The sequence below is a fragment of the Arachis hypogaea genome, chromosome 15 (assembly GCF_003086295.3).
Source record: "Arachis hypogaea cultivar Tifrunner chromosome 15, arahy.Tifrunner.gnm2.J5K5, whole genome shotgun sequence".
NCBI lineage: Eukaryota > Viridiplantae > Streptophyta > Magnoliopsida > Fabales > Fabaceae > Arachis > Arachis hypogaea.
In genome coordinates, this window is record NC_092050.1 from 144,375,706 (window position 1) to 144,444,919 (window position 69,214).

At 35.0% G+C, this 69,214-nt stretch overlaps 9 protein-coding genes and 1 long non-coding RNA gene across 34 annotated transcripts; 5 read left to right on the plus strand and 5 right to left on the minus strand.

Moving 5' to 3' along the window:
• The first annotated feature begins 3,852 nt into the window (after window positions 1-3,852).
• LOC112747215 (protein VERNALIZATION 3-like) lies at window positions 3,853-10,849 on the plus strand. The gene is made up of 4 exons (XM_025795186.2): window positions 3,853-4,053; window positions 4,861-4,922; window positions 5,241-5,281; window positions 10,473-10,849. Exons 1-4 carry the CDS (start codon window positions 3,853-3,855, stop codon window positions 10,697-10,699), a joined length of 531 nt encoding a protein of 176 aa, XP_025650971.1. The 3' UTR covers window positions 10,700-10,849.
• Window positions 10,850-14,498: 3,649 nt separating this feature from the next.
• Window positions 14,499-17,311, minus strand: LOC112751079 (LEAF RUST 10 DISEASE-RESISTANCE LOCUS RECEPTOR-LIKE PROTEIN KINASE-like 1.2). Its single transcript, XM_025800097.3, has 2 exons — window positions 16,280-17,311; window positions 14,499-15,436 (listed from the first exon to the last, which is right to left on the minus strand). The coding sequence occupies exons 1-2, from the start codon at window positions 16,665-16,667 to the stop codon at window positions 14,628-14,630; spliced, it is 1,197 nt and encodes a 398-aa protein (XP_025655882.1). The 5' UTR covers window positions 16,668-17,311; the 3' UTR covers window positions 14,499-14,627.
• Window positions 17,312-20,515: 3,204 nt separating this feature from the next.
• Window positions 20,516-22,317, plus strand: LOC140179385 (uncharacterized). The gene is made up of 3 exons (XM_072218250.1): window positions 20,516-20,594; window positions 20,675-21,501; window positions 21,667-22,317. Exons 1-3 carry the CDS (start codon window positions 20,516-20,518, stop codon window positions 22,315-22,317), a joined length of 1,557 nt encoding a protein of 518 aa, XP_072074351.1.
• Window positions 22,318-23,366: 1,049 nt separating this feature from the next.
• On the minus strand, window positions 23,367-24,318 carry LOC112747217 (protein MAIN-LIKE 2-like). Its single transcript, XM_072218251.1, has 3 exons — window positions 23,648-24,318; window positions 23,473-23,554; window positions 23,367-23,423 (listed from the first exon to the last, which is right to left on the minus strand). Exons 1-3 carry the CDS (start codon window positions 24,316-24,318, stop codon window positions 23,367-23,369), a joined length of 810 nt encoding a protein of 269 aa, XP_072074352.1.
• Window positions 24,319-25,157: 839 nt separating this feature from the next.
• LOC112749145 (uncharacterized) lies at window positions 25,158-26,606 on the plus strand. The gene is made up of 2 exons (XR_011872461.1): window positions 25,158-26,115; window positions 26,315-26,606. It is a non-coding gene; the product is annotated as an uncharacterized lncRNA (long non-coding RNA).
• Window positions 26,607-29,457: 2,851 nt separating this feature from the next.
• On the plus strand, window positions 29,458-30,006 carry LOC140173136 (LEAF RUST 10 DISEASE-RESISTANCE LOCUS RECEPTOR-LIKE PROTEIN KINASE-like 1.3). The gene has a single exon (XM_072218252.1). It carries the CDS (start codon window positions 29,458-29,460, stop codon window positions 30,004-30,006), a length of 549 nt encoding a protein of 182 aa, XP_072074353.1.
• Window positions 29,916-31,685, plus strand: LOC112751081 (LEAF RUST 10 DISEASE-RESISTANCE LOCUS RECEPTOR-LIKE PROTEIN KINASE-like 1.4). Its single transcript, XM_025800102.3, has 3 exons — window positions 29,916-30,219; window positions 30,338-30,430; window positions 30,722-31,685. The coding sequence occupies exons 1-3, from the start codon at window positions 30,030-30,032 to the stop codon at window positions 31,438-31,440; spliced, it is 1,002 nt and encodes a 333-aa protein (XP_025655887.1). The 5' UTR covers window positions 29,916-30,029; the 3' UTR covers window positions 31,441-31,685.
• Window positions 31,686-31,997: 312 nt separating this feature from the next.
• On the minus strand, window positions 31,998-35,507 carry LOC112751080 (LEAF RUST 10 DISEASE-RESISTANCE LOCUS RECEPTOR-LIKE PROTEIN KINASE-like 1.1). Of its 4 annotated transcripts, none has more exons than XM_072217110.1 (6): window positions 35,122-35,484; window positions 34,639-34,817; window positions 33,738-34,562; window positions 33,415-33,513; window positions 32,774-32,989; window positions 31,998-32,620 (listed from the first exon to the last, which is right to left on the minus strand). In XM_072217110.1, the coding sequence occupies exons 2-6, from the start codon at window positions 34,805-34,807 to the stop codon at window positions 32,181-32,183; spliced, it is 1,749 nt and encodes a 582-aa protein (XP_072073211.1). In that variant the 5' UTR covers window positions 34,808-34,817; window positions 35,122-35,484; the 3' UTR covers window positions 31,998-32,180. The 4 variants fall into 4 exon arrangements, with proteins under 4 accessions (XP_072073211.1, XP_072073210.1, XP_025655883.1 ...); XM_072217109.1 differs by having other exon boundaries at window positions 31,998-32,626; XM_025800098.3 differs by having other exon boundaries at window positions 31,998-32,989; window positions 35,122-35,507.
• Window positions 35,508-36,030: 523 nt separating this feature from the next.
• LOC112751083 (LEAF RUST 10 DISEASE-RESISTANCE LOCUS RECEPTOR-LIKE PROTEIN KINASE-like 1.1) lies at window positions 36,031-37,940 on the minus strand. The gene is made up of 3 exons (XM_025800114.3): window positions 37,782-37,940; window positions 37,120-37,344; window positions 36,031-37,014 (listed from the first exon to the last, which is right to left on the minus strand). The coding sequence occupies exons 2-3, from the start codon at window positions 37,322-37,324 to the stop codon at window positions 36,167-36,169; spliced, it is 1,053 nt and encodes a 350-aa protein (XP_025655899.1). The 5' UTR covers window positions 37,325-37,344; window positions 37,782-37,940; the 3' UTR covers window positions 36,031-36,166.
• Window positions 37,941-38,607: 667 nt separating this feature from the next.
• LOC112751082 (APO protein 3, mitochondrial) lies at window positions 38,608-50,002 on the minus strand. 22 transcript variants are annotated; one of them, XM_072217123.1, is made up of 10 exons: window positions 49,492-49,929; window positions 49,280-49,387; window positions 45,664-45,728; window positions 44,955-45,446; window positions 44,279-44,709; window positions 43,131-44,145; window positions 42,871-43,003; window positions 42,533-42,732; window positions 38,793-39,171; window positions 38,608-38,707 (listed from the first exon to the last, which is right to left on the minus strand). In XM_072217123.1, exons 4-6 carry the CDS (start codon window positions 45,326-45,328, stop codon window positions 43,739-43,741), a joined length of 1,212 nt encoding a protein of 403 aa, XP_072073224.1. In that variant the 5' UTR covers window positions 45,329-45,446; window positions 45,664-45,728; window positions 49,280-49,387; window positions 49,492-49,929; the 3' UTR covers window positions 38,608-38,707; window positions 38,793-39,171; window positions 42,533-42,732; window positions 42,871-43,003; window positions 43,131-43,738. The 22 variants fall into 22 exon arrangements, with proteins under 22 accessions (XP_072073224.1, XP_072073223.1, XP_072073220.1 ...); XM_072217122.1 differs by lacking the exon at window positions 45,664-45,728 and having other exon boundaries at window positions 38,843-39,171; window positions 49,492-50,002; XM_072217119.1 differs by lacking the exon at window positions 45,664-45,728 and having other exon boundaries at window positions 49,492-50,002.
• Window positions 50,003-69,214: the final 19,212 nt, after the last annotated feature.

A 69,214-nucleotide genomic window follows, 5' to 3' on the forward strand; every position in this document is an offset into this window, starting at 1 on the left:
CTTTGTTTTTTTTTTAGCTATCATTCTAAGGGTCAATTGGGAATTGCAAGGTGACAAAAGTTTAACATAAAACCTGTGCGTCCTTGGTAACCTGTATCAAAATGTGCCCCCACTTGCTAGTTGCTACAACCCACTATTTACGAATCGGTCCTTGTTTTTCTGGTTATCTTCATTTGTTCCCCCTGGTCCTTCAAAGTCTGGATTATTCTTTTCTCACCGAAGCGAGCTCCCTATAAGAATTATGTATTTTGAATAATTCCGAATCCGAATGTACGCGCAGCATGCATATAGTTAGATTAGGGTTCACATGTATCCACGTGCGCTACAGTGTTTGTGCGTGACAAAGTGTTTATATCCTATCCTATACTTTATTTCAGCATGTTTGGAATCATTAAAATAAGACCGTCCTTTATCAAAAATATTTATGTTTCATCTAAAATTTTAAAATAAATTATCATTAAAACTAATAATTTATTATAAAAAGTATTTTTAAGTAAAAATAATATTTTAAAACATATAAGTATAAGTAATAGTTTATTTTTAAAATCATAATGTTTTTATTAATTTGATTTCAAGTATAAAATATTAAATAATACACACAATCATTTTATATCTATTTTTGTAATTATTTCACTTAAAAATAGTTTCTTTCACATATTCCAAAGGCAATAGATTATTTTAAAAAGAATAAGTATTGTTTTAATTTTTTAAGATTTAGAGTCAAAATCAAAATTATTTCAAACTTTATTTTTAATTTAAAATCATCTTTAACATTTTATTTGCTATTAAAATCATCATTTCAATTTTTTTTTAACAAAAATACCCTTGTCTCCATCATCCATCACTATCCCCCTTTACTTTCATTAACTATAAGCCATTTTTTTCACTCAACTATCCATCATTAATAACAACACAACATTTAAATTTTAAACTTCATATTAACAATAACACAACATTAAAATTTAAGAACAATGCTAACAAAATATCATTCATTGTAATTGAATCCTTCAAACTCAATAACATCACAATAATTTATATTGCTTTTGAAAGTAAAAAATTATGACATAGAGAGATAAGAGAGATACAATGTTGTAATACTCTATCACACAAAATTTTACACCTAAGAAGTTAATCAAAAATGTATCAGAAATTGCATCACACATGTCCAGATAAGCGTAAACGGATAAAGAAGATAAAAAAGGATAAACTATATACATAAAGATCAGAGTTCCAAAAAATACAAATATCTAACTCCAAACTTGACCTGCAAAACTAAGGCCGTACAGAGTATACAAACATATATATATAACCCAAAAGTCTAACTTAAATTTCAAAATAAACACTTATTTCTCTGATGAGCCAACCTCTAAGAAAGATAAAACATACAATATACAAAGCGGAGAATCTATTTACATATATGTACATAAATAAAACACAAACACTAAGTCCTTAAAATAGTTCTTCGCTTCCAAAAGGTCTCTAGTATCCTCAATAAGGTGTCTCACGACCTGCATCTGAAAAAAATAATATATGTATGGAATGAGAATCGAGAATACTCAGCATGGTAAATGTGTTTGCATAGTTAATATAAAAGGTCTCGCGAAAGGCAAAGGCAATCCTAAAATTCTGACACACAGAATTAAACTTAAAGGAATATACTAAACCAGTAGGAAATGCATTCATCATATGCATTTGTATGTTTTGTATGAGTGTGCATTTGTTTTGCCTTGTCTAATTGCTTATATGTGATTAACTACTATCTGATCTGTTTGCAGTAACTGTTATCTATACATGTACTTTCCTTATTTGACTTGTATGTCTTTGCAACTGAGAGACCTTTCGTTTGGCGGAGACGTGACGAGGGTGTTTCCATCGGTGTTTCGGAGGGTTGGAGGAGACAAAAAGTGAAGTGTTGAGTTAAAGTTAGATTTAGAACTTGAATATCTTAGCTAGTTTATCTAATTTCTGGTTCAGTATATTCCTTTAAGTTTAATTCTGAGTATCGGAGTTCTATGATTGCATCTGGCTTTCCTCAAACCTTTTATATTAACTATGCGGGCACCTTTACTATGCTGAAAACTCCCGGTTCTCATTCCATACATATATTATTGTTTTTCAAATACAGGTCGTGAGGCACCTCATTGAAGATACTAGAGACCTTCTGGAAGCGAAGAACTATTTTGAGGACTTAGTATTTGTGTTTTGTTTATGTACATATATGTAAATAGATTCTCCTCCTTGTATAGTTTATGTTTTATCCCTCTTAGAGGCTGACTTAAAGAAAAAAGTGTTTATTTTAGAATTTGAGTTAGACTTTTGAGTTATATATAGATATATATGTGTGTGTATGTATATTCTAGACGGTCTTAACTTCACAGATCGAGTCTGGAACTTGATATTTGTATCTTTTGAAACTCTGATCTTTATGTATATAGTTTATCCTTCTTTTTGATCTTCTTTATCCATTTACGCTTATCAGGACGAGTGTGGTGCGATTTTTGATATGCTTTTGATTAACTTCTTTTTCAAGGCTCCTAGTTATGATTTCTTTCGACTATATTTACATGCATATTTTTATTTTTAGAGGTCGTAGTACCTCGTAACCTCTGATTTACGTCCTAACGTAAAATTCTGTATGGTAGAATGTTACACAATGAGCTCAATAATAATAAGAAGAAGAAAAAGAAGAAGAAAGAGAAAGAGAGAGTTGGTCAAGGCCAAGTGCAACCAAACACTCCCGACACCATGCAAACAGAGACCCAAAACCCTACCCGACCCTAACCATGCCGACTTAGAACCTAACCTTATCATTTTTCCCATAGCTCGTGCTTCTCTTCTGTGACCTGCGTTCGCCGGAGCTAGCTAATACAATAGTTGCACTTTGACGAAGAGAACTTTAAGGACTAGAGAAGTCAGCGTTTTGACCCTCGTAGTTATCGTTGGTCACTCGTTGAGAGACCGAGATCGCGATGAAGAGGTCCACTTCCATGTATAATCTACCTCTATTGCCTGTGGCATCCTTGATTTTGCACTGCCTCTGCTTTTTCCTGGTTCTACTTGAACTCATAGCTTCTCGTTCTCCTTAGTGGTGCCGTTTTGATATGATACCGCTTCTGCTTCTCCTTCTCCTTCTCTCTTTTACTTCAAAGAAAGAGATTTGGTCGACGACGATGGCAACCCTCAATTCTGCTGACGTTGGCGCTGTCCCTTCTCGTCTTCTCTTTTTCTTCTTCTTTTATCATCTTTACTTCTCTCTTTTCTCTCTCTTTTTTTTTTTATATGAATGTGTGTGTGTGATTGTTAGTCTGATTATGTTGATAGAGATGAAGAGAGGGTTAGTAAGACAGAGGTAGTAAAATAAGGGTAAAATTATCAAAAAGATGATTTTAATACTAAATGAAACATTGAAGATGATTTCGAATTAAAATAAAATTAGAAACAATTTCGATTTTGACCCAAAACTATAGAAATCAAAATAGTGCTTATTCCAATTTAAAATTATTTTTTAGCTAAAGTATTTAAATATAAATTGATTGTCACATACTCAATTATTTAAAATATATATATACAAATAAAATTGTTGAAAGAAATTTCATTTTTCAGAATTTCCAAACACGAATAACATTGTTTCTTTTCTTTCTTTCGACCTTTTCTCCATAATTGGTATTCAATTAAAAAACTCAAAAGGAGAATGAATGGGGACCAACCCTACACCCCCCCCCCCTTCTGAAACTATAAATAGTCCCATATATGTTATACCAAATATAATAAACTCGTAGAATAACACAAAAACAATTTAATTATTTGATAGTTAGTGTTAGTTTTGCACTATATCAAAATTCCAAGTTAGCCATGCCAATTGTTAGTAAGGACCCTCTTGTAGTTGGGCGCGTGATCGGGGATGTTTTAGACCCCTTTGAAAGTTGTATTCCAATTAGAGTTACTTACAATAATAGAGATGTTTGCAATGGCTGTGAGTTCAAGCCTTCTCAAGTTGTCCACCAACCCAGAGTAGCCATTGGTGGAGATGACCTCAGGATCCTCTACACTCTGGTAATATACTACCATTCATATTATGATGTTAAACAGTTTAATAAAAAATATTAAATTAGTTGACGCTTTTTAATTATTCACATAAAGATGAGATTTAACTTAAATATATATTATATTAAGTAATTTAGTCAAATATATTAAAATATTAATAATTTTTAATATTACCTTCACGTGAAAATATTTTTGTGTGAGCCGTTAATAATTTGTTTTATTTATTCGCTTAATCAAATGTCAAAAAATTTGAATTTTATTTTGTACTTACAGCAACTTGTTAGTTGTTAGACAAAGACCTACCAAAAAATAAGCAACATCATAACACAAACTAACATGGATCTCATGAAACTAGAAACTTAGAAAACCTCAGCTCCACTTCCAATGAACGTGGCTCTGCACCTCTACTCATGCTTTTCTATATACACATGCGCATGTAAGACTCAACATCTACAACAATAATAGACAAGACATTGTCACGAAAAAAGAAACCAAAAAAAAAAAATTTGTATAGATTATGTATCTCATTCCTCTTCTTTTGAATTTGGTATTTTATTTATTGAAAAAAAAGCAATATATCAAAACTTTTAGAATTAAAAATACTTCTCTCGTTTTTATCGTAATTATTGTTGAGTATATAATTATCTAATATAACATTTTCATTTGTTAGATATAAAATTACTAATATACTTAAACAATAGTTAAAGTTTGCCAAAACTTGAAAGAAAAATAGTTATGACACGGGATTATATATGTTTAAAACAAATTAAAGTGATTTTAATGACTTAATTAATTCTTATTTAATTTTACTTATAGGTTGCTGTGAACCCAGATGCCCCTAGCCCTAGTGACCCTAGTTTGAGGGAATATCTACATTGGTGAGTTACAATACTTCGCGCCTTAAATTATATTACAACAAGAGAAAGTTTAGGAGGCCAATAATTTTGTTAAAATTTGGCCAGCACTTAACCATCAAAAATAAAATGAATAATTCTATACTATTGAATGTAATTTCTTACCATTAAACACACTTATGATAACTAATTGATGGCTATATATCACCATTTCTGCTACCTCCTAACACTCCTCTTACAACAATTCACGTCTTATATATATATATATATATATAGTTTTTTCTCTCCAGTTAATACTTTAATTTTACTTATGTAATATCTCTTTGTGTTGATTGACTTCAGGCTGATAACCGATATTCCCGCCACAACTGGACCTAGTTTTGGTACGTGTAATTATTGTGCATCTATCTGTTTATTTAGCATAATCTCGTCAAACATAAAAATTGGCCCTTTATGTATACTAACGGCTCAACAGTGTCAGTGTCTGTTACGTTACTTTTTTATTATTTTTAAGAGATTAATTTTTATATTTTTATTTTTAAAATTATAAATATAAATTTAAAATAATAATATTTAAAAATAAATATAAAAATTTATAAGTTATGTAAATTTTAAAACATATAAAATTTATAAATTTAAATTAAATAAAATATTAAAAAAATTTATTATATCATTATTATGGGTAACAAAATCAAGACAAACATTTATAAAGTAAATATTTATAAACATTATATAAATTTATTTATTTATTTAAGCAACAATTAGGTTTGATACTCCAATCCTAAACCTTTAAATAAGAATGGAAAGATTATGTCATTTGAGCTATGAAGTAAAAATAAAATATTATATTCAAAGTATTTTTTATTTTCATGAATAATTCTAAATTTTACATTCAATTTATTAAATTATTTTTAATTTTATTACTTTTTTTAAATTATTAATTTATACTTTTATTATATTCCTTCACTGTATCACACACTATTAGATATTAAACTATTTTACTTTATTTTTATGCATGATTTTAATTGATAAAAAATATTTTTTAAATTTTAATACCTATTAGATATCACACACTATTTCTAATATTATAAATTTAATATTAATAATTAAAAAATAAATTATAAAAAAATAAAATATTTTAAGTTATTTAATATATATAAAAAATATAAAATAAATAAATTTAAATTAAAAATTAAAAGAAAAGAATTTTGTTGTTATTATGTATAGCAAAGTCAAGATAAAAAATTATTAATATTATTTATAAATTAGTTATTTATATATTAAATTTATTTATTTTCTCAATCCTGTTTAATTTGAAATGAATTTAAAATTTTATATTCATATTCAAAACATTTTTTATACATAATTTTAATAGATAAAAAATTATTTCTTTAATCTTATATTGAACATTTTTAATTATCTTTAATTTTATTATTATTTTAAAATTATTAATTTTTATTTTGATTATATCATCTCATCATATTATACACTATTATTTTCTCGCTATCACTGTTATGTTGTCTTGTTTTATTCTCCTATTTTATTTTCTTCTTCTATTAACCCCGACCGCAATCAATTATCACCATATCATATTACTATTATCGCAACTCTCATTTTTGTTTATCACTTTGATCCATACATATCCATTGTATTAACTTTTGAGTTGTTAAAGATTTATTAAAAGAATTATTTTTTTTTGTTTGATTTAGATATCTAGATGTATAACTATTATAAAGATACTTATTTTTTATACTTACTTGTTAAGCCATATTTTATCATTTTAAAACAAATTAAGATATCAAGCATTCAAAAATTTTGTATAGAATAATTAAATAAAAAATACAAAAAAATTATTAATTATTTAATTTTTTTAATATATAGAATAATTGAATTTAAATTAATTTAGGTATAATACTAAAATCATTATGTTGTTACTATGTGTAACAATGAAGATAAAAATTTATAAATATTTGTAAATTTATTTATTTTTTAATTATATTTAATTTGAAACTGATATAAAGATTTATATTTAAATCACTCTTTCCCTCACATAATTTTAATAGCTAAAAAATTTTATTTTTTATAATTTTATATTCAACATTTTAAATTATCTTTAGTCTTATTATTCTTTTAGAATTTTTTATTTTTGTTTTCATTATTCTTTTTTCTTATCATTATTTATCTACATATGCCTCGCCACCACTCTTATGTTAGCTTGTTCTCTCTTTCTTCCTCCGTTTTTATTCTCTTTCTATCTTCTCTTCAATCGCAATTAGTTACCAACATATATTAGTTCATAATTATTACACTCAGAAGTGAATACTACTTTAAAAAATAAAAGTTAAAAAAAAACTCGTAACTTTTATGTGAATCATTTATACTCCTATAAATATCACGAATGAGTAAATTTAACTTTTTTCTTTATTTTGAATTTTTTTATAATCTAATACATTCAAAGTCACATATTTTTATTTATGATAAAAGTTAAAAATTAAAGTTAAATGACATTAGTACTTTTTGGTTTAATAAAATTAAAATAAAGTACAAAAATAAAGATAAAAACTAAAAAAATAGATGACTTTAGAAAAGGATAATGTATGTTAAATTTTATGTCATTATGTATGAGAACAGTGATTTATTTTATTATATTTATTTTTGTACAAAATAAAAAAAAATAAATTTCATGTCCGTTTTTTATTACTTATATTACTTATCTATAGTTGTTTAAATTATACTCTATCGTCATTGAGTCCTGTTTTCTTTCAACAAAAAAATAGTTATGAAGTTATTTTCATTTTTGATAGGAGTACATCTATTATATCATGATTTTAATAATTAATGTAAAATTTAAAAAATTAAATAAATATATATTTATTTTAATTATATTCAAGAGTGAATTATATATATTTCTATAGTCAATAAATAGACTTAACTTATTCTATAATAAATAATTTTTTAATCATCAAATTTATAAAAAAAATCTCATCTTTTTATTTATCCTAAAAGTTAAACATTAAAACTAATGTTAATAATTTTTTATTAATAGAACTAAAATAAAACATAAAAATAAAGCTTGAATAAAAATAAAAATACAAAATTTTGAATCTCAAAATATAAAATGGTTATAAGATAAAAAAATTACTTAAATATAATTTTTATAAGATATTCTATGAATGAACTCAGATGAATAAATAATTAAATATTATATGTCATAAAAAAAAAGATGAATAAATATTATATGTAAAATAAATTTTGATATATTGGTACAAAAATTATTCTGTGTAAATTTTTTTAAAAAATATTGTCCTGTTAAACTATTTTATTTTTATTCTCTTAAAAGCATATCCATAATAAAAAAATCCACATGAATAATTTATATCCAATAGAAAATTCTTGATAAAGTTGCTGTGAAAAATGTGTGAAAATTTTTTTATTCTGATGGATGGAAGAAATATTTTTAATAATAAACTTCTCTAGGATAATATTAGAACTTAAATTTAGACGCCAATTGATATTATATATTGTGTAGGTACCTAGAGTATATTAGAAGAGTATGATAAGAGAAAAATTATTCTGTATAAATTTATTTTTTTAAAAATTGTCCCTATTGAACTATTTTATTTTTATTCTTTAAATATATATCCAAATAAAAAAAAATCTGCAACAATAATTTACATCCAATACAAAAATTTTAATGTGAAAAAATGGATAGAAAATTTTTTTATTTAACGTAACTGATGAAAGAATTTTTTAATAATAAACTTTTCTTTAGAAGCAATATTGGAACTTAAATTTAGATACCAATTATCCTTATATTAGGTTTTATGTTATATCTTAGTAAAGTGAGAAGGATGCAAGAGAAGATGAATAAGAAAAGAAAAAAGTTTTTCTATTATGTTAAGATGACAGAGAAAGAGATAATTATAGAAGTTCGGTGATTGTGAATTAATGAGATAAGAGAGAACGTGAATGTATGTGATAAGAGAGAAGATGAGGTAGTAAAAAATTTTTAATATGAAATAATTCACATATAGTGAGATAGATTATTAGGAAGGGCAAAATTGGAAAAGAATGTTGGACACCAAATATATGTATTGGCATTATATATTGTTATAGATATAATACAAAAATTCTAGTGGCAGTAATTTTTAATAATTTTGGTCATTATTTATTAGCACAAATATTAAATTGCCATAATAAATAAATTTTATTAATTTATATGTACAAATTTTAAAAAATATAGGTGCAAATTGTATTAACTCATATATAGGGTTAGAAGTGAACCGAGTTAAGTCGAGTTAGACCAAACTCAAACTCGACTCACGAAAATTAAATTTGACTCACGACTTGACTCATTAACAACTGAGCCTATTTTGTAAGTTCAAGCTCGACTCAATGAAAGCTCACGAGTTGGCTCAAATAATAAGAACATAATCTATAACTCTATTTCAATAAATTATAATATATATATATATATTAAAAAAGATAAATTTTATATATTGTCTATCTATTAATTATAAATTTTTTATTTATATCCTACATCAAAATTATATATAAAAAAATGACTATAAAATTTTAAATAATTAAAAGCATTAATATATATGTCAAAATTATATATATATATATATATATATATATATATATATATATATATATATATATATGCATTTAATCTATACTTTTAATATTATATATATAATGAAGCCAGCTCACGAGCTAACGAGCTGAGCTTATCCAAACTCAAACTCGACTCATTTAATTTATGAGCTCAATTCCAAGCTCAAACTCGACTCACTAACTCACAAATTCAGCTTATCGAGTTATTAACGAATTGAGCTCAAATTGGCTCATGAGCTGACTTGACTCACTTTCAATCCTACTTATATGTACAGACTCTGATAGATATATGTACAAATTATGAGCTTATTTGAAAAGTATTTAAGTATAAGAAAAGAATTTTATTTTCTTTAAAAAAAAATTCATTTCTATTTCAAATTCAATTCCATGATTTGGAATGACTTTAATATACTAATATAATAGAATTTAATTCTTTAGTTTAAAATAACTCTTATATGAGTTAAATTTTCTTCTTTTATAATTTTGATTTTAACAAAATTATTTTATTAAACATTCACTTATTTAAATAGGGATATTTTTAATATTTGACATCTTAAATTAAATTAGTGTGAGAATTGATTTTAAAATTAGACTTCTTTTAGTCTAATTTGTAAATAAGAAAAAAGTGAGAATTAGATTTTTTAAAAAAGTTTAAATTATTTTTTTTATTTGTTCTAAAATAAGAAAAAAAATCTAATTCTTAAATAAATTTTAATTTATAGATTTTCAAACAATCTCTATATATTTTTTGTGTATAAACACTTATAAATATGGATACAAATTATTGATAGTTATATATAATATATGGACTATGTCTTTTGAAAAATATATATACAAATTAAACGAGTTTGTCAGAGGAATATAATGTAATTAGTAACAATTTTACCAAAGTACAACAGGCAATTTATTTAGTTAATAAGGTTACTAATGAAATGGAATGAATACAATTATGAACAGGTAGCGAGGTGGTAGCATATGAAAGTCCACGACCAACTTTAGGAATTCATCGAATCGTGTTTGTGTTATTTCGTCAAATGGGTAGAGAGAAGATTTATGCCCCAGGTTGGCGCCAAAACTTTAACACAAGAGAATTTGCCGAACTATATAATCTTAGCTCGCCTGTTGCTGCTCTCTATTATAACATCCAGAGGGAGAATGGCTCTGGTGGCAGGAGGTTATATTGATCATTGTTCTTGCTGAGTTTGGTGGGTGTATAGCTCGTCTGTCTATAAATGTCTTCAAACTTTTCGTTGGGATGAGTTATACATCGACAAGAAGAGAATAAGGGAGTGTGTATCTACAAAAGACATTCTGACGCTCAAGTCAGTAAGTGTTTAAGAGGTATAAAAATAATTCTATGAATATAGAATGTAAGACATGAAATAGAAGTCATCATGTAATAATTCTATAAATATAGAATGTATATAGAATATATCTAGAATGTCTCTAGAATGTATATAGAAATTAGTGCCTTTTATAGGCATAGAGCTTGTTTGGGTGAGTTTTTAAGAAAAGATCTTTTTTTGAATTATCTTTTTTTAAAAGATCTTATGAAAAAGTAAAAGTAATTTTATATTTGGGTATCTCATGCAAAAAGATCTTTTTATTTATCAATTATGTTTGGGTATAACAATATAAAAATATTTTTTTGTTTATTTATTACATGAAAAACATCTTTTTTTAGGGAAAAAAGATCTTTTAAACAAAGATGTAAATTACAGTTTCTCAAAAAAATGTTTTTCTGATTTTTTTAGTGCTTTTACTTTTACTACTAGAAATTTGCCAAACACGCTAAAAAATAAAATAAGATATTTTTTCATTAAAAAAAGATCTTATTTTATCAAAATAATGACACCCAAACATGCACTAAGTCAGAACAATGGTCATTAAGTCGGATCATAACTTATAATGAATGATAATTAAGGCCGAGTTATAACTTATAATGCACGATAAAAACTGAGTTATAAGGTGACGGATCATAACCCCCAAACTTTGTGTGCCGATCATATGATTCAGGCTAAGCTTAGAAAATAAAATGATTTATAACTCGATTAGAAGATAAGTGAATAATGATATAGTGAACCCCTAAGCTTAGTCGGATTATTATGTCGGCACTTATTCCAAAAATAATTGAGTGATAAGAGTCATTCAATCAAGATAAAGACCGAATTATAAGGTGACGGATCAATCATCATCATAATTACATAAAAAATAATAATAATCAACAGTAATAAATGATTACTTTCTTTTCGGTTCGAACTCAAGATAGCCGTATGCATAAATTGAACCCAGCCTAGGCTACTGCACGGTTCATTCTTTACATGTTGTGTATTGGCAACAAAAGTTATAGTATGTTGTTTGTTCACAGTAATATAGCTATGCCGGATGTTTTGCATGTTCACAGTAAAACTTAAATTGGAGAGAATTTTGTTCTATATTAAAAAAGATTTAACGAGTTACGCTTATTTTGAAAATTGAAGGTGAAAATAAGAACAAATACTAGAGCTATATACCAGTTGTATATGTTGGCCGGATGATTTATAGTTTCCTTTGGCAATGTCGAAGCATCTGGTAAGATTTTGGGCTTGTCATTAAGGGATGTACCTGATGCTAAGAATGACATTGAGCTTTGAGCTTGAAGCTCCTTGGGGAGAGAAGGATCTCCATTGACGAAAAAACGAGAATCTATGTTTGTCTTTGGCGGTGCATCAGGTGCATCAATCTCTAACAAAATTCTATGAGAAGAACCTAAATAGGAAACAATATATGATTGTCAATATGGTAATTATTAAAAATTATTTTTAATTTAATTTATTAAATACAAATGTCACAATTTTTAACATCTTTTTCTAAAAGTTAACTTTTATAAATTATCTTTAAAAAATAAAGATTTTACCAAACTAATTTATGAGGGAATGATTATATAAAATTTATATTTTATCAAAATTATTTTCTTACTGACCTATGATTAACTACTTTGCATTGTGGATAAATATTATACAAATCAAAGGATGCATTTTAATAACATTTTAACCTAAGTTAAGAGAGTAAGAAGGTAAAATGTTCATAACTTTGTTTGTGAAATCCAAGATTTTCTTAACAATATGAGAGGAAAAAATAGAAAAAAAAATTCTAAATATACCATCATATTACATAATCAAATATTTTTGTTACTGTTCATATTTGGACCAAAGGATATAAATCCAGCCCATTAAATTACTTAATAATGATCAATTTTTAATTTAGGTCGCTACTTATAACTCGGCTCAACAACAAGAATTCCAGTCCATAAGGCCTCGTCCATATAGGTCGGATTTTGATTAAGAAACGGATCACCACAACTGATATTTGATCCGATTTGAAGAGTAAGATTTTTTTCTACTATTTCGGTTAATCACCTGAGACATGGGATAAGCAAATAACCATCTATGATCATTTGAAATTATTTTTAAAGGACGATTAAATTACATTTTTTATTTAATGAATACTTCAAAATTCAGATATTTTTTTCAATCTTATTAGTATCGGAGTTTTTTACAAATACTCCTACCACAGTAATCTCTCACAAAATGCATATAAATTTCGCATTTTCTCTTTCTTCTTCTTTTGAAAATAAAGCTTTAATATCTAAAAGCATTAATATATATTATTAAAGTGCATTTTGATCAAATAGACTAAAATATACATTATTCTAATTTTACAAGAGAGAAGAATTTATATTTCACAAATAATGAAAAAAAATATCATTTAATCATCTTAAAGAAAACAAAGCATTATTTTCTCTAGGAGTAAAAGTAAAAAATAAAAATTTAAGCATATTAATGTCGTCACCAAGTATGTTTGTGACCTTGAGCAAGGTCTCCTTCATATTTCTAGCGGATTGAGCTTGCATATCAATTATAAAGAACCTCAGTAGACAATATGACTGTGTATAAATAATATTTCTTTATAACAAGGTCATTTTTCTTATGAACGTAACATTGTTTAATAAATTAATGAATTAGTAGACATTTATGATTTAAATCAAGAAATCTAGTTTGTTAGAATTTTGTTATTTGGTCATCAGTTTGCTAGAAATTTGAATATTGAAGTTGTTTTTGGGTACTCAATCAAGCTTGACTCCATTCTGCTAGTTTTTTTTGGGCTGGGCAAGTTAATTAAACAAGCCCACAACTTCAATTTTAGTATCTTGAGTTTATAAAATTTGGGATAGTCTAACTAGCCTACAACTTGTTTATTTATCTTTAATCGTGTATGTTGTCAAATTCTCTTGTTATGGTGCAATTTAATCCTTCTTGGAACTGTAGGGAGTAGCTTGATTGATTATGATATTCAGTGGATACTTATAGTAACATTATTTTCTAAAAACTATTTTAACAGGAGAAATTGACTGATTAACTTATTTTCATAACAAATATACATTTGGTTTGGAGAAGCTCATAAAATATACATTGAGATATAGACACAAAAATTACCATTTTTATATCTTGTTTGACAGTAAACTAAATATATGATAAAATTAGTGTCATTTTGCCGTTATCATTTTTCCCCCTACCCCCTTTTACATCTGAGATCTATAAAACCAACACAATAACATCAACTTCAACAAATGGCAAGGGAGCTGATGATCTGATCATTTCCATGGCGGACAGTGGTGAAGGCTGAGGTGCAAAGCAGGGATTCAAGAGGCTGCTTCTCTCGCCACCGGGGGTAGAATCTATGTTGCCACTAGAGTTTCTTGCCGGAGAAGGCTGGAGTCTGAGTTTTGAGAGTATGAGAAGAAGAACAAATGTTTTGGTTGATTTTGGTTAGGGGTAAAAGTACCATTATAAAATATTGATAAGGGTAATCAAGGAAGTTTTTTTATCTAATCGGTGTCCCAATACACAATATCTTTTACAGATGAAAACAGAATGGTTTTGGTAGGAAGTATATAAGATATATATAAGACATGGTGTTTATTTATAGTCGGCAGAGGAAGTATAAGATATAAAAGTGATATTTTACTTTGGTTAAGCTATTTTCTTCTCAAAATAAATCACCATGCTAGCATGAGAGAATTTGAACAATCGTGACATTATTGTAACACCATATAAGAGCATTCTAAGAGCTTCAACAACTTTTAATTCTCACAAGGCTATTCAACACCTCTTCCATGGAAGGTCTCAATTTACTTTGGCTCTGAAGACACTTACACGCCAACTCTGCCACTGCGGTAATTGTTTTAGTATTCCAATCATCTGACTCAAATCCAAGATCTCGGTCAACAATACTCTGGAGTCTCCCACAGCTTATTCTAACCATGGCAAAGTTGGAAAGAAAAGGCTCTCTATCGTCCTCACTATATGCTGGCAGGGATGTTATCAGCTCAAGCAATATTACTCCGAAACTATACACATCGCTCTTCTCAGAAAGATGGCCATGCTCATAGTACTCTGGATCAACATAACCCGGAGTCCCAGCAGGATCAGTGGAAACATGAGTTACACCTTCTGGGAAAAGGCGCGATAATCCAAAGTCTGCAACTTTAGCATTCAAATTTATGTCAAGCAGAATGTTGCTAGTTTTCACATTGCGGTGGATTATGCTAGAACTGTGTAGATAAGCCAATGCTTCTGCAGTCTGTATGGCGATGTTTAGTCGCGTAGACCACGGAGGAGAGCTCCTGTTGAGAAGATGATCTGCAGCGGTTCCATTGGGAATGTACTCTTGCACAAGCAGTACTTCATGGCTCTGAGGAGAGGTGCAGCCATATAGCTGGACAAGATTTCCATGCTTCAAGTGAGATAAGATGGCAAATTCGTTTGAGAACTTGGTGACTCTATCATTGCTCTCGGAATTCTCGTCATGCAACCTTAAACTCCTCAGCATGTCTTTGTGCAACTGCTTTATTGCCACATGACGTCCATCTTTGAGTATTCCTGCATATAAACAAAAACTAGTAAATCTTGTTATATGATGTTGCAGGCAAGTAACTGTATAGAGTTAATAACATGATTCCAATTACTACAACACCAAGCTAAAATAAAAGCTCAGCCATACATGGCTACATTCTTGCCATCGCTTACTAGCAGCGCTGTACATGTGACAATGTAACTGCATCTTGTCATAAATCATCTCTTCTAAAAGGTTAGACCATTAGGCATAGGCATATGAATCATGAATGATTTTATATATTTAACAAGCCTCACACATAAGAGTCTCTTCTTTCGGAGGCTTAAAGTGTGGATAATGCACAAGTCTCTGTTTTGTCTGACGCTAAAATTATACTTTTATTTAGAGGAATGAGAGTAACAAGAATAGTATTCTAAATTTTTCTGTAATACCCTGATACCATGTCACAAACCATTGGTAACTAAAATTTATTTGCTTTTTCTTTCTGAATAATTTTTATTTTGAATGACCCAAGTTACATCTAATTTGAGTTTTGGTGACCATAATTGCAGTTATTCAGTTAGCTTTTCAAATTCTTTTTAAACACCGATTCATATTGTCATTCAAATAATAATCATTTTAGAGGGAGAAAATCGTTTGGATTGAAAGATCTATGGTAACATCTTGAATGATCAACTAACTCATGCTTAAGAAGGTATATAATAAGATGAACTGCAATATAATTATGTTGATGAAGCACACCATCATGCTACAATGTAGGATGCATGATTAGAACAATCAAAGTCCCTAACAACCTAAAATAACTTTATTATAACAAAGAGAATGAAACGACATACTAACTGAAATAGAAGGAATGTAAATGTTCTTACCAAAATAAACTGTCCCATATCCTCCAGATCCAAGTTCCCTACTAGGGTCAAAATTGTTGGTGGCTTCTTCAAGTTCAGAATACTCAAACACCTCATTTATGTGGCAGTACACAGAATCAACCAACAAAAGTGATTGATTTTGATCATGATCACTTGGTAACTCATCAGAGATCACAGGAACCACCGGTTCATCCCAGCTTGTTTGAACCTTAGAATCCAGAGGCTCATGTTGTTCATCATCACCACTGCTTGGTTCCTCAGAATCCAGAGGCACCAATTTGCTTCCCCCCTTCACCTCAGAATCAATAATTGGATGTGAAGCGTGGTGTTTACTTCCACTACCATTAGTGAAGAAGAAACACTGAGATACAAATGAGAGAACTGGCATCACTCACACACACTACTATGAATTATGATCTGTGATCACTGCCTCCAATATAGTCAAATCCCTAAGTTACACATTTAGCAAAGAAATACCTTAATCTTACCAGGGAAAACCGAAAAGAATTGTTAATCAAATTAATCAAGTGATCTAAGTAAAGTAAGAAACTAATTAAGAAAGAAAGAGAAAATTCTCAACTTGAGAACCAATCTTAAGGTTGGAGGGATCAAGAGAATTGGGTACATAGGTTCATACTGGAAAAACTAAAAGGATACCAATTAAATTTGTATCTTTTTTAATTAAAAAAAATGGAAATATGTGATTAAATCATTAAACGCTGATTGTACGCGTAAAAGAGTAGTAGTGTGGATAAAACTGGGAGGAGAGAGAGGGTAAAGAGAAAGTGAGTTACCTGGAAAGACTCATATTGCATGGTCCACCAATACCATTGACAAGTTGAGTGAAATTCAAATTAGTCAATATATGAAATGTTAGATAAGTTGACACCATATCTTATTTAAAATGAATAAATACATATAAATGGGGAAATAGAGTAAGAAAGAAAAGGAAGGAACAACGAAGTAGCATTCCTTTAAGTCTATAACCCGACTACTACTACTCACTCAAGTCTCAAGTCTCAACTCTTAACTGTGCTTGACCACTTGGAATTCCTTCTTGTGTTTTCTCTTTTAAGTTTTGATTTGTTCCATACTTCTTCCCTAGTGTTTTGCCTTGCTATTGATGTGCGTAGGATATGAAAAAGTGACTTGTAAAAATTAGGGGTGTCCATGGATCGGATCGAATCCGTAGATCCGCGGTAAATATGCGCATTCGATTCGAAAATTGCGGATACGATCCGATCTGCAAATTGATCGGATCGGATCGGATCGGATCCGCACCCTTTGCGGATCGGATCGCGGATATCTACTCTACATCCGCGTATCCGATCCGCGGATCCGCAGATCCGCACTATAATAATTAAAAAATTAATAATATATATATGTTTGGTATTATATTTACTTGTTTGTATGTTTTAGTTAGTAATTATTATTCATATATTGTATTATTTTATTTTTGTTATTTAGAGAGAGTTTGATTAAAAATATTTTAGGAATAAATAAGTTTAAAAGTATGAAAGAAATATTTTTATCGAATTCTTTTACATAGAAATATGATTAAAAAGAGAAGATTTAATTATGCGGATATATCCGATATCCGATCCAATCCGCAAATGTGCGGATTGGATCGGATCGGATCCAGCACTAAAAAGTGCGGATATCATATCCGATCCGATCCGATGAAAATTGTGCGGATCGGATCGAATTTTCAGCCATATCCGATCCGATCCGATCCGCGGACACCCCTAGTAGAAATAAATAAATAAACTAGAACGAGACCTGTGCGATGCGCGGAGCGATAAATTAATGATAATATAATAAATATTAAAAATGACTATGTTTTGTAAAATTAAATTAAATATGTGCAAACTAAAGCTAAATTTAAAAGGTGTTTTATTTAAAATAATTTGTAGTACAAAAAATTTAGATGTTAGAGTTATACAAAATGACATTTTTATTTGGTGGTTTGATTTTTGTATTTGTTTTAGTTAATGGAGTTAGTCTTCTTATGTGGTGCTCATCCTCCTTTTTCTTTATTGGTTATTGTTAGAGTTGTTGCTTTCTTCTTTCTGTCGTAGGTTCTTGTGAAGGCATGTTCTTTATAAATTATTGAGTTGTATGCACTTTCTATTGTGTTGTTTATTCCATCTTTGCATGTATATTCTTCTTCCGAAGATGTATCTTGAATTTGTATGGTTTTCTTTCTCCTTAATCTCTTGATGGGTATTTGATCTTCGTCTGATGATATTAGTGTTGGCAAAGTTGGTTTCTATAATCAATGAATAATTTAAATTGGAAATAAAAATGATGTCTTAAATAAGTAATTTTTTTTAGAGTATTACCTATTTTATTTGTTATAATGGGTGTTGAGGTTCAATATTTTTTGTTAGAACAAATGTCTTGGTAATACTGTATTGTTGAGAACCTTTTTTGAGATTAAAATAATTTACTTTGACTTCAAATATAAGTGTAAGGTTGCACAAATTTTTTAATTAGGGTGGTGTTTCAATGTCATTACTTTTCTGGAGTGTCGTTAGATTTAAAGCAGTTGTGCCTAACAATTTTTTTCTTTGCCATCAAATAGTAAAAAAGTTGTTATAGCACTTTGATCTGAAAACTTTAATTGATTTATGAACCTAAAATAAGTATTGGATTAGTAACTAATAATTTGATAGATGAGATTATGAAAAGTATATAGAGTTACCTTATTGTTGGATATTGTGGTGTTTGATTACATGTGTTACAAATATAGTTGTCTTCTTTTTTATGTAGTTTGAAAATAAATTTTTTGTGCTAAATTTGATATTATTTGAAGGAATAGTGATAAGAGACTTATATAAGTAGTTCAAATAGTATGAAATTTGAATATTTGTAACATAAAATTTATTATGATTAATAATATTATTATGACATTTGTAATATAGATGTTTATTACATTTAATGAGTTATTTATAGAAATTAATAAATTAATTATTGGGGTTATAAATTTATTGTATTATTTATAACGGTGAAATATAATAAACATAGGAATATGAATTCAATATCTCTGTAGGTTACAAATTTCGTTACAAATTTTTATATATTTTATTTTTTTGTTGATTTGGAAATAATAGATGATTTGACAAAAATTAAGTGGTTGATTCTAAAATTTTGCCAAGTAAGCAATGTTGCTGACATGTCATTAGTAGAAAGAGAAAGATGTCTTAAAAGTAATGTGGGTAAACTTATGAACTCAAGAATTTGGTTATGGGGTAAACAGTGGTGTATTGGCTGAGAATGGGGGAACATAGTGTATTTACACATGGGTGGACGTGTCAGGTAGAAGGTCAACACACGGGGGGCGTGGAACATGCAGCACCACGCCAGGGGCGTGGAGCACACGTGGCAGTGTCAACACAGCACGCCGGGGGCGTGGAGGCCACATGGCAGTGCTACACGCAGCATGTGGGGGCGTGCTGAGTCAGTACGCAGTGGGCGTGCTGACACGTGGCAGTTCCTGGTTGGCTAAGGCAGACTGCACGCGGTGGGCGTGCTGAGTCAACACGCGGGGGGCGTGCTGACACGTGGCAACACGTGATTGGATGAGACACGCAGCACGTGGGGGCGTGTTGAATGCTTCCCTCTATATAAGGCAGATCTTGGTGCCATTTTCATTCAGAATAAGTGTGTGCCTTGAGTGTTCTTTGAGTGTGTTGGGGTATAATGGAGGGTACCGCAAATTTGGTGGTGTATCACAATGGTGAAATAGTACAGAATACTCATGAGAGAGTGAGGTTTGTGTGCCATAATCCGTTTTTATTTGTGGTTACGTGCACTATGACGTTAATAGAGCTTCAGAACGGTCTCTTTCAAAGCATGGAGAACGGTATGTCGATGCGAGTGAGCAGAATTATGTACCGGAATCCAGTTGTAGTTTTTGGTGGTCTAATACAATTTGATACCATACCGATCACTGACGAAGCGAGTATGCAGAATATGTTTCAAATTCACCGGCAGACTCAGATGTGACAGCCACAGATTGAGTTGTACGTTGAGTTTGAAGCCGTAGAGGAAACAGGGATTCAAAATGATTTAGATATAGAAGATGATAGAGTTGCAGTGTACGAAAGAATGCATAGTGACAGCGAAGAGGACTTTGAAGCCACTTATGAAGCTGGCGACGAAGACGAGGATGGTGATGTGTGAGTTGAGGCAGAAGCGGACAATGTAGTGGTTCATCCCTCGAGCAGTCAACCGATGTGCGTTCCACCTTTTATGCGTGAGTTAGATCTCGACGCCATCCATGCCCCAGAATTTTCGGAATATGCAAACATAGGTACGTGTTGACTGAATAATAAGTTTTTGCTAATTTATACTTTGGATTGATAAATGAATGATGATTTCGGCTTTCTGTAGGCATTGCTAATCCTGAGGACGGAGAGTTCCGGATTGGAATGGAATACAGTTCTAGAAAGTCAGTCGTCGCAGCAATTAGAAGTTACACTATCTCTAGAGGAGTTGACTATGATGTGTATGAGTCTGAACCACAGACGTTCTATGCAAAATGCAAGATGTATGGGCGTGGGTGCGACTGGCTTATCCAAGCCAGCTTGATACGGAAAAAAGGTTGCTGGGAGATACGCAGAAACAACGGTAGGCACATGTGTACAATGGGAATGATTTCACAAGATCATTCCAAGTTGGACTCGGATACAGTTGCTGAGGCGATAAGACCATTGGTCGAGACTGACCCGTCCATCAAGGTGAAATCTATAATAGCGGAAGTCCAGTCAAGGTTTAACTATACCATCAGTTACCGAAAGGCTTGGTTGGAAAAGCAGAAGTCCATAGCGAAGGTTTTTGGTGGTTGGGAGGATTCTTACCAAGCCTTGCCATGGTGGCTCTCGATCATAGTTCAGAAGATGCCTGGTTCAGTTGTCCAAATAGAAACACGACCACTGTACAACGGGAATGAGGAAGCGCACGGTGTAAAAATACTTCATCGTGTATTTTGGAGTTTCAATCCATGCATTAGGGCATTCAGGCATTGCAAGCCCCTAGTTCAGGTTGACGGCACACACCTGTACAGAAAATATAAAGGTACATTTCTAGTCGCTGTTGCACAAGATGGGAACCAGAATATTGTGCCTATCGCTTTTGCCTTGGTGGAAGGGGAGACAGCTAATGCGTGGCATTTTTTCTTAGAAATCTGCGAATGCATGTTGTTAGAAAAGACGGAGTGGGTATGATCTCCGACCGGCATGAGTCAATCTGGGCAGCAGTAAATCGTTCCGGAGGTGACTGGCAACCTCCAAGAGCATGGTGGTTGTTTTGTATAAGGCACCTCGGCAGCAACTTCCTAAGGGCATTCAAAGTCCCTCACTTGCAAAAGCTTGTTGTCAACATAGGATATTCAAGAACGGTGGAGGAGTAATCTACCTGTGTTGGCGCTGGTCCGAGCAACATATTATCGGTTAAATGAACTGTTTACACGGAAGAGTGCCGAGACTCACAAACGGAAGCGTGCTGGATTTACTTACTCAGTATTTGCACAACAGCGGATAGAAGCAAATATACAACAAGCTGGGAATATAGTTGTGCACTGGTTCGATAGACGAAATGAGGTATTTGAGGTGCACAAAATGACTAGCGGAAAGGTGTTAGTTGTTGATCTTGCGCGACGGACGTGTAACTATGGGCACTTTCAGGTTGAACGACTACCATGTCGCCATGTTATTGCTTGTTGTGCTAACCAGCGTCTCGATTGGCAGTTTTATGTGCATGATGTGTACAAGATCACAGAGGTTCGTAAGGTATATAGATTTGAGTTCACACCATTAGGTGATCCCGAGACATGGCCTGCCTATGAGGGACCCACATTGGTCGCTAATCCCGCCTTGAGGCGAACGTCGAAAGGTCGGCCCAAATTGACCAGATACTTGAATGAAATGGACTCACACGACATGCGTGGTCCTCGGATATGCCGTCTCTGTGGTGCTCAGGGTCATAGTCGGAGTCGATGTCCTCAGCGTGCTGGACCGAGTGGTGCGGGAGAATGATTTTTAAAATTGTCGTGTTTGTATTTTTAAATTTGAGTCTTGTCTAAGTGATGCTTTTGATGTTAATCGTGTTTGTATTTTTCAATTTGAGTCTATCCATTGATGTTTAATGTCAGGTTAATATTATCATCAACTGTTCTCGTGAATTAATTATACAACAGATTAACTACCGAATACATAGGTCAACAAATAAAACATTAAATACGAGTTACATTAACTTAATACTTAAAATTAAAGCTAAAAATCCTAAACCCAAGCTCACTTCTTTCGTACCAACCAGTTCAGTCCCTTACCCATCATGCCCTAATCGAACCGCAACGGAGTATACCTATCAGGTAGATTTTGCTCCGTCCGTAGGTCATATGGGTGACCTGGAACTGAGTCATCCACACCCAGAGTGGCCGACCCGGACTGACCCTGGTGACCGTGCTGAGAGTGCTGCGAGTGGTGGCTGTGCTAAGAGTGTCGAGAGTGGTGGCTGTGCTGAGAGTGCCGAGAGTGGTGATTGCTCTGAGAGTGGTGACTGCCCTGAGAGTACTGAGAGTGGTGACTGTCCTGAGTGTGACGGCTACCATGACTGTGGTCCGGTGGCTGTGGTATATAATAAGGAAACAGCTCAAACACTGCATGCTGAGGTGGACCTTGAGGTGCAGGTGGCTGTGGTGCAGGTGGCTGTGGATGCTGAGGAACGTACTCAGACAATCTTAGTATATGTCCGTACGAGGCCACGTACCAATCTCGGTACTCCACCGTGGGTAAAAAGTCCCAGGTTGGAACGGGGTACTGATCCCGCAACCGACTGTTTCGCCTATTGGCCCACTCTCCTATCCATGTCCTATGCAAAACTGTCCAGTCATGAAGTTGTACTCCGCGAAGAACGATGCAATGCTGGTCGAGCGGAATGTCCCTTGCTTCTCGCGGGGGAGGTTGTGCATACCCAAACTGACGCATCACTCGATCCACAGGATGCCATTCGACACACTCAAACGACAACAAAGGAACAACGATGTCACACACCTCAAGATGACCATGCAACTCGTCCGGTATGATCAATCCGTCGTACGGCCGCCACTCAAACTGCCACGTATTATTGGTATATTAGAACCCTAACATTAATATTTGAAAATACGAATCACAAGAAACATAAATATTTACCTCCTGCATGTAGTCTATATCATGCCTGAAACTCGCAACGGTCTTCGATAACCACATTGTTGTCCGTTCCGAATGACTCCACCTGAAACATGATTAAGTGAAAAAATTTACATAAGTCACCGTAAATCCAACATGCATCGTTAATATAACGCAGGACTAAAATAAGAATTATTACCTCATGGCAACTGGTATTTCAGCCGGTGGAAGGGTCTGTCTCGGTACGGGAGCAATACACGGCATTCGCTCCCATGCCCAAACAAACAACAGATTCAGAGGGCCATCCATCTCCTTTGTATCATATCGTGATGCACGGCATAGTGCTCTGTAAAGATGTGCGAGACATGCTGAACCCCAACTATATGTATGGATCCGCTCGAAATCGCGAAGTAATGGTAGATACTTCGCATGGGTGTATGCGGTCGACTTATCCGTGAATAGGGTCGACCCTAACAAATAGAAGATCTGATATCTGACGTATCTCCTAATGGACTCCTCAGTGTCCAACAGCTCTGCATCTCTAATACGTCGAACCCAACCCAACTTTATATAGGATTTCGAGGAACGACTGACTACTGGTTCACGACCAAATATCGCGATGCTCTGACTCTGCAGGAAGTCGCCACTACTATCAGTCCATCCACTCACAGGCTCTCCATCAATGGGTAGGCCAAATATATGAGCGACATCTTCCAATGTCACTGTAACCTCACCGACCGGCAATACAAAGGTATGAGTTTCCGGCCTCCACCTCTCAACCAGAGCAGCTAATAAGGGGTGAAATCCTCTTATCACCCCAATCCTAGAGACGTGGTAGAATCCCGTGGCGCGTAAGTAGTTCTCGACCATCGGGTTCCACGTCTGGGGCGGATCCAATTTACGTACCAACAAATTCCTGTTTGGCTGCATAAACAAAGATAAATCTGTTAGATTAATTAAATAATAATTCTTACAAATAATAAATATTCACATATTTATTTTAATATCTTATTTATTAAAATATTTAACAAATATTAGCATATTTATTTATTTTCAACGAAATATTATTACTCATTTAACATTTATTTATTTTCAACGAAAAAAATTTATTTATCTAATATTTATTCATTTCTTTAAATATTATAAATACATATATTTATACTTACACTTCTTTTTTTAAATAAATAAATAAATATAAACGATCTTTTTCCGAATATTAAATAGAATATTTAATTATATGTTTATCAATCAAAATACTTATTTATTTATTTATTCATTAGTATACTCATCACAAAAAATATAAAATATAGATTCTATTATACTATTTTATATCATAAAATTAATCCTATTATAAGAAAAAAAATTATATACTTACGTTTATATTTAAAATAATAACATATAATATTATTTAAAATTTTATTCTAAAATAATTCATAAAATACAAAAAAATAATAATCTTATTATATATTTATACCATACTAACAGTGACAAAATTTAAAAATTTTAAATACATAAAAAAATAAAATTCATCAACTTACATAAATTAGATGATCCAAATAATTGATAATATGTTCTTTTGGTGCTGTATAATTACGTACCATTTTTAAGTCACTACAAACTAATAATATTTTTTTTTCAATAATTTTTTCTTTTTCGTAAACCTGAACCCTCGCTACTAACTACTGCTACGAATACCCTCTTCTTCTTTTAATGTATTATCAGCACACTCTTTCTTTTTTAACACACCCTATACCCGTTTTTTCCCTCTCTCAGTAGTAACCCCCACACTCATTGTGCTTCAATGGAAGGGAAGAGATGGAATTTATACTGGGGTTGAGGTCTCTTACTGGTTACCGGGGTGGGGGGTTGCTTCCCCCCGTGATACTGCTGCAGCATTGGAACCCAGCAACCGCTTCACGGGTTCCGCAGCACCACGCCCCCCGCGTGATGGCAGGGGTCTGCCACCATTGTCCGGTCGCCACTTAACCACGCCCCCGGCTTGTTGATGGGGAGCTGCTGACCGGCTCTGTCACCACGCCCCCGGCGTGTTGACCACGTCCACATTTCAGCAAAACACCTCATGCACCAATATTCACCCAATACACCACCATGAGTTCCATAAGAAAAATAATTTCTGAAACTTTTGCGTCTACTTTTATATATTAAGAATAGATTCTTAGTTTAGCAATTTTCTTTTACAAGTTTTGCCTTACAACAAGTTCCTCTTTGAAAAACATGCATGTCATAACTAATTGTGTTTATTTGTGTGGGCAAGTTTTGAGCTTGAAGGACAAATTCCAAACCCTTATGCCATAACATAATTCTATTAAGAAAATAAAGGGTTAAATAATCCAAACGGTGTCAATGTGCGCTAGAATTGAACGATTAACCAGAAACTTTAGTTTGCTTAGAAATATATATCTAAAATGGAATCTATCATATCATTCATAATTACACTGTATTACTTTATTTTATGTCCTAATCAATGTTTTTTTTCTTTTCTCAAATGATTAGCATGTATACAGGTTCCAACTGTTTCTAACCAAATGAGGTGCGTCCCTTCTGCTTGGTTCCAATGCTGCACCTACAACTACAAGAAAGAACCAACCGAGTATTTTAGTCCCTCTAGGATACTTGGACAGGGAACCTTCGGCACAGTATTTCATGGTAAGCTTTGCCATGCATGTTACTTTAGCAGAACTTAAAGATGGATGAAAGACCGTGTGAAAATAAACACAAGCTTCAACAGTTCAAGAATGAAATCAAAGTCTTAAGTCAAATAAGCCATCAAAATCTTGTTTCGTTTTATGGCTACTGTTACCATGGTCTTGAACTCATGCTAATATTCCAAAACATTTCATGGCAGCCATAAAAGACATAAAGCACTCCACTACCTTTGCATACAGGATTGAATATAGCAATTGAGGCTGCAAGTGCATTGGCTTATCTTCACAATTCTGGCATTATTCGCCGTGATGTAAAATCTGCTAACATTCTTTTGGATTAAAACTTCTGCATTAAGGTCGCAGATTTTGGCCTTTTGCACACTCTTCTGTTGGTTGTTTCAACTTCTTCACAAGAGGTTACTATTTACTATTTAATGGCTATATGGACACTCTGTATTTCCAATATTACAGGGTTAGTGACAAAAGTGACATTTAAAATTTTTGGGGTGGTTTTTGTCTGAGATCTTAACATCCATGAAAGCTTTGGATCTGAATAGAGATCAGCATGAAGTTAAAACTTAGTCTTATCATGAGCAAAATCCAAAACCAAGAATTTTATGAGCTGGTGGATCCATGCCTTGGTTTTCAATCTGACAATGAGATAGGAGAAGCCATAACAGCTGTGGCAGGGTTGCCATTCAGTGCCTGCAATGTTCTAAGGAACTAAGGCCATCCATGAAGCAGGTGCTAGAGACCCTTCAGGGCATAAAGCACAGAACACGGCGATTTTACCAAATAAGATAGCATCAATTAGGCTTGGTTGATAACCGTCTCAAAACAGAAATACCAAAATATAAGGAGATAGAAATCTGCTTGGAGTATGAGAGAGTGTAGAGGTAGAAATAGAGTCATAACCTTTGAGTCTTGTCTCTCCCTTATGCCTTGTATGTTCTATCTAGAAACCCGTACCAAGCATAGGGTCCAAGTTAATATATTTTGCTTATTTGTTCTTCCTTCATTCCATGGTTACATGAATTCACCAATTAAGTGATGTACTGTGTAAACAATTCATGCATATCAACTCATAATTCATCTGCGTACCGGAATGTCGTAAGTATATTTTCCATATAAAATATTTTACATGTGGTGTACCACGAATCTGTTTCTGTACCAGAAGGCAATGCGTTCCATATAACTATGCTTCGTACTTATATGGCTTTCTAATGCTTCTTTTCTCCTTCATTGTTTCTTCCAAATTATATCAGCTGAACCAAATAGCGTGTCATTATCACTTGACAACTTGCAATAGCGTGTCTATGTGTTGACTGCTGACTTGCTTTACACTCGTCTTGGTCTTGCTTTGTCTTTTTATGGTGCTAAAAATCGCTTAAAAGTACTGTATCTTAGGATTAAGCAGTATTATTTTTGTTTTATTTATTTGCTCTTAATTCCTTTGGGAAGATCATTGTTGTTACCATTTTATTAAGCAACCTCAACGTTTCTAGAGGTATGTTCTGTTCTTAATACTTTCTTTTCACTACTTTCTTTGATGTTTTGTGGTTTGAAAAGTATGATATGTTTCCTTGTATCAGTGCTGCTATTTCATCTAACTAAACGGGAATTTTCTTTGGTCTTAAATTTATAATTTGTATGAATAACTTTTCATGGACCTTACAAAGAAGGAATTAACACAAAGATATATTGAAATATCCAATTACATTTTGCTTTTGGTTACATGACCCATTCAAAGTAGTTTCTTGTCCTGTTGTAATGTTATTGTGCATTTCCCTTGACTATGTGTTCTTTGACAGTTTTTTTATTTCCTATTTTAATTTCTGCACTACCAGGGATAATTTATCCATAGTTACTAATTCCTGAAAAATGTTAGAAGGTTAGAATTTGTTTTTGGATTTATTTATCAAAATGATCAAGAAATATATTTTCGCTCTTAATAAGAAGTAGGTAACTATTGTTTTCTATCTAGCAATTATTCACTCTTTTTCTGTAAAAATTCAAATGATTTTATTTATTTATTTATTTTTCTAATTATGTGACATTGTTATCCTTAAGCAGAACAAGTGGCCATACTTCACTTTGTACTGACCTTATGAGGTTGTGTAGTGATCTCTTTCAAAGCTGCTTCCCCGGAACTTCTTCTGGCACATCTCCAAATGATTCAATTCAGATAAAGTGGCCAATCTTATCCTACCGGGAACTTGCAAAAGTTACAAATAATTTTGACCAATGTAATATGCTTGGAAAGATAGGCTTGGAGAAAGTTTACCATGGTAAGAGAATAAGGAATAGTTGTTATATGCACCTACATGGTTTTACATTCTCAGTTCTCCATTGTTCACTATCAGATGAGATGTGAATACAATATAAGTTGAGTCTATATCTCATTGAATGGTTAATAGGGTACTAGTCATCTCAGTGTTTCACTCTCAATATGTAGCATACACATCACACGTACGAAAGAAACTCGACATGTCTTTGGATCCTGGTAGAGTTGTGTTAGGCCTCCAACAGCTTAGATAAAACTTTGTCGCATCCCAAAATATAGCCATGATGCAAGGCTGTCTTTGAATCCATGTAGGGTTGTGTTAGGCTGAAGACAACCAACATAAAACTTTGTCGCATCAATACTTAGTGAAGGTTTCCCTAAGCCTTAAGAAGGGGGTTGAGTCAAGAAATCAAAGGAAATATAATACTTTAAAATTGTTAGAGCAGTAAATCAATAATACAGGAGATTATTTTCGTTTTTGTCTTGCATCGAAATGACACTAACAAAGATGAGGGAAGAAGATGAGACAACCATATATCCTGGTTCAGTCTCCATAGGCAATGAGACCTACATCCAATCTTCACCACAAACTATGGTGAAATTTTCACTATAATCAAATATATTACAAACACCAATCAAAAAGTTCAAACCGGACTCTTAACACCTAAGCTCAACCTAGCTTAGAATTGTTAGTCACGATCCGGTAATAGGAGATTTTCCTCAATGAATGCTGATATGCCTGAAATATTGCTTGCTGCATTATTGGTCTTAGAAGATCTTTCCTTTTGTTGACCTGCAATACCTGAATAAGATATTGATGCACACAAGTAAATAAGAACTATATCAAAGGTTTGTCATCATCAAGGTTTAGTTATTCAATGAACTCAACACTTAGAAGCGGCACGATGACTTCTTTGATCTATGTAGTCAATCCAACTTAGTGGGAAAAGACACATATGAAAGAATATATGGTTTAGATTTACTTTCTTCTGGTGGTATACACTTGTAGACAAAAAGAATGGGCGTGAGGTTGCAATTGAAAGATATTCCAATAATGAGATGCACATATTCCAGCAGTTCCTCTATGAAGATTTGATCTCAAATATCTTACCTCATAAGAATCTGGTGTCATTTCATGGTTGTGCCTTTCATCATAAGGAGTTCCTGCTAGCACATGAATACCTCTCAAATGGCACTCTTGCTTCTTATCTTCAACTTGAAATGTCACAAAGCAGCACACTGCATTGGCTCACTAGATTAGACATTGCAATTGATGCTGCAAATGCATTGAGCTATCTTCATTATCATGGCATCGTCCATCGCAATGTAAAATCCCACAATATTCTGCTAGACAAGAACCTTTGTGCTAAACTTGGTGGCTTACATTTGTCAAGGAAACTTCCAGAAGGAGTTTCAATCGATGATACCTATGTTACAAGTGATTTAGTAGGGACACGTGGTTACATAGACCCAGAATATGTATCATATGGCAGGGTTGGTGCCACAGTTGATGTTTACAGCTTTGGAGTGGTTTTGTGTGAGCTTATATCATCAAACTCGCTAAGTATTGGAAAGGTTGCGAGGAAGAGAGTATTGCTACAATTTTAAGCAAAAAAATTGGAAGCCAAGATATGAACAAGGTGTTGGATCCAAGACTTGGCTTCCAATCAGACCATAAAATCAAGCAGATGATAACTGCTGTAGCAGAGCTTGCACTTGAGTGCATGAATTCTCCACAAGAACTAAGGCCAAACATGGAACAAGTGCTAGAGATCCTCAATGGTATAAGAAAAGAGAGATTTGAAGTAAACTCAGAAAAAGGTTTGAGATCATTTTCTTTGTCCCTTTTAATCCTTCATGGTTTTCACACAGTCGTTTTGGTGTTAGCATAATTAACAAAGGGTTAACTACTTCTTTATTATGAATCCATCTGTCTCAGCTTTTAAAATCTTCCACCATGCTGAACTTGAAGAAGCAACTAAACATTTTGACACTTGCCTTGGAAAGGGAGGGTTTGCCACTGTCTACTATGGTAAGATGCTAACAAATGACACCTTTTTTCTGCATATATTTAAAGAAAAAAAATTTGTACCAATGGGACCTTATTCTCTTAAAGATTGTCGTATAAAAATCCCCACTAGTTTCAAAACTCAATCTCTGTGATTGTTTCAAATTTTAGACAATAACCTTTGTGAGCTATGCTGTAATCAGTCAATAGAGGGATAGAGTTATGTTTGGCTAAAAGTGAAAAATGGAGTAAAATTTTCATAGATGAAGTTGATTTGTAAAGTTTTCTGTTTTAATGATGTGCATTTGTGATTAGGAAAACTTAAGGATGGGCGCGAAATTGCAGTAAAACATTTCCACAACGAGATAGAAAAGTCCATCAATCAATTCATGAAAGAAATAGAGATCTTAAGTCTCTTGCAGCATCAAAATTTGGTGTTACTTTATGGCGGCAGCTCTCGTCACAGGAAGAACCATCTTCTAGTGTATGAGTACATCTCCAACGGCACCCTTTCTAAATGTCTTCAAGGACCTTCCAGTGAAAAGTTATCATGGCTTACTAGATTGAACATTGCCATTGAAACTGCAACCACGTTAGTATATCTTCATGATTCAGGCATCATCCATCGCAATGTGAAAGGAAGCAACATTCTCTTGGATGAAAACTTGACTGTTAAGGTTGCAGATTTTGGACTCTCAAGGTCACTTCCAAGTTCTATTACACATGTTTCAACCATGCCAGTGGGAACTCACGCTTACATAGATCCGGATTACTATGAATCTGGAAGAGTCAGTGATAGAAGTGATGTCTACAGCTTTGGCGTGGTCTTGTTTGAGCTCATATCATTGAAACCACCTAGCTTGTTGGATGATGGAGAGAGTGTTACTCTAGCCAAGTTTGGAATCACTAAGATGTTAAACAATGCAATGGAGGAGCTCGTGGATCCAATTTTCAAGTTTGGTTCAGATAAAAAGTTGATGGGAAATGATAACAGCTGTGGCAGAGTTAGCATTTCAGTGTGTGCAGTGTCCTAAAGATCCTAGACCTTCTATGAAACAGGTGCTGGAGACCCTAGAAGGAATAAAGAAGGGAACATGGGGATTCAACCAAATAACATAGTCTTAATTTCAGATTTCATGAAGTTCTATTCAGTTACGTGATGGTTATAATTCACAATTTTCATGCATGTAGGAAGAAATAATCCATCAGATCTAGGGACAAACCAATCAGACTTACATGTCACTCAACAACAAACAGCAGAGCTTGGTGCTCTTAAAAAGATGAAGCAATTTCAATGGATGAAATTTCATCAGTGAAAGTCAAGGAAAGAAGATTCAACCATTAATGGATTTTAAATGTTTTAAGTCAAATGAGCCATCAAAATCTTGTCCATTTTTATGGCTACTGTATATTACATGGTCATGAGCGTATGCAAGTTCTTCAATACATTTCTAATGACACTCAATTTCAAATAGGACTTTTGTAGAAGAATGATCATTATATTAAAGAAGAGAATAACAATTAACGCAATAGAATGATGTAGTACTCTAACAGAATTCAAAGTAGTAGCACCACGATATGCCATAGCTTGTGTCTTCAAAATTATATATTGCAAATAGATATATAAATATATGCTACATCTCAATAAACTTTGAACGATAAATTTAACAGAAGAAATAGAATTATGCTTATAGGATGAGTTCAAACTGTCAAGAAATGGTGAATAAGAATCAGGTAACTGGAGATATAAATATGCAATAGCAGAGAATTGAGACTAAGTTATCTGGTTGAATCCCCATGTTCCCTTCTTTATACCCTCAAGGGTCTCCAGCACCTGTTTCATGGAAGGTCTAAGCTCTTTAGGACACTGAATGCACTGAAAGGCCAACTCTGCCACTGCTGTTACCATTTCCGTTACATCTTTATCTGAATCATAGCCAATATCTGGATCTACTAGCTCCTTCAATGTGTTATTTAACAGTTTGATTATTGCAAACTTTGCGAGGCCAACCGCCTCGCCGTGTGGGACATCCCTCCAAAATGCAGGTTTAGATGATATGAGCTCAAACAAGACCACTCCAAAGCTATATACATCACTTCTATAGGAAACCCTGCCTGTTTGGAAATATTCCGGATCCATATAGGCATTTGTCCCTGCTGGAGCTGTTGACACATGAGTAACATAATCTGGTTGGGACCGTGAGAGTCCGAAATCTGCAACTTTAACAGAAAAAATTTCATCCAAGAGGATATTACTTCCTTTTACATCACGGTGTATGATACCTGAATCATGAAGATATGCCAATGCAGTTGCAGTTTCTATGGCAATATTCAATCTAGTAAGCCATGGTAGCTTTTCAATTTTACCTCCATGAATATGTCTAGAGACAGTGCCATTGGGGACGTACTCATAGACTAGAAAGAGTTCGTTATGTTCACCAGAGCTGCGGCCGTAGAGTGAAACCAGGTTTCTATGGTGCAAGAGTCTTAAGATCTCGATTTCATTCATGAATTGCTTAAGAGAATTTTCCCGCATGTTGTGGAAACGTTTTATTGCAACTTCAAGTCCATCTTGAAGTTTTCCTAATATCAGTGGCAAGCCAAAAGAACAAATTATGCATACCTATTGTTCTTAAGTCTCATATGTTGTGTGAATTGTGATAAAAATATGAGAGTTCTTACAATTGTAAGTTGATAAGTAGTGAAATTGAATGTGGGTTGGTCAAAAATAACAACAGAAACTAAGCATAAGGTTGTAAGAATGTTGGCTTGTATGTTTGACATAGTAGAAACGGTGAGAATAAAAACAAAGTTAAAATAAACTTTCATAAAACCATATATATGTTTAAATTTATGCATTTAATCAATCATAAAATTTCCATCTCATATTTCATCCCCAACCAAACATCTCTACTATAAGTATAAAATTGTACAAGAATATGAAACATATGAGCACTATTTTATTCTTTAAATATATGCAGGAAGGATTTATAGTGTTAGCATGTTACCATAAAATACGCTGCCGAACCCTCCCTCTCCAAGGATCCTATCTCGACGAAATTGCATGGTAGCTTTTCTGAGATCAGCATAGTCAAAGATTCTGAAAGCTGGGAAAGATGAATGAAAGGAAAAAATAGTTAGGTGCATGTCTATTGCATACAAGTCACTTTTTATTCATGACTTTGTTCAACAATACATGTCGTTGATTAGATTAAGAATGTTTTAGACCATTATTCATTGATTATAGTACACTTTAATATGTGCACTAAACCAACATAATGGGTGGAATCCATTGAAGTGGAAAGGGACAAAAGTCAAAAAGGTTGTGCACCTTCTATTGTTTTATATCTCTCTAGTCTCTTGCCATTGAGGATATCTAGCACCTGTTCCATATTTGGCCTTTGTTCTTGTGGAAATCCCACGCAATTAAGTGCAAGCTCTGCCATTGCAGTCATCACCTGCATGATCTTATGGTCTGATTGGAAGCCAGTTCTTGGATCCAATACCTTGTCCAAAGCTTGATTTTCAATATTTCTGCCTAAAAGGACAGCAATACTTTCTCGGTCACAACCTTCCCAATACTTAGCAAGCTTGGATGATATCAAATCGCACAACACTACTCCGAAGCTATAAACATCATTCTTGGTGCTGACTCTGCCATGAGACACATACTCTGGGTCAATGTAAACACAATTTTTTGCTATATCACTTGAAATTGAAACAATGCTGGTGGCATTGACAGAAACATCCTCTGGAAGTTTCCTTGATAAGTGCAAGCCAGCAACTTTAGCACACATGTTCTTATCTAGCAGAATATTGCTGGAGTTTATGTTATGGTGGATGATGCCATGCTTGTGAAGATAGCTCAATGCATTCGCAATATCGATGGCAATTTCCATTCGAGTAAGCAAAGGTAATGTGCATTTATTATGTTGGATTTCACATTCAAGATAAGCAGCAAGAGTGCCATTGGAGAGATATTCATGTGCTACCAGGAATTCCTCATGATGAAAGGCATAACCGCAAAATGTCACGAGATTCTTGTGATGCAGGATATTCGAAACCAAAATTTCATTGAGGAACTGCTGAAATATTTGCCTCTTGTCATTGGATGATACTCTTTCAATTACAATCTCACACCCATCTCTAAGTTTGCCTGCATGTACTTACTATCAGAAAAGAAAATCTACTCATAATGTTCATTTCATATATATATAGGGGTAGTCTCTTACCATAGTATAGATTCTTCAAGCCTATCTTTCCAAGACAATTACGTTTATTAAAATTATTTGTTGCTTGTGCAAGAATCAAGTAGGGGAAGATTTTCCCCTTTATCTGAATAACACCATTTGAAGAAGTGCTAGTGAAGCAGCACTGAAGAAGATCACACCTCAACCTCATCAGGTCATTACTGTATACATGCTCAAATTTAATTATTCTATTGATTTTTATGGAATTTCTATTTAAAATACCTAAAGCAATAATTTTTTAATTAAGCATACCTACAACACTGCTCAAATCAAGAAATGCTAAGTTATTTAAAATGAGCATGAGTAAATTGAAAAAGCAATGAGTTAATCACTGGATCATTAAGTAGAATCTATCACGCAATGAAAATTATTGATTTAAGGGTGAACAATCCTTGAAGGATTCAACTTTCTGTTCGCCAAAATAAATAATAAAAATAAAGATTATAGTTGAAGGCAGACACATACTTTCTGGAAAGTAAGAAGTTGCTGAATGAAATGGTGACTCCGATTTTCTACGGAAGAGAATTGTGGAGAGCAAGCAATTGTTAACCTAATCTTGAGATCGGTTCTAAGTGATATTCACTATTCAGTGCTTGACTTATTTGATTCAGTGCTGCCCTGTTTTGCAGAGAAAGAATTGCATATTCGTTTCACAAATAGTCATCGCTACACAATTTTAATTTTTCAACATCACTTTTAATTAATGTATCAAGATATTGAGTGGTTGTGAGTTCGTCGCTGCTGCTTCCTGGAGCACACCACTCAGAAATTTCTCATGCTTTGCATAAGAATTTATCAGCTTGCTGAAAAGTCACATATTCTAGACTCTAGAGTATTAGACCTCAAAACTCAACATATCCTAAAATAAAAAACTATAAAAGCAAAAAAGAAAATGTTTTTCCTTTCTGTTTCTTTTTTGTTTTCCCAAGAAATTTGAAAGAAGAGAAAAATACAGAGCACCTGAAAGGTTTAGACTTTAGAGTCATCACTAGTTTGCACATTTACATTGGAGTTCGTCCACAATTATTTCCAGCCAAAATCCATAAGACTGCAAAGCACAAAAGAAAAATCTTTTTGGAGTAATGCTAGGAAACTAATTATTTTTAACTAACTCTCACTCAATTTTTTTGAAATTATTTTATTTATCCTAAATTTTAGATTTTAAATTATAAACTCTTAATCTTAAATCTTAAATTATAAACCCAAATTCAAAAATTAGTTAATATTGACTAATTAAAAGTTAGTTTACTATATTTTTTTATCTGTTTATTAACCTTGAATAGTAAGAAGGAATATTGTCATTTTTTAATTAATAACATAACATTTCTATGATATGTTATTCCCAAATAAATATGAAAAATAAAATAATGAGAATTGAGGATAATTTAGATAAATTACATAAAAGGGGAATAACATTATCAGTTTTGGGAATGACAACATCACTTGTCTGTCTAATATTATAGAGACACACACATCTTCTAAATGAAAATGATAAAATCAAAAACCAACACTATGTTATTTGGTGAAATCCCCATATTCCCTTCTTTATACCCTGCAGAGTCTCTAGCACCTGCTTCATAGATGGCCTTAGTTCCTTAGGACATTGCAGGCACTGAAATGCCAACTCAGCCACAGCAGTTATAGATTCTCCAATCTCATTGTCTGGTTGAAAACCAAGGCATGGATCCACCAACTCGTGCAATGCTTCATTTTGGATTTTGTTCATGGCAAGGTGAGACAGTAATGGTACCTCATATGGATTCCATGTATCATCAACCGCTGGCAACGAAGATATAATCTCGGCTAAAACCACGCCAAAGCTATAAGTATCACTCTTGTCACAAACCCTGTGAAATTGAAAATAGTCAGGGTCTATATATCCATTTGTTCCTTGTGGAGCAGTTGAGGCATGAGAAGCAAAAGTAGCAGCCTCTTTTGAAGTTGAAACAACCAAAGGAAGCGTGCGCGAAAGGCCAAAATCGGCTACCTTAACACACAAGTTATCATCCAAAAGAATGTTGGAGGATTTTATGTCGCGGTGAATAATTCCTGAATTATGAAGATAAGCCAATGCACTTGCAGCCTCAATTGCTATGTTCAATCTGGTATGCCAGGGTACTAGAGTGCCTTGTTTCTTACGCTTTCCATGAAGATGATCGGCCAGAGTTCCATTGGAAACAAATTCAAATACTAGCATGAATTCATGGTCATGGCGGTGACAGTAGCCATAAAATGGGACAAGGTTTTGATGGCTCAATTTGCTTAAGACTTCTATTTCATTGACAAACTGTTGAACTTTCTTGTCATTGTTTTCGCGCAAGGATTTGACTGCAATCTGTCTCCCATCTTGAAGTTTACCTAAATCGCAAAGTTAATAAAAATAAAATAAAATAAATACAATCACCACCAAAGAGACAAGACAATCAGAATCTTTATTATTATTATTATTTGAAACCCTCTTACCATGATATACTATGCCAAAGCTTCCCTTTCCGAGTATCCCAGAGGAAGCAAAATGCTTGGTGGCTATTAAAAGTTCTTCATAGGAGAATGTATGAAATTGGAACCCAAAATCTGAAGAAAATTGTTGAGGGTGGTTTGAAATCTGTTGAGGTTGGTTCTTCCTTGTAGTGTAGCATTGAAACCAGCTAAACGGGACACACCTCATCAGGGGTAGAAAGAGTTATGCTGCAAGCAGTGCAAATGCATTTGAGGGGAAAAAAATGAAAGAGAAAAAAACATAGATCTCTAAACAAATAGAGATTCTAATTAATGGTTATATTGACATGAGCTTAAGTTTTGTTAAGTAAACAAAATTAAAGTCTATGAAATGATCAGATATCCTTCAAAGAATACATCTATAATTACTAAGCATGGAAATAGCTACTCCAAGATTAGCTGATATCTCACACTAATTAAGGATTTCAAGAATATATTCTCAAGCTATGTAAAATTTTTAATAGTAATCATGTATCTACAAAAACACTTCTACCACTAAGTAATCATTACAAGGGCTAAAAGAAAATATAAAAATAAGAATGTGAGTTCATATCTAAAACAAATCAAGTGCAGGACAGATTAATTAAGCTTTGCAAAACAAGAAACAGAACAAGGAAGAAAGGTACCGGATATGGATCATGCCAGAAGTAGGCAGCACATAGAAGATGGTAATTTAGGTAATACTAGTAGTCCTCTTGAGAGAACAAAAGAAGGAACTAGAAGGAAATGAGGTAACAATAATTTCACAAAAAAGTGACAGTTGATTTGCTGGTTTCCAAGAAATTAAAGAGGGACTACTGGACAAGATGAATGAAAATAAGACAATGACACGCGTTTTTATTATTTAGCTCCAAACTTTAATTTACTTAATTAATTGTAAATTTATGGTCAACATATACCTTGGCTCCCATATCATCATTGGATAGCAAAGTATGTCAATGAGAAAAGAAAAATCGGATTATTAATCTTTGCGTGGGCCACACTCTAATTTGAACCAATAACTAATATAAAAAAAATTAATTTTGATATACTGATAATGTAAAATATTTTACACTGATGCAATTATATCCGTTCTTTTAGATGACCATTTACACAATTAGTGAAAATAGTAATTACTTTTGATGATATGACATTACGTAATTGAATGCATGTGTAAAATTGTTTTACACTGACAATGCATCAAAATTAAATTTTATAAAATAACTCATTTATCAAAGATTTATGATATATAATTTAGGGTTTGGAAAAATAAGCTACGGTGCTGCATTGAGAATGACCTTAGGTAACGACATCGGTAATAGTGGCAGTAATGGCAACAACAATGGGTCTTAATTGACAACTCCGGTGTTTATGATACTATGATAGTACATATCACTTTATTAATCTTACCGAAATAAGTTCTTATTGTTTTTGTGCTAAACAGAGGTGTAGCAGAATTGTTCACACTTCATAAATCTTGAAGATAAATCTTTCATTTTCAGAACTAAATTGAATTGTCAAACAGTTTAGACATAGCCGTACTCACAATATTCTTATACTCCTCTATGAATCCCTACACAAAAATACAAAAACATAACATCAAAATTCAGAAATATTCATGAATAAAGTGGAAAGAGAATAATCATAACAACACATACATTTTATCCCTTGTAGGATTAAGCACGAGTTGCTTCCACGACAGACTTACTTGGTAAACCTCTTACGGTGATTGCTATTTGACAAGCTCGTCACCGAGCCACAGGCCTGATCCTTTTCATAGTCCTTGCTTCATTAAACGCTGCTTTACTTATAACAACTTCCTTTGCTTTTAAACTCAAAAGTGTTGCTACAATTTGCTCCTGCATGCTGAAAGTACTATCTTGATAATGCCTTCACAGTTCACAGGCTCGATAAGGCATGACTTCTAATATTCCAAGTGTTTTCTCATATGATGGTCCGCGAATCTGATAAATCACTCTTCGCGCTTTGTCGGCCAACATACAAATATTTCTTCCAATGTCTTGTCACTCTCCTGCCCTGCAGAATCAAATCACAATGGGTTATATATTTTCCAAATTACGACTTACTAGATTTACATTCAATACTTAATGGAATATTCAGTAACCTCCGAGCTGAAGATTACAATGTATCCATTGTTGTATGCTGCTATTTTTGCCCACCAATAAACTGTTTGTTAATAACTATGTTGCAAAGATACAGCTATTTTTGCTAAAATATCCTTACAGTACCGGTACACGTCAAATATGTACCAAGTACATTTGAATATGCACCGGACCAAAAAAAAAATTTGGCACTACGGCTAAGTCAGATTTGGGTATGTATTTATATCAAAATAGAAAAACTGCATTGTTTTAGGAGTTTTTTTTATTTTTCTAAACCGGACCTTTTGTTTTCAGGGTCATTTAACCTTTTTATCTTTTCTTTGATAGCTTAACCTTAACCCAAAAAATGACCATTAGTCTCACTTTCCAACTCCTGTGACAATGTAACCTCTAATCCTGGCATTGCCTTGCCAAAATGGAAGACCGATGACAGCAATCATGAGAGCACCAAAACGCGAGCCACATAATAGAGCACAATAGCACCCAGAATGACGTGAGAGAGGCAACGCCTTAGAGTCCAAGCAGGGCAACGACTATCAAAGTTAGTTTCCTTCCCCCTGGTTTGCATTTGTTCCATATTCAATGTCTCTTTCTTGCTTTTTTATAATATTCCCTTCCTCCGATGGAAATTTGGTTCTCTGGCTATTTTATTTCGCATTTGTTCCATCTTCAATATCTCTCTCTTTTTTATTTTGCTCTTTTCCTCTTGAATATTTGGTTCATTTCATCATTTGTGAAGCTTTCTGGTTATTTTATTATATATATATATTTGTTTTTTTTTTCAGGATTATATGTTTACTTTTTTCTTGAATTTTTTTTCATTTATTTCTTTTTGCGGAATTTTTTTTATTCTTATTCATTGTTTTGAAATTATTTATCAAATGTTTTTAGAAAGACCAGATTCTAACACTAATAGTGGTAGTGAAAGTGAGTGTAACTTAATAACTAACAAGTATGCTACTAGAAAATCTAAAACAATTGTCCTGCAAGATAAAAAATCTGAAAAAGGAAATGTAAGTTGGCGTTGCAATTATTAGTGGTTGTTTAAGGAATTTAATTCTAGAGTGAAGACTCATTTGCTAAAGGAAAAGGGATTTGGAATTGGTGTTTGCTCACAAAGTTCCTTGCTACTGAAAATCTAAAACAATGGTCCTGCAAGATAAAAAATCTGAAAAAGGAAATGTAAGTTCGCGTTGCAATTATTATAGTGGTTGTTTAAGGAATTTAATTCTAGAGTGAAGACTCATTTGCTAAAGGAAAAGGGATTTGGAATTGGTGTTTGCTCACAAAGTTCCTTGCTATTTCACAATTCAAATGCTCCCGAGCTTCATATTAAAAGCCTTCATCAAAGGTCTATCTACCACTCTTCTTTTCTTGCCCCTCAGGTTTTCTAGGTAGATTTTAACTTGTAGTTCTATGAACTTGAACAATTTTTGTCTTCTCAACTGATTGTTTCTCTATTTGCTTCATTTCTTCAAGATAGTCAGTATTGACTTATGAGTAAACATTAATTCCAAATCCTTTTTCTCTGAACAACTGAGCCTTTACTCTAGAATAAGATCCCTTGTAACAGCCACTATAATAATTGCAATGCCAAAGTACATTCCCTTTTCCAATTTTTTTACCTTGCAGTACAGTTACATAAACCCAAAGAGGACCATTATTTTCAGATTTTCTAGTAACATACTTGGCATTTATGAAGTTAGACTCACTACCACTATTAGATTGCGTTTACTTTCTGGGACTAGGACTGAGACTGAGACTAGGAGATTGGATTAAGTATTATGTTTGGTAATCAGAGAGTGGAACTAAAATTTCAGTTCTAGGACACAAAATTTCAGTTCCTAGGTAGCGTTTGGAAGAGATACAGAGACTAAAAGTCTGAGACTGAGAGACAGAGACTGAGAGACTGAGACTGAGAGACAAAAACTGAAATAAGTCTCAGTATTGTGTTTGGTGTAAAGTGAGAGACAGAGATTAAAATAAGAATGAAACTCTAATTTAATTTGCACAAAAGATAAAGTTCGAATTCATTAATTGAAATGAGAGTATTTTAGGTGTAAAATGTTATTAAAGTTTTAGTTTCTATCTCCAAATATTTCAGTCCTTTGTGTCCCCACTTTTTGGAAGTACTTAAATACTGAAATTTTGGGAATAGAGATTGAAATTTTAGTACCAGTCTCTGGGCCAACAAACATAATACTGAGTCCCAATCTCCCAGTCTTTGTCCCAGTACCTCAAAACAAAGCTACCTTAATACCTCCAAAAAAAAATGGGAACGCAGAGAACTGAAACTTTAATAACATTCCTTTCAAAAATACTCTCATTTATTTAACTTTTCAAATTTCAAATCTGTCCTTCAATCTCCATGTTTATCTTAAATTAAACATGATACTGAGACATAACTAAGTTCAGTATATTTTACACCAAACACAATACAGAGACTTAATTTAGTCTGTGTCTCACAGTCACAATCTCTCTTCCAAACGCAGCCTTAACGTTGGTTTGGACAAACTTCTACAAAAATATATTTTTTCAAGTGATTTTTTTTAAAAAAATCTTTTAGAAAAGTAAAAGTAATTTTATGTTTAAATATTTCATGAAAAATATTTTTTTATCTAACAATTATGTTTGGATGTGATAATATAAAAGTACTCCTTATTTATTTATAATGTTAAAAACATCTTTTTTAAAGTAAAAAAGATCTTTTGAGAAAAAACTGTAAATTATAACTTCTAAAAAAAAGAGGTTTTTTTTTTTCTAGTGCTTTTATTTTTACTACTAAAATTTTGGCAAACACATTAAAATTTTTTTAAAAAATCATCAAAAAAATATCTTTTTCTAACAACCTAAATTATTAGAGATATAACCATTATCAACTTAAACTTTTAGGAAGAGTGGTTTTATGACATGATATCAGAGTTCTATGTCCGAAAGGTCAAGAGTTCAATTCTTGGTGAGCCATGACATGGTTTCATGACACTAATGACACCCAAACAAGTTCTTAGTATTAGAATCTAATCTTTTTGAAAATATCAGATAAATAATTTCAAAACAATAAATAAGAACAAAAGAAAACATTCAGCAAAAAGAAATAAAAAACAAAATAAAAAATAAACATACAAATCCTAAAACCAAATAAATAAATAAATAAATAAAATAGCCAGAAAATTTCACATACGATAAAATGATCCAATTATTCAACATGGGAAGGGCAAAGGAAAAAAAAAAACGCAAGAGACATTGAAAATGGAACATAAGCAAAATAAAATAACCTTGATAGTCATTGCTCTGCTTGCTCTCTGAAGTGTTGCCTCTCACATTTTGTTACCCCGCGTTTGGGTTGGGTGCTATTATGCTCTATCGCCTGTGGCTCGTGGTTTGGTTCTCTCGTGGTCGTCGTCACCGGACTTCCTTTCTGGCAGCGGAGTGAAAGGATTGGAGGACACACCGTCACAGAGGTTGGAGAGCGAGACTAATGGTCATTTTTCATTCTGATGTTAGTAAAGTTAAGCTATTATGGAAAAATAAAAAGTTAAATGACTCTGAAAACAAAAGGTTAAAAAAATCTCCAAAAACACTACACTTTCTCTATGTCAATATAAATACTTACCCAAGTATGGCTTAGCCGTACCTAGAAGATGTCCAAAAATTATCTTTTTGATCTAGTGCATATTCGAACATTCCTAACATGTATTCAACACGTATCCATACCCGGTACGAGTACTTTAACAAAGTAGCCATATCTGTGCAATGTAACCCTATGTTACTAACTTTTACCCCTACAATAAAAATTTCTGGTACATCAAGGTATCATTATTGATTGCAACCATGAATCAATCTGAAAGAAGCAGTAGTATTAGTTATGGTTACTAGTGTATGTAGCTCCAAACTAGGAAGTGGTAGCATGAAGAGCACAAGTGGTTGAAAGCTGAGACAGAGAAGCATCGGGTTCCAAAGCTCGTGTGTTGTTCCCTCTTCAGTTTTCTTCATCCAAATACATAAGAATTGTTCTGTTGGGGCATGAAATCAAATGGCTCTCTCATTCTCTCAACTGGCGGTTAATCATCCTCTCCCTCTCCTTCATTGAAACCAACCTCCACCTTGTTCCATTTCCAGCCGATCCCGATGTTCCCATCCCTATTCATGGGATACCTGCTGCCATCCCTACTCACAATCCTCATCACCGATGGTATCACCTCCAAAGTCTAAAATCCCTAATTCTAGCATCTCCTTATATATTCCCATAAAACCCTAAAAATTGACTTTTGTGCAAGCCAACAGCAACATGTACAAGCAAGATCAATATTTGTTTCAGCTTAAACGTACTTCCACTCTGATTTTCTCTCTCAAGATTTTCTCATATGCTAAAATATCAAGTCAAAATTTCCTATTGGTCTTTGCTAATAGACACTTTCAGTGCCCAAATAGTTTACTCCATACATAGGATTCAGGCGCCATCCAACCCATTACTTTAAAGTTTAAACCACCCACTTTTCCTCATCCATTTCTGGGATTACAACATCCCTCATCGCACCTGCATATTTCGGTTCCAATGGTGCTCCACACTGTGCAAATAATTCAACCACTGCAGGCAGCATAATGTAGTATCTCCTTAACTCATTCACCAAAGGCTTATTATTTTGTTGATCTTGAACATGATAGACATATACTGGTGGTACCAAATCACTAATTCTAGCTTCCTGCCATGCATGCTGCCCATCCCTCATTTGGTGTTTGTAAGCTTGACAATTTCGAACTCGATGACCTTTTGGTCCAACTTGTACTTCTGGACAATATCCACAAGTTTGGACAGCATATGTTTCCATCAGTTTTGAAGATCCACTACACATTTTCTCCCAGGCTTTCATGCCTCCAACAGCAATGACTGCAAAAGAACATGCACAGGTCAGCATGGTTAGTTTCTGTAAATGATAAAGGATGGAATAGAATATGCGTGTCTGAAGAGAGTGGCTAAGGACCAAAAATTAAAAAAAAAAAAAAAGAATTTTTTCTGCAACCTTTGATATCATTAGAATATAGCTCTGCAGGATGTGTGTCTTTATCCATTCTCTTTCTGTTATACCGAAACCCACATGCGTCTATATCTTCTCCAAGAGAAAAATCTTTTGGAAACCGTTTCTCAAAATCAATCATCTTGCCAGCAATGGAGTAGACAGGAAAAGTCCTTCTCCTGGTGGGGTACTCAGGTATGTCAAAGCCAGCCTGGATGCATAATTCAACAATCGCTGGAATTCGGTCAACTTCAAGCATTTCCTTATGTGAAACAGCCCTCCCTATTCTGTCATACAAATGAAATGACTCGACAAGTGGCAGAACATGTTGGATACCTCCTCTGACCCAAGCATGCTCTTTGCTTGAAAGGCTTCCTTGAACGTCACAAGTTCTAATTTTATGGGGTGGATGGCCAACATGAACTTCTCCGCATAAGCTGCAAGGACTCCAGTGTCTCAAATAACATTGTAAAATAAAAGAATGCAAAGGGATGAGAATAAATTATTCACTTGTAATAGCTCCTATTTGCACATTAACAAATCCTCTAAAACACGTGTTGAACAATCATATTTAGTTAAAAGGTTAAAATGCTTGATGTTGAAACTCAGTATCACACTTGAATAAAAGGTCCTACCTACAAGAAGCTAAAAAAGCTCAGATAACCACAACGAAGAGAGTTACCTGCATGTATAAATAGCAGTGTACTTGATAAGTCTTGAAACAGTAGATAATAGTTCAGTTCTTGCAGCATAAACTTCACGAGCAACAGGAACTAAATGTTCAACCAACAAACCATTTTCAGGAGGTTGTAAAATAATCTCACGTGCATTTTGTCTTTCCTTTCTCTTCAGTCTAGCTTCACGCTTTAGCTCATTAAAACTTCTCACAGGTGGTTTTCTCTCAGATTTCTTGAGCTTTCTTGGCAGCTCATTGCAAGTAGGCAAAGTTGAGTACAAAACACCAAAATGCCTATTTATGCCTTTGAGTCGGGCGACAGGAACATGTATAATTCCCTCAAGGAGATTACCAACAGTTGGTACATGTTTCAACAGCATTATTTGTTACCAAGTACATATACACTAAAAAAGTATTCCAATTAAGCTTCTACTTCGTCTCTGATGTCAATGGAATATCAAAGCTTTGCAGATAGCACGATCATAGGAGCATTAGTACCTTAAAAAGTAAAGTTAATATTACAAATTTATCAAATGGATCACAATAACAATAATTAGGAGGCTCACTTTAAAAGAATGGATGGTTTTTAAGATTCTAAGACATTAAACAGAATGGATGATTTTTAAGATTCTAAGACATTAAAAGTATTTAATGTCAAACCATTTCTTTGATAAATATTGACCAAAGAGGGAAACTATCAAGGATACATACTCACCAACAGTCGAGAAAACTTTTTGGTGAACTATTGAAAAGTCATTAAGGAGATAATTCTCTTCAAAACTGATGGAAGGAGCGACATGCAACAGGAGGCAACGAGAAGATTATTTATCGTGTACAAAACAAATAAAAAGTAATAAAAAAAAACTGAAATTTCGTAAACCAAATCAGGACAAACTAAAGGCTGGGTCAATAGATTAAGGCCCAGTTTGGGTAAACAACTTAATTAAGCTCTTTTGGGGAAAAAAAAAAAAAACTTAAAACATAAAGACTTATATTAAAAGCAGCTTATAAATAAGTTATTTTGTTTTTGGGTAAACAACTTAATTAAGCTCTTTTTAATAAATAGGAGTGATAAAATAACTTTTGAAAAAGAGAGCAGTCATATTTTTTTACTTCTTCAAAAGCTCTTAAATAACTTTTCGGAAAGTTAAAAGCATCTTTTAAAAACAGTACCAAACAACATTAATTTGTGACTTTTCATAATTCAAAAGCCAAAAAGTAGCTTTTGCCACTTTCCAAATAGGCTCTAAGTACAATGATGGAAACAGGAAAAAAAATATTGCCCAGCAAGACCATGAACAATTCAAGACATACAAAATTTTGCATAATATCAAAACTAAGCAAGATTCACACCCAACCCATGACACCCGCATGGAGCATATATGACCACTGGAGGAGCACTCAAATCTATTTAAAAAAATGATTATGGACTCTTTCAACCAATGTATGTAAGATAGTACCTGACTAACGCAAATAATCTAGAACAGCAATATAACATGGACTAGGGCAGTACGAGCTTATGAACGATGATTTATTTAAATATCAAATTTCAACATCCAAAATTCAAATAATAGTGAAACTGCAAACTGGACAAACTCCTATTCAGAAACTGGAGTGTTGAATATATAGAACAAAATAGAATTCATATTCTAGATGCATAAAGTCCCAGTGGAGCAAATGTGAGCACCAAGAAAAAAATCACATTTGAAAAGATGGACTCAATTAATTTTCCAGATTTATAACAGCAATAAGGAGGACACCTGACTTGTGTCTGCAGAGTGGAAACAACAAAAATCTAATAGAACCAATAACCCTGAATATTCTATAGATTTAAGCTATTCGTATCACATCAGTCACCGCATTTTGCAGATTAAACTGAAATGCCCAAAATAATAATAATAATGAACTGAATGGCATTCATAATCTAGATCTGTAGAGCCCAATGGAGCAGATGTGAGCACTGAAAAAAAGTTGCATCTGAAATGATGGACTCAATTAATTTTCCAGACTTGTAGAGGTATCAATAAAATGCATTGAGAAGGATACCTGGACTTGTGTCTGGAGATAGTAAATATCCAATTGAAGACAAAAACACTTCAAACATTCCATACATTTGAGTTATTTGTATCTTATCAGTCAAGCATTTTACATGCCTTCTGAAAAAAAAAAAAAAATTTTGACTCTCGACATAGTGAGATGTCATAAAAATTGGATATATAAATCAAGGTTAAAGTTATTTGTGTAATATTATGAATAATGAACACTTCCCCATAAGATAAATAAACTTCCTATCAAATGATTCAATTAAATATTTAAATGTGCTATGTTTTACAATTTTTTTTATGTGAGAGTTGAGGCTACATAACCTGAAAAGGCTAGACATACAGGGATAACCAAAATTTCCAAACTTTGACAGAGATGATACACAAAAAGTTCCCATCTGGTAGGGGTAAGGTTGGGAGCTGCAGAGAAACTTTGGAGACAAAATTTCCGCACTACATTACCAGCAACTTTTGCCAAAAATATATTGTACACTGAAGCTTTCAATCATTAAACATCAACATATAATACAAATCATATTCACTAATGACACTATATCAAATAGTGAAAAGGCAGATCACACAAGAGAGGACCGTGATATATTCGATAATATTCATTGATCTAGCTGGTTATATGACTTAAGTATCAAAGCACCATATGCAATTCATCTGCATCCAATAGGCCAGCAACTATTAGGGCACTGTTTAACCAGTAACATTTGACTCTTCCAGAAGCAACTAGTAGGAACTTAAAGCAATCCACATCACATTGACACAATGAAAAATCAACTACTCTTGAAGAACACTGTCAAGGAAACAATCATTCCCAATATCAAATCTTCCACAATGTATGCATCACAACATCAATAAAAAATACTTTAACCAGCAAATAAAACAAAACTTGAGCCAAACTGAAATGAAAAAATGGTGGACATTTGCAGCAACGTTATCATGTAATAACATGAACTGAAAACATATAACTGCAAAGCAAGCTTAACACGAAAACTAGGCAAACCTTCAAAGCACGTGCAGCCATCGCCCCTTCTTTCTTTCATATTTTCTCGAATAAAAGAAAAGAGGAGAGGGAAAGGGAAACCCACGGCAATATAATGTTTAAGATAACATCTTTGTACCAAAATTAAGCTGTACTCATTTAAGGTGTTAGCAAGAGGACATTGTTAACCAAAAGCAACTTGAATCTGATTCAGCAAAGGCCAAAAGGAAATTTTGACTGGAAATATCGGAGTCTTGAGAACATTTGGAGAGAAAATCAGAAATATTGGAAGGTATTTGAATCACCGCAGATAATGAAATTAAAAACCTCATCACTGTCATCAGTAAGCAAAATAAATGGTACAAGCTTAAATAATTAACAATATAATACAATGCTCAGAAAAATTTTAGAAAAAACAGAAGCTAAGCTTATAGTAACTAAGAAAAAATTTACAGAAGCTACACCTACACACAGATATTCCGCCATTAACAATTTACAGTTAGAAATGAGTCAAAGCAGTAAGAAACAGTGAGAACTGAAGCAGAGGAGGCTACACCTATAGATGGTTGCGGCGGCGGCAACGACGGAGGGAAGCAGAGGAGCGACACAGTGCGGCGACCAAGGAGAGATTGACAGAGTCAAGGGCTGGCGACAGTTGGAAGGCGAGGAAGAGATTCACAGAATCAAAACCTGAGTGTGATGAGAGAAAGAGAGGCGAGGGTTGAGACTTGAGAGAGAGAGGAAGTGACAGACTATAGAGTATAAACTATAGAATGAAGGTGAGGCAGAGGAAGTGAGTGTGGCTGTGAGAGTAGGGCCGGCTAAATTCGTGGGCTACGGATTTTGGTTAGTCGAATGGTCAAATCACTCATTCGCTTAAATAAATGTTGGAAGTTCGAATTCCGTCTTGTATATACAGCAACCCATTATCTAGTGACAGACTTTTAAATGAAACTCCAATCCGCGACGAATTAATAAAAAATAAATGAATCAATCTGCGAGTATATATGGGCCGAACTCAAATGAGTCGGATTGATTCATTTGATAGGCTTGTGTGAAAGAGTGCAATTTGAAAATTTTAATATTAGGCTTCTCAGGAAAGATTCAAGCTAAATCAAGTACTGTGGCAAAAGCCCAAGCAATAAGACAAGCATTAATCATAGTGAACAATCTACAAATAGGCAGAACTCTAATAGAATCAGACAACTTAAAGCTCATTCAAGCAATCAAATCCAAGACAATTATTGGAGAAGCATTAGCTATCATCCAAGATATTCAAATTCTAATGGAGAATTTACCTGAAAAGGGAATGACTTGGACTCCCAGGATAGGAAGTCGTCTAGCTCATGCAGTGGCAAAGGCAGCGGAAGCAGAAACATTACGTTCGAGCTGGAGTACTCAACCACCTGCAGACATACAAAGCATCATTAGAAAGAAGGCTCAAATGTGAAGTAAGAATTAGAAAGACTAATGGGAAAAATCAAAATAGGTAAAACGAAGAGGTTTGAACCAGGGAATGAGGCAGGGGAGTCAGAATTCAATCCAGATCGTTTATGATCTGAGGCAGAGAGCCCGCATGCAACCTAAGCCGACGCGGTCACACGGGTAGGTGTTCCAGGTTTGAGTATCAACCGGATCTTCACAGGTGGGGTTGAAATTGAAACCGGGGATATGAAAAGAGCTGGAGCTGCGGTAAGATGAGACAGACGAGGTGTCAGCTGCGGTTAAAGCGGCGGCAACCTATGGAGGTTGTGGATTCGGGCTGCTGGGCGAGGGAGGGCGTCGACGGCGAGGTCCCGACTGCTGCTACGGAGGCAAGACGGTTGCGATGGCGGCCCAGACACGAACAGTCGTCGGCGGCGTCGCTATCACGCAGGGGTCCGATCACCGCGCTGGATCGCTGAGGAGAAGTGGCCGCATCGAAGCCTTGGCAAATACAGCATCTCTCTCGTGGCAAGGGATGGGGAACATGGATGGATTCCGGGTCGGTTAGGGGCATGGGTCTCTGTTCTGAACTGGGCTGGACTGTTGGCCCGGCTCCCTGTCCAAAAAAAATTATATTTTTCATAAAAAATTAAAATTAAAATGAACTATTGAACTAATTTTTTATATTTTTAATAAATAAATAAATTATGAAATTATAAATATCTAAACTAATGTAACTTTTTTTTTAATCATATCATACTTTCTTTTTTTGTGTTTGGTCGATCATTGTATAGTAATTAAATTGGGTGCAAAATTTTATCATAATGGTCATATTTTGTGCAAAATTTTTTTGTGCTAGATGAAAAGTAAATTTTTTAAACCTTGCTATTTTCCTGGAAAATATTTATTAAAGATAAATATGTGCATAGTTAACTAACTATGTTGTTTTTATGAATGGTATATTAATACCATAAAATATCTAAACTAAAAATTAATTGCTTAATAAAAAGAATATGAGGTTTTTAATAATTTTTTTTGAAAGATTACGAAATCTTTAAACCAAAAAAAAAAATATTTTCTTCGACTTTTGATATTTAATTTCATGAGACTAGTTAATCTATCTGTCTTCAAAACATACTTACGTGATACGTTAATCAGTAATATATCCTCTATTTAATTTTTATAAGTAAAAATAATTTAAAAATCACTAATATTTTTTAATTTTACACCGTATATTTATCTAATGTATTTGAAAAAATAATAAAAAATAAAAATAAAAACTAAATGATCTTGATAATTATCCTTAAAAGACAATGAGACTCTAAACAAAAAAGAATTTGTTAATTCTAGTTGGTTCTTAATGGATAAATCAACAATTTAATATGTCATGTAAGTTTATTCGAATAATATAGATAAAAAATAGGACAAAAAACTAGAATAAGCCAAGGCAAGAAATGTGTAACCTAAATATGCCAAAGTGAAAATCGTTTCAGCAATAAGCCAAACGTGAATTTTATGTAATTCGAACCAGGGTGGTTCGAAATACAAACCTTAATAATTCGAACCAGGGTGGTTCGAATTAGGTGAAGAGGAGCTTTGTGTGTAATTCGAACCAATGTGGTTCGAACTACTAACCCAAGTAATTCGAACTCCTCTAGTTCGAACTATAGCCAATTGTGCAACGTATGTAATTCGAATCAGGCTGGTTCGAATTACCCTTGGCATGGTCCTTCATAAATCGAACCAAGCTGGTTCGAATTAGGGGTGATTCGGCTATATAAGGAGTTCGAATCACCCTCATTCGAATTATTATTCCTTCCCCCTACCCCACCAAATCTCAGAGAAAACGACACAGATTCTCTCCGAGGAAGACCTGAACGGAATACTCTGCTGATGGGGGACGATCCGGCACGGTTATATCGCTTGAACGGAGTCGCTCATATAGCCGGGGTCATCAACGATGAGGTTAGTACGGAAATATTTTTTATTATAGCGGTATTTGTGACTTAGTAGTTTTGCATGTGGGTTAGATGGTGGTATATGTTAGTGGTTTATGTAGGTGGTTTATGTTAGTGGTTTAAGTTAGCGGTTTAAGTTAGTGGTTTATGTTAGTGGTTTAGGTTGGTGGTTTAGGGTAGTGGTTTATGTTAGTGGTTTAAGTTAGTGGTTTAAGTTAGTGGTTTTTGTTAGTGGTTTATTTTGGTGGTTTATGTTACCGGTTTTTGTGAGTGGTTTATGCAAGCGGTTTATTTGAGTGGTTTAGGGTAGGTGATTTTCGTTAGTGGTTTTATGTTGGTGATTTGTTTGACTTGTTTGATTGTAGTTGTTTTACGCTAGATGTTTTATGTAAACCGGTTTAGTTAAGGTTTTTCTTGTTAGTGGATCTCGTTAAGCCGGTTTATGTTAACGGCTTAGTTGTGCGGTATATGGGTTTGTTTTCCAGTTGCTTATCTTTAATGTAATGTTATGCGGTTTTATTTAGCAGAATGGTTTGTTGATGATTTATCGCGTTGCTTACGGTTGTGGTTGGTTTTTAAACTGGTTTTAACTATGCGGTTCATTACTACTCGCAGCCCCAGCGATGCATTAGGAGCATGCGGCGGCAGCAGGGCATGCGACTTGATGATAGATACGTTCCGTACTTGCAGATGGCAGGTCTATACCATCTTGCAAGGTTGAACGACCGATGGTTCCGGCTAGACGAGGCCCTTGTCAGTGCATTCGTAGAGCGATGGCGTCCCGAGACGCACACGTTTCATATGTCGTTCGGAGAGTGCACTATCACACTCCAGGACGTGGCATACCAGCTGGGTTTGCCAGTGGACGGCCGTTACGTGAGCGGGTGCCTGTCAGAGTTCCATATATACATCGAGGGTGGCCGTCCAGCCTGGGTCTGGTTCCAGGAGTTGCTCGGAGTTATACCTCCTCCTAGTCAGGTTCAGAAGTACGCCGTGAACTGCAGCTGGTTTCAGGAGACTTTTGGCGAGTGCCCGGAGGATGCAGATGAGGAGACTGTGCGCCGATATGCCCGTGCGTACATCATGATGTTGTTGGGCACGCAGCTGTTCGCGGACAAGTCCGGGAACCGGATTCACATCAGATGGCTTCCGTACCTAGCGAGGCTGGAGGAGCTGGGTACCTACAGCTGGGGTTCTGCAGCACTGGCTTGGTTGTACCGTTGCATGTGCCGAGTGGCGAACAGACATGTCGTCAAGTTAGCCGGCCCGCTTCAGCTACTTCAGTCTTGGATCTTTTGGCGCTTTCCTCGGTTTAGGCCTGCAGGATATGAGACGTTCAGCTAGCCGTTGGCCTCGAGGTACTAGAAACGGCCTTATCTGTTTCAATTTTACACACATCACTGCATTTCATTAATAGTCTATTGCATACTCTAAACACATATTTCAGTTGATGTAACACATGTGTATGTTGCAGATGGTCAGGTTACAACCCTTCCGGGAGCGAGAAGGGTCCTAGAGTGGCGATGTGGAGGCTCAGGATAGACCGATTACAGGACAGGGAGGTGAGTATGCAAGTTAACAAGTGTCCTTTTATAAGCAAGATTTTCTATTTGGTTCCAACAGTTGCCCTGACAAGAATGGCTTCCTTGTGTTGTGCAGTTCATATGGATGCCGTACAGTAGCCCCGACGTACTTCAGGTTTTGCATCCGGAGGTTTTGGAGCCTCGGCATATGGCGTTGTGGCGCTCTGTGACCGCGCTGATCTACTTTGCTGTCATAGAGTGGCATCAGATAGATCGTGTTCTTCCGCAGTTTGGAGGGGTTCAGCCCCCTCTGCTTTCCGTCCTGAACATCGACTTTCTGATGTCCAAGGATGGTAGAGGTGGTGATCGGTGGTTCCCGTCTTATTTGGAGAAGTGGCATCTCTACTGGGACTCTCGTCAGGAGAGTGTGCTGAGGTTCGACGTTGTTGCCGACCCCGGACCGTCGCATGAGTTCCTTGATTGGTGGAGTCAGCATGGGAAGAGGTTCTTGTCTCCGGACACACAGCTGGGGGATCCTAGAGCAGTTTCGGTTCCAGTTGAGGCGTCACAGCGAGGTCCGGGGCGAGTTCCTGACATGGATCGTCCTGAGGACGTGCCGGACAGGCGTAGGGTTGAGAGGAGGATGGGTGTGGGGACACGGCGGAGCCAGCGTGAGTTTAGGTGGCCTGATCATGGTATGGACGATGATCACGACGCCGGTCCAGTTAGAGGCGGACGACGAGCTCAGGGAGGTAGGGCGAGGGGGCATGCTGACCGTGGGGACGACGACGATGATCAGCATGGGCCCGTTGGCGGGGGTGGTTCAGGGGCTGTTGCAGCTACGGGTACTAGTACACACGATGGCGGTCATGTGGATGAGTGGTATGGTACAGGGATGGGTGACGGGGCTGACACGGGTGACGCTGGACTTGGATCGGGCCCTCTTGGACATTACTTCGTAGGTGTGCCAGCCGATGACCAGCCTGAGCAGGGGGGTACACCTTGGGTTATCCCGGGTTCACAGTGGTCAGACTTTATTGGGTCCGAGACGCTTGTTGGGGACTTCGGGAGTCCACGCTTCCTAGAGGAGATCAGCGCCATCATGCAGGGGAACATCACTCCCCGCAGTGGTGGTCAGAGCTCAGGCACACAGGCCCCGTTAGATGTTGATCTGAACGAGCCTCCATCGTCATCTGGTGGTCAGTAGTTCTGTCTCGGAGGTACCCCTCCATCCGCCTTCACCGCTGCATCACAGTCTGTCGCAGGGGTGGCTGCGGCACCCCTGCATGTTGCGCCACCTGCACAGCCTGCCCCGCAGGAGGATGGGGATGACATCGAGGATGAGGAGCCGTTTATCCGCCGAGGTCAGAGGGCACGGGTAGCCCGTCGCTGTGGTACTGGATCGCATCTGTTTAGATGATGCACGTTTCATGTATTTTTTTCCTATGGTTCAGTCGTGTATGATAACGATATGTACTTTCCTTGTTATGTTGTAGTCTATTTACCTATGTTATTTGTTATTTGTGTTGTGGGACATTGACTATTTATAATCATCGAATCATGAAACAGTTTAGTGTTTACCTTTGCATATTAAAATTTGCATCGACGGAACTTGTAGCAGTATTCATAATGAAAGACAACATATTCATTACTACTCACAACAATCAAAGTACAATGTATAAAGATCAAACAGTTACATACGTGCTAAGACATTGCATCTAACAGGAAAACTAAAATGTAAATAATAGTAACACTAACTACATGCCCACTAATGACGTCCTGCCTGAGACGATCCTCCAACCTGTGGGCAACAACGTCGTGTGTGTCCGGGTTGGCGACATAGGCCGCACCTCTTTGGCCGATTCGGATCTGCCTCGTCCATATTCGTCCGTATCATTGTGGATCTAGGACGACCCTCTCTCGCACGCCTCCTGTCAGGGTCCGGAATCACCGTGGGCCCGTCGTAAGGTGGCCAGAAGCCCTCCGGGATCGGAGGTGTGAATCCCATCCGATACACACTGAACACCGAGCTAATCTGATAGACGCTGTGAACGTAAGAGGTCCAGGTGAGCCGTGAGTAGGCACAGCATGCAAGTGCGTGCTGACACGGGAAATGAAGCGCCTGGAAGTACCCGCAGTCACATGTCCACGATGCAAGCGATACTCTATAGGTACCCAAGGAGAAAGAACCAGTAGGAGTGGTCTCTGCTACGGTGAACTCGGAGTTATCCCGGTCATACAACGTCACCGTGAAGCACCTGGCCGTCTTCAAGTTGGCCTCAATACACTTCACCAAATGCTGACTGAATTGTTGTCCGGTTCCCATCTGCGCCTCAGCCTCTCTCCCCTTGCGGACAAAGAGTTCCGCAAGCCTACAATATGTTGCCTTCACCAGGGATGCTACAGGGAGATTTCTGACCCCCTTGAGGATTGAATTCACACACTCGGAGATGTTCGTCATCATGTGACCAAATCTCCGACCCTCATCACGATGCTGAGTCCACAAGGAGTAGTCAATCCGGTTCGCCCAGTCACACATCGCCGGGTCTTCAGACCGAAGAATATCAAACCAGTAATCAAATTCAACCTCGGTCTTCGCATACGCCGCATTGACTAGTAGCCTCCTAGCATCTTTGCCCTTGAAGGTAAGGGCAAAATTAGCCGCTACGTGTCGTATGCAGAATGCACGGTACGCAGATGGCAGTAACCAACCTCCGTCTGGGGCCTCAAGCGCAGCCTTGATGCCGTTGTGCCTGTCCGATATTACCAGCAGACCGGGCTGCGGGGTCACGTGCTCTCGAAGATGCGAGAGAAAGAATGTCCAGGACTCTGCATTCTCACCCTCCACCAGGGCGAATGCGACTGGTAGAATGTTGGAGTTCCCGTCCTGTGCAATTGCGATGAGCAACGTTCCCCCATACTTCCCATACAGATGTGTGCCGTCAATGCTGACTAGCGGCTTGCAATGACGGAATGCCTCGATGCACGGAGAGAAAGTCCAGAAAAGTCTGTGGAAATACGCTTGAGACTCGTCCACCTGTCCTCCAACTCGAACCGGGCTCGTTCTCAGGACCGCAACACTTCCAGGCATCGTCAGCTGGAACCCAACACCCACCTAGGGATGTCATTGTATGACTCATCCCAGTCACCGTAGATGAGGGCAATAGCCTTCTGCTTTGCCATCCATACCCTCCTGTAAGTCGGCCTAAAACCAAAATGCGCTGCCGTGGCGTTTAGGAGCACCTTTATGCTCACGGATGCGTCAGCCCTAACCATTGGCATAATGAACGCCGAAATCACATGATAATCCAAACTCCTGTGGTCGCTAGAGATGGATGTGGCCAGGCAAGTGTGAGGTCCGTTGTACCGTTTGACCTCCCAAAGACCCTTGCGCTTCCGGAGACTCAGTCGAATCAACCATGTGCACCCATTCCCAAACTCGGAACACTTGCCCACATACCTGCGGTGATCGGACTCCAGCACCTTGTACTGTACCCCTCGCCGGATGCTGTAACTCTTCACACTTAGCAGGGCCTCGTCTTTATCCTGGAATTGCTGACCAACCTAGAACTCTGTCAGACCAGCAGTCCCTTCCGCATCTCTAGCTCCGAATCCAACAGCGTGCCCTAAAACCCCCTCATGCCTCATGGCGTCCAAGTCCAATGAGGAAAAATGTGGTGGATACTGCTGTGTGCCAGAGCTAGAACCACCGCCTGCCAATGCAGGACCAGTCGCTCCAACCTCGTCGCCGCTGTCATCCTCAATCGTATCCGGCTCGACGTCGTCCTCATCTGCATCACCCAAGACTCCGTCTTCGACGCCAACCGGTGGAACGCCCTCTAAAGCGTTCGGCATAATATCAAAGGATCCTGCATCGACCCCTACGCCGTCATTCAGATCAACAGCAAAAGACGGGGAGGCGACAAGTTGGACCGCTGGCTCGTACACTGGGACGGAGGAAGAAGCCACGGCAGCCCTGGAACTGGAGCCAGCTGCCGTGGCTACATTGGTGGTATTCCGTTTGGAACCCCCTGAGCTGGATACCACATCAATCAGCTTTGCGAGCAACTCTGGTGTCCTCACCTCCGGAAACTGCCTCCGACAAAGAAACATGACTTGCAGGTCCTCATCACTACCAATCGTGAGACAATCATACTTCACCGTATCGTGCAGGATCGTGACTGGAATGCGATAGAAAAACTTCTTAACCCGCTTCGCACCTTCCAGGCCAAGTTTCATCAGCACAGATCTAACAAGGTCATCATAGCTTGTCGTTGGATTCACGACAATACAGAGAGGATCCTTATCTGTGAACTTCACTCCGGAACAAGTTTTCCTCTTAATGGATCCTCTGTGGTGAACCAGAACAACAAAACTCTCCTCCCTAGCCATCTTACTGGTCTAATGAGACCAACTCACGCTTAGAACGGTTATATAGAGGTCTATCTCCCACTAATTCGAACCGGCCCGGTTCGAATTATGGTTTGTGTAATTCGAACCAGCACGGTTCGAATTACTCAGGCCAGATCTCTCTCTATAATTCGAACCTCCCTGGTTCGAACTATGTGCAGCCAAGGTTCGAACCAACCTGGTTCGATTTATGAAGAAAATTTTGGTGGGAGTTCGAACCACATTGGTTCGAATTACATTCAAAGCTACTCTTCTCCTAATTCGAACCACCCTGGTTCGAATTACTAAGGTTTGTAGTTCGAACCAACCTGGTTCGAATTACATAAAAATAGCTTCTGGCTTATTGCTGAAACGATTTTCAGTTTGGCGTATTTACGTTATACATTTCCAACGTTGGCTTATTATGGTTTTTTGCCCTAAAAAATATTGACAGATGAGCTAATCAGTCTCATAAAAATAAAGATCAAGAACCAAAAAAGATTTTTTTTTTTTGAGTATTTTGTTGTCTTTCAAAATAATTGTCAAGACATCCTGTAAAGTTTTTTCTCTAATAGAAATGTGACCAAAATAAAAAAAGCAATAGGTATAACATTGGTCTTCCTTGAAAAAAAATTGGCCTCCATACTTTGGTACTCTTTTTACCCTTTTTATTATTGTTTTTATTATTTTAATTTATTATGATAGAAAAAAAATTAGTCTATTTTATGGGTTATATACATATATTTAAATAATATAATTATATTATCTATTTTTATGTTTTGACATATATATATATATATATATATATATATATATATATTAGTTTTATTGTTGTTTTGAAAAATAAAAAATAAGTCAAAATTACTTATAAATTTAGACCTTAATATGAATAAAATCAAGTTTATTATTTTATTTCATTTGAAATTTTAAAGTTTAATAGGAATCAATAGTTAAATATAAACAGAGACTAAAGATCTTATTTCTTAATATATTAAAATCACCTTATAATTCTTACCAATCAAAGAATTGTTATATTTTGATTAAGAAAAAACATAAAAATACCACGCATTAGAATCTTCAATAACAAATTTTAGGATGATAACTGAGAATTGCATAAAAATCAAGAATTAAGGTCTTTCAATTATGCTTATAAGTTTAAATTCATTTTTATTTTCATATTTTTTTAATAATTTAATATAAATAATCTTAAGTTAAGAAATTCAAAAATTTTAACATATTTACCAATAACTATTTAAATTTTAAGCACGCCACTTTATTTTTTTCATCTATACTTTTACATATATATGTTTTTTTGATAATTTCCCAAACATATATTTAAGTGAATCAATATATAAAAAAAAAACTCAGTTTAAAAACATTTTTTTGTATTAGTTTAAAAACATTGTTATTAATTTTTTTAAAATTTTAAATAATTCTTCATAATTGATTCCAACCAAATCCAACAACATAAATAAAAGAACCATGAACTATCAATAATCAGGTTATTGAGTGATCCAATAAGATAGCAAGATTAAAAAAAAGACCAATCATTAATAACAAATTATTTAGGAGGAGAGAAAGCTACGCCACTTTCAGCTACTGTAAACATTGACACCGCTTCAAGCCTTCAATTGAAATGTTCGGACATAGCAGATCCCTTGGTATCACTTAGAGCAAGTCCTAACAAAAAATTCTCTCTAATCCCACTTTTCATAAAAAAAAAAAGTTACATCAATTTTTATGTAATAAATAATAAAAAAAAATAACCAAGTTGGGTTGGTCTAGTGGTTAGTTCACTAGTCCGCTTAAGCAAGTGTCGTAAATGGAGCTCCGTACCGCGACGGATTAGTCGTTGACCTGCCGGGTTGAAGAATACCGTGGGAAATAAAAATAAAAAAATAATAGTAAATAAAAATTAAAAGTATTTTTTTACTTTCTAATAAGAAAAATAAATTTTGATCTTTATTATAATTTATATTTATTTTATTTTATTTATTTTAGGCCCAATTATGATTTGACTTATTTTTATTTTAGTAAACTTATGAATTAGCATTTTAAATCTAAGAGGTATAAAAATCTTGTAGCTACTTTTTTTTTAATTGATTAATAAAAATTTTGTTTGAGTTTTTTTAAAAGATTTGGATGTAAATAGAAGAAAAAGAGTAATTTCTTTAATTATTGCATCAGAAAATTAAATTAAAATAAAAATGTCCTTTTCTTTGATTTTTATGTTATCGTAAATTCTGTTTCATATCAAACTTCCTCTTTTTTGACACAAAAACAAAATAGAGACTAAATTTTTTTTGTCACTAGAATTGCTCTTAGTAAATTGACAAGACGCCTGAAATCCACGCTTTAACTTGTGAATATTTTGTTGGATCTACACTAAAAAACTTGTCTACTTATATATCATATATAATATATAACTACACACCAATTAATACATCACTATACTATAATTAGTAATAATTATTAATTCAAAATTCACAAATACATCAGCATAATTCACCGTCTTAATTAATCTCTATTAATAATTTACAAGTTCACATTATCACGATAAATTTTAGAATGTTATTTTTAATAGTGTTGAATAAAAATTAGATAAATTTTAAATTATTTAAAAATATTTTAGATAGGTTTAGAATATTTTAAAATGTCTCCAGAGATCTTGCAAAACCCTAAAAGTCCTGAAACATTTTAGAAGAATGTAGTATATATAAAAATATAAAAAGTGGTTTAGAATAATTTTAAAAAATTTAAATAAATGTAGTAAGATATTTGTAAGAAAAAATTTGGTAATTTAAATTGGACCATTAATTACATTTAGTTCTAACTTTTTATTTGGGAGGTAAATGATTATAAATTGAATGTGAGAGTTTTGATCTAAAATGTGTAAGTCATTTGTAATAAATATTTGTGTAGTAAAATATTCTTTTCACCAAAAGTTCTTTTTCTCTTGTGTTCCTTTATATGTTTAGCTTTCTTATTAAAAGATTGTTTTGGTGAATTTTTAAGAAAATATCTTTTTTTTTAATTATTTTTTAAAAGATTTTATAGAAAAATAAATATAATTTTATGTTTGGATATCTCATACAAAAAAGTCTTTTTATCTATCAATTATATTTGAGTATAACATATAAATGTACTTTTTGTTTATTTATTATGTGAAAATATGTTCTTTTAAGGAAAAAAGATCTTTTAAAAAAGATGTAAATTAAAACTTCTCAAAAAAGTTTTTTTTCTATTACTTTTATTTTTACTGCTAAAAATTTAAAACACGCTAAAAAATAATAAAAAATCAATAAAAAATATATTTTTTTATCAACTTAATAACACTCAAATAAACACTAAATAGTGAGAGTTAGATTGACTTGGTTTGAACTAAAAAAATTAAATAAGCTCAAGTATTTGCATAATAACTGTTGGTGGGTCCCCAACTAAGTAGGGGCCACACATATTAAAGAAAAAAAAATAAAGTAACCACGGGGAGAAGAGAGAGAATTACACCTCTCATATTTGAAACAAAGAAAACAGAGGGAAGAGAGAGTTCTTCAGCGTCGAGAGAAGAAGAAAATTTGGGCAAAAAGGGCAAGTTATTTTTTATCCGATTGAACCAGTAAACTTACTTCATTTCTTATGAAATTCCAGTATGTTATTCCTGGTGTAAAGATGAACATTAGGATATAACTTGCTAGTTGTATTGTTTTCTCTTTTTGCCTGATTTGAGATACCCACTTTGTGGAGGATTTATGTTGATTCCATCAGTTTTGGTGATGTATTTTGTTGATTTTGTTGAGATGTCCTAGTATCACTAGAAAGACTGATTGTGTACCCATTATTCTGATAGTGGAAGATATTTCTGGACTAGGTCCTGTGAGTTTTTTGTCCCTCTTTTGGAGGTTTTTCTACATTAAAATTATGGTGTCTGATTATTTAATTTTTGCCATTATATTTGCTGCTTGAAGTATCTTTGGTATTGCCTATTTTAATTGCACAGGTTGTGGAAAAATTATTTTTTGTACTTCCACTGTTTGACAGGTTCTTGTTTGAACCATTGTTGAGTTTTTCCCAACAAAGTGGTATCTAGAGCTTTGGTTGTTTATCTCTGTGCTGATTAAAAAGAGAAAAATACTCATGGACCAAATATGGTCAAATTGAATTCCCAAAATTATTCGATTTGGAAGACCCTCATGGAAGACATGTTGTATAGAAAGGACTTGTATGATCCTGTGGAGGGGGATAAATCCAAAGGTACCAAATCCGATGCTGAATGGAAGAAGCTGAATCAGAAGGCAGTTACTTTAATTAGGCAATGGCTTGATCTTAGCGTGTATCCATATGTTGACACCGAAACGAATGCCGAGAATATGTGAAACAAATTGAAAGAGTTATATGAGAGGAAGAATGTGCAAAATAAAGCATTCTTGATTAGGAAGCTTGTCAATATGAAGTATACTGAAGGTAAATTAATGCCGGAGCACTTGAGCATTTTTCAGGAGATGGTGAACTAACTGACAAATAATGAAATCACTTTGAATGATGAATTGCAAGCCTTGTTGTTGTTGAGCTCTTTGCCTGATAGTTGGGAAGTTTTGGTTGTGACACCGACTAACTCAGCTCCAAATGGGAAGTTGACATTAGTAATGGTTAAAGAGAGCATGCTGAATGAAGAAGCCAGAAGAAAAGAGCGAGGTTTGACTAATGCGTCCTCCCAGTCAGAAGCACTTGTTTTAGAGTCACGGGGGAGAAGTCAAAGTAGAAAACCTCACAATTCTGACAAGTCAGAGAGTCGAAGCAAGTCAAAAAGAAAGTACAAGCCAAGAAAAGAGTTCATTTGTCACCATTGTGGCAAGTCGGGGCATATCAAGAGGTATTGTAGGTTCTTAAAAAGAGAACAATCAAGGAGAAGAAATGAAGATAAAGGTAAAGATAGTGATAAAGAAAATGCTGCTATTGTTTATGAAGATGTTCTTATCACATATGATAAAAATTATGCGAATCTTGTCTGTGATGATTTCACTTGGATTATGGACTCTGGTGCCTCATGTCATGTCACTCCAAGACGTGAAATTTTCACTTCCTATACTGCTGAAAATTTTGGCAAAATCAAATTGGGAGATAAAGGAGTGTGTGATATCATTGGTATAGGTGATATGTGGCTTGAAATCAACATGGAATGCAAGTTGCAGTTGAAGAATATTAGGCATGCACCAGATATGCAGTTCAATCTTATTTCTGTGAAGGCATTGGATCAAGAGGGGTATTGCACTTCCTTTAGTAGTGAAAAATGCAAGATTACCAAAGGAGCTCTCATTGTTTCTAGAGAAGACAATAGTCTCACTACTCTCTACCGGTTGCAGGCAAAGTTGTGCAAAGAAGAGGTGAATGTAGCTGATGATTCCTCTTTTGATTTGTGACATATACGTCTTGGTCACTTGAGCGAGAAAGGACTAAGCGTCTTAGCCAAGAAACACTCACTTCCCGTGAAAGGTACAACTTTAAATACTTGCACTCATTGTTTTGTTGGAAAGCATGCTAGAGTATCATTTCATAGTTTTGGACCTCATAGGAGATCACATGTTCTAGATTTAGTTCACACTGATGTTTGCACTATGGATGTTAAGACATTAGGTGGTACATCATATTTTGTTACTTTTATTGATGATTATTCTTGAAAAGTGTGGGCTTTTATTTTGAAATCTAAAGACCAAGTGCTCAGTATCTTTAAACACTTTCATGCAAGTGTTGAAAGAGAAACAGGAAGGAAATTGAAATGTGTTCGAGCAGATAATGGAGGTGAATACAGGGGTCCATTTGAAGAATATTGTAAAGGACATGGGATCAAGTTTGAGAAGATGGTTCCTAAGACTCCTCAACATAATGGAGTTACAGAGAGAATGAATCGCACTATCAATGATAGAGTCAGTTGTATGCTCTCTCATACAAAGTTGCCTAAATCCTTTTAGGGTGAAGCAATGAGGACTGCAGTAGATCTGATCAACCTTTCTCCTTCAGTTCCACTAAATGGTGAAGTTCCAGAGAAAGTTTGGAGAGGGAAAAGATGTCTTCTATAGTCACTTGCGAGTGTTTGGCTGCAGGGCTTTTGTTCACATTCCAATAGATGAAAGGTCTAAACTTGATGGAAAGTCAAAGCAGTGTATCTTCATGGGTTATGGTCACGAAGACTTTGGTTACAGATTATGGGATCCGGTGAGCAAGAAGATAATTAGAAGCCAAAATGTGATTTTTCTTGAAGACCAAACTATTGAAGATCTTGAGAAGACAGATAAGCCAATAACTGTTAGACGTTCTATTGATGATGAACCTGGTCCTTCCACTAGACCTCCTGTTGATGGGGGAGATATACAAGTTGATAATGATGGTGATGATTTGCATGATGAGCCTACACCTCAACCTGAGGTGTCAGATGTTGAAGTTTCACTTGAACCACCAGTTGAGCCTGAATTGAGAAGATCTACTAGAGAGCGTTATCCTTCTTAGAAATACTCTCCTCATGAGTATGTGATGAACATTGAGACTGGGGAGCCAGAGAGCTACCAGGAAGCTATGTCTGATGAGCATAAGGAAGATTGGCTGAAGGCCATGTAAGAAGAAATGAAATCCTTGCATGAAAATCATATGTTTGAATTGGTGAAGTTACCCAAGGGTAAGAGAGCATTCAAGAATAAATGGGTGTTCAAATTGAAAGCGGATGAAAATGTCTCACGACCAAGGTACAAAGCTCGATTGGTTGTGAAAGGCTTTGAGCAAAAGAAATGTATTTATTTTGAGGAGAATTTCTCTCCAGTTATGAAGATGTCCTCTATTCGAGTTGTGCTTGGATTGGCAGCTAGTTTGAATTTAGAGGTTGAGCAGCTTGATGTGAAGACTGCATTCCTTTGCGGTAACATAGATAAAGAAATTTATATGGAGCAACCAGAGGGTTTCGAGGTTAAAGGAAAGGAGCACCTTGTATGCAAGTTGAAGAAGAGCTTATATGGGTTGAAGCAAGTTCCAAGGCACTATACAAGAAGTTTGATTCCTTCATGGAAGATCATGGGTATAGTAAGATTTCTTCTGATCATTGTGTGTATGTTAAAAAATTCTCTAATGGTGATTTTATAATTCTCTTGCTTTATGTTAATGACATGTTGATTGTTGGTCATGACACTAAGAAGATTGAAAGTCTTAAGAAAGACTTGAACAGATCCTTTGCTATGAAGGATTTGGGTCCTGCAAAGAAAATCCTTGGCATGAGTATCACTCGTGACAGGAAGAATAGGAAATTGTGGTTGTCGCAACAGAAGTACATTGAGAAGGTTTTAGAGAGGTTTAGCATGAGTAATTCTAAACCTGTTAGTACTCCACTTGCTAGTCATTTCAAGCTGAGTTCGCAGCAATGTCCTACAAGTGAGAAAGAGAAAGCAGCAATGAAGAAGATTCCATATGCATCTGCAGTTGGCAGTTTGATCTATGCTATGGTTTGTACCAGGTCGGATATTGCTCATGCCATTGGAGTTGTTAGTCGGTTTCTCTCTAATTCGGGCAAGGAACACTGGAAAGCAGTGAAGTGGATTCTCAGATACCTTAATGGTACTTCCAGAGTTTGTTTATGCTTTGGGAGTGGCCAACCTGTGTTGGATGGTTACACAGATACAGATATGGCTGGGATCTTGATTCAAGGAAGTCTACTTCTGGTTATATGATGACTTTTGCAAGGGGAGCTGTGTCGTGGCAATCTCGACTTCAGAAATGTGTTGCTTTGTCTACTACAAAGGCAGAATACATTGCTGTTGTTGAAGCTTCTAAGGAACTCTTGTGGATGAAGAAATTTCTATAAGAGTTAGGCATCAATCAAGAGAAGTTTATGTTATTCTGTGACAGTAAGAGTGCTATCCATCTCAGTAAGAATCCGATGTTTCATTCCAGATCGAAGCACATAGAGGTGAGGTATCATTGGATACGTCAAGCGCTTGAGATGAAGTCATATGCACTTGAGAAGATCCATACTGATGATAATGGTTCAGATATGATGACTAAGAGTTTACCTACAGTGAAGTTTGATTCCTGCAAATTAAAGAGAAAGCGGGCTTGATGGAGTAGCCTATCCCCACTTGAGTTGGTGAGGGAGAGATTTGTTGGTGGATCCCCAACTAAGTGGGGCCCAGAAATATTAAAAAAACAATAAATAAATAAATAAATAAAGTGGCTAATAGCCACGGGGAGAAGAGAGAGTTCTTCGACGTCGAGAGAAGAAGAAAATTTGGGCGAAAAGGGCAAGCTATTTTTTATCCGATTGAACTAGTAAATTTGCTTCATTTCTTATGAAATTTCAGTATGTTATTCCTGGTATAGAGATGAACATTGGGATATAACTTGCTAGTTGTATTGTCTTCTCTTTTGCCTGATTTGAGATACTCACTTTGTGGAGGATTTATGTTGATTCCATCAGTTTTGGTGATGTATTTTGTTGATTGTTGAGATGCCCTAGTATCACTAGAAAGACTGATTGTGTACCCATTATTCTGATAGTGGAAGATATTTCTGGACTAGGTCCCGTAGATTTTTTGTCCCTCTTTTGGGGATTTTTCAACGTTAAAATTCTAGTGTCTGATTATTTAATTTCTGCCATTATATTTGCTACTTGGAGTATCTTTGATATTGCCTATTTTAATCGCACAGGTTGTGGAAAAATTATTTTTGGTGCTTCTGCTGTTAGACAGGTTTTTGTTTAAACCTTTGTTGAGTTTTTCCCAACAATAACAATAAAATATGTCTAAAATTATGATAAGAGATAACTATTAATTTGGTACCCGAAAGATTCAAATGCTGACTAAAAAGACTCTGAGAGACGCAAATGATAAATTAGCCATCAAAAGATTTAAAAATTTGACAAAAATGTCCAAATGTTAATTGATCACGTTTATGTAAACAGAAAAATACTTATGTGACTAACAGAATTAATGACTTGGCACCAAATCACTACCTCTCACTTTCATGTCATCTCTGTCTCACCACCACCACCATTAATCCTTCCCTTATTGAATTTAGCATTTTTTTTTATCTCTCTTTCTCTTTTTCTGTATATTTCTCTTCCTCACCACTATCATACTCACCACTATCATTAATCCTATCCTAAATAAATGATAACATTTTTCAAAAGGTAATTCATCATCCCATCAGATTCATCCATCATCAAACAAAGTCCTTTTTTTCCAAAAATAAAAAAGAAATAAAAACACAATATCTTTAAAAAATATCAATTAAAAAAACTAGAGAAAAAAACCAAAAATAAAGAAAGAAAATAAGATAGAAAGAAGGAGGAAAGATGAAAGTGACAACAAAGAAAAATTGTGTTGTTGCCGCTGTTAATGTATTCCATCCTTCGTCTTAGATTCGTGTTTCAAATCTATGTCCAGGACATACTAAACCATGACTCCTCTCTTTAGCACCGTTTAAAATAGGCTCAGTAACATAAACACACACAATGTAATATGAGAGAGAGAGAGAGAGAGAGAGAGAGAGAGAGAGAGAGAGAGAGAGACCTCTTCCTCCATTTATACGAGTCGGACCTTTTTCATGAACGTGTGAGGAGATTCAAAAGAGTAATAAAGCAGAGAGAGATAATAAGAAGGAAAATGACCATGCTATGTCATAGAGGAAGGACATGAGACTAGTGGCATCGAGAAAGAGAAAGACGATGATGATAAAGAGACATGCAGTGGAGATTTGAGAAATGAAGAGGAGTAATAGAGGGAGTAAAAAAAGGAAATAGAGATAGAGTTTTTTATTTGAATTTTTTCTTTTTTATTATTTTCAAATAATAAAAAATATTATATAATATTATTTTAAAATAATTAATAATGCCATGTAATTATGAGGTTAGCCAAGTCAACAATTTTGTTAGTTACGTAAGCATTCGTTAACGTAAATATGAGCAAATAAACATTTGAATGTTTTTGTCAAATTTTTTAATTTTTTTAAAGATTAATTTATCTTTTACATCTTTCAAAATCTTTTTGTAAGCATTTAAATCTTTTAGGTACTAAATTATAGTTATCATAAAAACCTCTATTAATAATCAGATAAAGATTGTACTCAGCACTCATTTACGTTTACATATATGACTCATGTGACAATTATTCCCAATTTTACAACTATAAGACTTATAAATTAGTCAATCATTGCTAACATTTTGAAAAAATTACTAAGAGAATAGAACATAATAAAATTTATAAACTTGTGTTTATTGAAAGTTATATACTATAAAAAAAAGTAGAATACTTATTGTGCATACCTTGATCCGAGCTCTAGGGTCGGGTCGGCAGAAGACAGAAGGACCGACTTCATGAAGGGCTCCCTCACCACTAACCTCTTTTTAAAGAGTTCGGAAGACCACCAGGAGGCCCAAAGAGGCCTAATACGGCGAGGCCACCGCCCGCTAGAAGGCGGTGGTCAAAAGATATAATCTTACCCACAAGATATAAGATAAGATAAGAATTTTATCCCAAGGGAGATCACTAAACACTACTATAAATACACTGGAGTCCCTAGGTATAACTCATATTCCAATTCTACTAAAAAACCTGCTAAAAGCCCTTGCTGACTTAAGCATCGGAGTCTCTTGCAGGTACCATCACCCAACCCCACGAGGAGCTCGGATAAGGCGGCACCTCAACATCTGAAGGTCGAAAACCAATACTCGGAGAAGACCCGGATCTCGCGTCCGGTCCGAACTCAACGTTTCAGGTAACCCTCAAAATATTGGCGCAGTTGCCGGGGACAAAATGGCCGAGCTAATGCACTCTCAAAACTGGCCAGCACCAAGTCTGGGGACAATAACAAAAGCCTCATCCAAGAAACTTTGCAGCACCCGTCAGCTTCAAGGAAGGACGACGTATTAAGCATATCGAACCAAGACCAAGGGTGGATGACCCCTATAATCAACTACCTCATGAGGAAAGCGCAGCACTACACTCTAGTACACGACGTCCTGTACAGAAGAGGGATCTCAACACCCCTCCTAAAATGCGTACCGACCTCCGCCACAAAGGAAGTCTTGGAGGACGTTCATAGTGGCATATGCGAAAACCACCTCAGAGCTCGAGCACTATCCAAGAAGGTGATCCGAGCTTGCTTCTACTGGCCGACCCTACAAAAGGAAGTGGCCGATTTCGTCAGAACATACCCTCCGTGCCAAAAACACGCTAACTTCCACATAGCCCCACCTGAAGAGCTCATTAGCGTCACCTCACCCTGGTCGTTTACGAAATGGGGACTCAATCTCCTCGGACCATTCCCCCAGGGATCAAGACAAGTCAAATTCCTCATTGTAGAAATAGACTACTTCACAAAGTGGATCGAGGCAGAACCCCTAGCAGCCGCCACTGCCCCGCGAAGTCGGAAATTCCTATATAGAAACATTGTCACAAGGTTTGGGGTCCCCTACTCCATCACCATGGATAATGGAACTCAATTCACCGATACAGGTTTCAAAAACCTTGTAGCCAAGTTAAAAATCACATGACCGGTACTTGCTCCTTGTTAATGCTTGGCATTTATTTGAGTGACTTTACTTGATTGCTATCAAGTATATCACTTTTTGTAACAAGTACCTCTACCATGTGACTTTTTCTTTGTGTTTCATGATGAATAAGTGGTTTTCTTTTCATTAATGGATTGGTTGTTGTTTATTGTGCTATTTTATATCAATCTTGAGCTTTCACTTGCACAATTTCAATATCCAATATGTGCTACATTCAATTCACTCTTGTTGTAGTTGCCTAAGTTTGCTTGTGTTTAATTGTTGCTCATTGATAAACCACTATTTTATGGTTTATCTTGTGCTCAATTGAGTGGTTTTCATCAACTCTTTACCCACTTATTCATACTATTTGCATGGTTTTACATTTGCCTTCCTAATTATGTGCTTTGATTG

What these genes read in the sequence shown, in the direction of transcription:
- LOC112747215 (XM_025795186.2), top strand. Translation starts at nt 3,853, where the DNA reads ATGCCAATTGTTAGTAAGGACCCTCTTGTAGTTGGGCGCGTGATCGGG. An exon ending in TTGAGGGAATATCTACATTG is followed by an intron (nt 4,923 to 5,240) that starts GTGAGTTACAAT and finishes GATTGACTTCAG; the next exon opens with GCTGATAACCGATATTCCCG. An exon ending in CACAACTGGACCTAGTTTTG is followed by an intron (nt 5,282 to 10,472) that starts GTACGTGTAATT and finishes AATTATGAACAG; the next exon opens with GTAGCGAGGTGGTAGCATAT.
- LOC112751079 (XM_025800097.3), bottom strand. Translation starts at nt 16,667, where the DNA reads ATGCCAGTTCTCTCATTTGTATCTCAGTGTTTCTTCTTCACTAATGGT. An exon ending in ATATGGGACAGTTTATTTTG is followed by an intron (nt 15,437 to 16,279) that starts GTAAGAACATTT and finishes GTTTATATGCAG; the next exon opens with GAATACTCAAAGATGGACGT.
- LOC140179385 (XM_072218250.1), top strand. Translation starts at nt 20,516, where the DNA reads ATGTGCGTTCCACCTTTTATGCGTGAGTTAGATCTCGACGCCATCCAT. An exon ending in TTCGGAATATGCAAACATAG is followed by an intron (nt 20,595 to 20,674) that starts GTACGTGTTGAC and finishes GGCTTTCTGTAG; the next exon opens with GCATTGCTAATCCTGAGGAC. An exon ending in TGTTAGAAAAGACGGAGTGG is followed by an intron (nt 21,502 to 21,666) that starts GTATGATCTCCG and finishes TTGTCAACATAG; the next exon opens with GATATTCAAGAACGGTGGAG.
- LOC112747217 (XM_072218251.1), bottom strand. Translation starts at nt 24,318, where the DNA reads ATGGTCGAGAACTACTTACGCGCCACGGGATTCTACCACGTCTCTAGG. An exon ending in GAAATACCAGTTGCCATGAG is followed by an intron (nt 23,555 to 23,647) that starts GTAATAATTCTT and finishes ATCATGTTTCAG; the next exon opens with GTGGAGTCATTCGGAACGGA. An exon ending in ATATAGACTACATGCAGGAG is followed by an intron (nt 23,424 to 23,472) that starts GTAAATATTTAT and finishes TATTAATGTTAG; the next exon opens with GGTTCTAATATACCAATAAT.
- LOC140173136 (XM_072218252.1), top strand. Translation starts at nt 29,458, where the DNA reads ATGCACATATTCCAGCAGTTCCTCTATGAAGATTTGATCTCAAATATC.
- LOC112751081 (XM_025800102.3), top strand. Translation starts at nt 30,030, where the DNA reads ATGAACAAGGTGTTGGATCCAAGACTTGGCTTCCAATCAGACCATAAA. An exon ending in TGAAGTAAACTCAGAAAAAG is followed by an intron (nt 30,220 to 30,337) that starts GTTTGAGATCAT and finishes CATCTGTCTCAG; the next exon opens with CTTTTAAAATCTTCCACCAT. An exon ending in GTTTGCCACTGTCTACTATG is followed by an intron (nt 30,431 to 30,721) that starts GTAAGATGCTAA and finishes ATTTGTGATTAG; the next exon opens with GAAAACTTAAGGATGGGCGC.
- LOC112751080 (XM_025800098.3), bottom strand. Translation starts at nt 34,807, where the DNA reads ATGAGGTTGAGGTGTGATCTTCTTCAGTGCTGCTTCACTAGCACTTCT. An exon ending in GAGATATAAAACAATAGAAG is followed by an intron (nt 33,514 to 33,737) that starts GTGCACAACCTT and finishes CATCTTTCCCAG; the next exon opens with CTTTCAGAATCTTTGACTAT. An exon ending in GTTCGGCAGCGTATTTTATG is followed by an intron (nt 32,990 to 33,414) that starts GTAACATGCTAA and finishes CACTGATATTAG; the next exon opens with GAAAACTTCAAGATGGACTT.
- LOC112751083 (XM_025800114.3), bottom strand. Translation starts at nt 37,324, where the DNA reads ATGAGGTGTGTCCCGTTTAGCTGGTTTCAATGCTACACTACAAGGAAG. An exon ending in CTTTGGCATAGTATATCATG is followed by an intron (nt 37,015 to 37,119) that starts GTAAGAGGGTTT and finishes TTTGCGATTTAG; the next exon opens with GTAAACTTCAAGATGGGAGA.
- LOC112751082 (XM_072217125.1), bottom strand. Translation starts at nt 45,328, where the DNA reads ATGCTGTTGAAACATGTACCAACTGTTGGTAATCTCCTTGAGGGAATT. An exon ending in ACTGCTATTTATACATGCAG is followed by an intron (nt 44,710 to 44,954) that starts GTAACTCTCTTC and finishes GAGTCCTTGCAG; the next exon opens with CTTATGCGGAGAAGTTCATG. An exon ending in ATATTCTAATGATATCAAAG is followed by an intron (nt 44,146 to 44,278) that starts GTTGCAGAAAAA and finishes GTTCTTTTGCAG; the next exon opens with TCATTGCTGTTGGAGGCATG.